This window comes from Thunnus albacares, chromosome 16, assembly GCF_914725855.1.
Source record: "Thunnus albacares chromosome 16, fThuAlb1.1, whole genome shotgun sequence".
Classification (NCBI taxonomy): Eukaryota; Metazoa; Chordata; class Actinopteri; order Scombriformes; family Scombridae; genus Thunnus; species Thunnus albacares.
Window position 1 is genome coordinate 19,777,001 of NC_058121.1, and position 70,310 is coordinate 19,847,310.

The 70,310-nt window shown below is 40.7% G+C and overlaps 4 protein-coding genes across 7 annotated transcripts in view; 2 read left to right on the forward strand and 2 right to left on the reverse strand.

The window, feature by feature from the left end:
- Positions 1–539: 539 nt before the first annotated feature.
- On the reverse strand, positions 540–13,689 carry clic5b (chloride intracellular channel 5b). Of its 2 annotated transcripts, none has more exons than XM_044329802.1 (6): positions 12,985–13,689; positions 5,066–5,175; positions 4,841–4,966; positions 4,086–4,192; positions 3,566–3,747; positions 540–2,208 (listed from the first exon to the last, which is right to left on the reverse strand). In XM_044329802.1, exons 1-6 carry the CDS (start codon positions 13,552–13,554, stop codon positions 2,044–2,046), a joined length of 1,260 nt encoding a protein of 419 aa, XP_044185737.1. In that variant the 5' UTR covers positions 13,555–13,689; the 3' UTR covers positions 540–2,043. The 2 variants fall into 2 exon arrangements, with proteins under 2 accessions (XP_044185737.1, XP_044185738.1); XM_044329803.1 differs by lacking the exon at positions 12,985–13,689 and adding an exon at positions 8,707–9,114.
- Positions 13,690–14,848: 1,159 nt separating this feature from the next.
- enpp5 (ectonucleotide pyrophosphatase/phosphodiesterase 5) lies at positions 14,849–22,671 on the reverse strand. The gene is made up of 4 exons (XM_044377298.1): positions 22,444–22,671; positions 19,810–20,707; positions 18,358–18,534; positions 14,849–16,869 (listed from the first exon to the last, which is right to left on the reverse strand). The coding sequence occupies exons 2-4, from the start codon at positions 20,681–20,683 to the stop codon at positions 16,466–16,468; spliced, it is 1,455 nt and encodes a 484-aa protein (XP_044233233.1). The 5' UTR covers positions 20,684–20,707; positions 22,444–22,671; the 3' UTR covers positions 14,849–16,465.
- A 5,134-nt stretch (positions 22,672–27,805) lies between these two features.
- hmgn3 (high mobility group nucleosomal binding domain 3) lies at positions 27,806–35,459 on the forward strand. Of its 3 annotated transcripts, XM_044329619.1 has the most exons (7): positions 27,815–27,998; positions 29,823–29,873; positions 30,197–30,226; positions 31,633–31,683; positions 32,323–32,421; positions 32,702–32,801; positions 34,560–35,459. In XM_044329619.1, exons 1-7 carry the CDS (start codon positions 27,984–27,986, stop codon positions 34,565–34,567), a joined length of 354 nt encoding a protein of 117 aa, XP_044185554.1. In that variant the 5' UTR covers positions 27,815–27,983; the 3' UTR covers positions 34,568–35,459. The 3 variants fall into 3 exon arrangements, with proteins under 3 accessions (XP_044185555.1, XP_044185554.1, XP_044185556.1); XM_044329620.1 differs by lacking the exon at positions 30,197–30,226 and having other exon boundaries at positions 27,806–27,998; XM_044329621.1 differs by lacking the exon at positions 32,702–32,801 and having other exon boundaries at positions 27,821–27,998.
- A 4,010-nt stretch (positions 35,460–39,469) lies between these two features.
- Positions 39,470–70,310, forward strand: part of LOC122999657 (pleckstrin homology domain interacting protein) — a 35,170-nt gene continuing 4,329 nt past the window's right edge. Inside the window, exons 1-40 of the mRNA XM_044376756.1 lie at positions 39,470–39,866; positions 39,981–40,039; positions 40,125–40,154; positions 40,306–40,365; positions 43,601–43,751; positions 43,959–44,057; positions 44,370–44,530; positions 47,744–47,965; positions 48,552–48,652; positions 49,198–49,268; positions 49,775–49,875; positions 50,360–50,400; positions 50,943–51,041; positions 52,128–52,284; positions 53,455–53,589; positions 55,440–55,568; positions 55,797–56,022; positions 56,796–56,942; positions 59,736–59,919; positions 60,045–60,147; positions 60,423–60,560; positions 60,972–61,069; positions 61,212–61,419; positions 61,563–61,673; positions 62,619–62,726; positions 63,797–63,921; positions 64,749–64,831; positions 64,980–65,091; positions 66,164–66,225; positions 66,326–66,481; positions 67,044–67,164; positions 67,255–67,380; positions 67,673–67,748; positions 67,925–67,984; positions 68,094–68,246; positions 68,757–68,909; positions 69,107–69,318; positions 69,421–69,662; positions 69,784–69,930; positions 70,054–70,310. The exon at positions 70,054–70,310 is cut by the window's right edge and continues 4,329 nt beyond it. Of these exons, the coding sequence (XP_044232691.1) occupies positions 39,827–39,866; positions 39,981–40,039; positions 40,125–40,154; positions 40,306–40,365; positions 43,601–43,751; positions 43,959–44,057; positions 44,370–44,530; positions 47,744–47,965; positions 48,552–48,652; positions 49,198–49,268; positions 49,775–49,875; positions 50,360–50,400; positions 50,943–51,041; positions 52,128–52,284; positions 53,455–53,589; positions 55,440–55,568; positions 55,797–56,022; positions 56,796–56,942; positions 59,736–59,919; positions 60,045–60,147; positions 60,423–60,560; positions 60,972–61,069; positions 61,212–61,419; positions 61,563–61,673; positions 62,619–62,726; positions 63,797–63,921; positions 64,749–64,831; positions 64,980–65,091; positions 66,164–66,225; positions 66,326–66,481; positions 67,044–67,164; positions 67,255–67,380; positions 67,673–67,748; positions 67,925–67,984; positions 68,094–68,246; positions 68,757–68,909; positions 69,107–69,318; positions 69,421–69,662; positions 69,784–69,930; positions 70,054–70,310 (5,064 nt within the window). The 5' untranslated portion in view covers positions 39,470–39,826. The remainder of the gene's footprint in view (positions 39,867–39,980; positions 40,040–40,124; positions 40,155–40,305; positions 40,366–43,600; positions 43,752–43,958; positions 44,058–44,369; positions 44,531–47,743; positions 47,966–48,551; positions 48,653–49,197; positions 49,269–49,774; positions 49,876–50,359; positions 50,401–50,942; positions 51,042–52,127; positions 52,285–53,454; positions 53,590–55,439; positions 55,569–55,796; positions 56,023–56,795; positions 56,943–59,735; positions 59,920–60,044; positions 60,148–60,422; positions 60,561–60,971; positions 61,070–61,211; positions 61,420–61,562; positions 61,674–62,618; positions 62,727–63,796; positions 63,922–64,748; positions 64,832–64,979; positions 65,092–66,163; positions 66,226–66,325; positions 66,482–67,043; positions 67,165–67,254; positions 67,381–67,672; positions 67,749–67,924; positions 67,985–68,093; positions 68,247–68,756; positions 68,910–69,106; positions 69,319–69,420; positions 69,663–69,783; positions 69,931–70,053) is intronic.

Consider the following 70,310-nt stretch of genomic DNA (forward strand, 5'->3'; position numbering starts at 1 on the left):
TTCCTTACTTCTGTGGAAACACTAGGCAGGCTCCATTTATTTTCTTTGACTGTTGTTTCTGGCAAGGCCGTGTCTCAGTAAACACCACTCGCCCACCATTGTAAATCCGACAGGCGCAGATCTTTCAAGTTAGACTCCTTTGAGGAAAAATGGAGACAGATCGGATGGCGGCGCTCGGGTTTTCCGTCTTAATGAGAGAGTGGAGAAGAGGGATGGCGTTTGATCCCTGGCATGGAAGCCTCTATTTAAGCCTGTCAACGGTCATCACTCTCTCTCTCTCTCTCTCTCTCTTTCTCTCTCTCTCCTTCTTTCTCTCTTCCTCAGTCTCTCTCGCTCACTGTTACGGATGGAGAAACAGACCTGCACCACTGGATTTGATCAACTCAGTCAGGCACACTTAACCCTTTTCAGGACCAGGATCCAGGCACCTTTGCTATCACTCAGACAAACCGTTCACCTCTCTCTTCATGACAACCTAGAGAGTATCAGTGTTGATTGATCACCTAGCTGGAAAAGAAAAGAAAAGGCAGAAGCAGATCTGTGAAAATATTATTTTATTTGTAGAGCTTCGCAATGAGCAAGCCTCTCAGTCATCATGCTCCAATTTCATATCATATGTTTGTCCAAACCACACAAGAGCCTTATGGTTCTTCAAGGAAGTCTCGCTATAGTTGCAGCCTGACATCAAGCCAAAGACGATAAGCCCCAAGACAAATTTCCATCCTCCTCTGCGTGGACAATGAAACTTTTGAACTTGAACTTTTAGGCTCTGGATGTTGATCGACTCCTCAGAGCGGAGGAAATGTCTCTTTGATGAAGGGCTGGAGGGCAGGGCTCCTGACCATTGCGGACCTGGCCTGGAAGACGCTTTTCATCGCAGCACTAATGGCTCTACCTAATCAGGCCTGATTGGGCTGCTAAATAAATACTCTCTCCATCCATAATATCATGTGTAACTTAAGACAAAATCAATACCTAGACTGAACACTAATAGCTCGAGGCAAAACAAATGTCTCAGCTCTGGCTGCAATACATTTTTCATAATGAGTCCATCAGTGACATTGGCATGGATTTTTTGATACTTCCAAATAAAGGCACATAGTTGAGGCAGCTGGTTTTCCATATCTTAAAAAGAAGCTCTATATCAGCAAGACATATCAACACAGAAAGAGATTCATGCATGCAAACAATTCAGAAGCAAGCTTCGTTTTGAGCCATGGATGCCCTTGTCAGATAATTTTTGTTCTTTCTGAACTAACATCATTGAGCATATCAAAGTATTTCTTAAATTCATCTTTAAGACTTACTCTCAAAATCAATCTTTCAGAAGCAGGAGTGATTTTTTTTTTTTAAAGAAATGTATAAGCTCAAGGAAACAAAACAACTACAGCAACACCAATTGAATAACAATCAAAATGAATCTGCAGATTGCAACAGTCATATTCAGCAAACAATTAGCATCAGTCATCAATCATAGATGAATCAAGGTGTCTCCCCGGGAGCCAGAGCTCAATAATAAACACTGGAGTCAGACTAGACTTCTGTGGGCTTAGGAATAAATAAAGTGAACGACCCTGACATCAGCAGCTAGTAAAATGTTTGGCCGCGCGGACCGGTGGAGTATGTATGAAAGGGAGCTTTGTGTTATGAGAAATAAATACAGACAGACACAATCATGTTTGAGTGAAAAGTGTTATGTCACAGCAGCAAAATTTGAATCGGGTTTGGAACTTGTGAATAAACTTAAATGTGCTTGATTTATCTTCCGCTCCACTTTTCTTTTGCCCATGTCTGTTTCTGTGATTGCAAAACCATATACACTATGTACTGAATCGCTGAAATCCATCACATCTGGAGTTGCAAAGCAACATGAGCCTTTAACACAGACATCTGCGCTGTTTACTGCGACAGAGAATAATCTCAGGTTCCTGAAAATGCCACCAATGAAGACTCAAGAGGACAGTCACATGCATGTTTGAAAGTGATGTTTTTTGTGTCATTTGTTGCCAGTTTATTTTGTTTGAGCTTGGGTCGGTAGACGAGTTACTTGGCCAGTCTCCTCGCCACATCTTTGTAGGCGGTCTCGATCTCAGAGTCAGCGGCGCAGGTGTTAGTGAACTCATCACGTGCGTAGGCGTTGTTCAGGTACCGCCACACCCCTGTCATGTCTGAGGGGATGTCGTAGTTACGGTACTTCTTAGCAACAACCTAGAAGAGAAGGAAAAGCTGTAAATTTAATGTGAATTAAAGACAAACTTAATTTATATCATCAGATATTTAAAATCCACCCCTGGGCGCTCTAATACAGTCAAACTATATCAATTCTAGGAGTTATTTTGTTACGAGGTGTTTCAATTTACATTCCCTAAACATGCCTCATCTACAACTTTTTCAGTTAATAAATTAAAGAAGGAATTTTTTTCATTTTTTTGAGCTGATGATGGCAATAGACAACAAGTTAAGGGATCACATGAGTTATTGGGGTTACATCATCTAGGAACCACGGATGTCTGTACTTAATTTTCTGTTAATCCATCAGCAGATGTTGAAACATTTCACCGGATGAGTGACTATGAGCCACTGGTGGCCCAAGAGGAAGAGTCAGAGGATTCCTCTGCTGGGAACCGTGAATATCTGTACCACATTTAACGGCAATCCATCCAATAGTTGTGAACACACTTCACAAAATAAAAGTAAACCTAATGGTGGCTTTAGAGGTAAAGACAGAGGATCACTAAAGACATTAGTATACATCCTCTGGGAATCATTTTTGTAAATTTCATGGTAATCAATCCAATAATTGTTGAGATATTTCAGTTTGGACCAAAGTGGACACAGACATCTCTAGAGCCACGCAGGTAGTGTGGTTAAAAATCGCATGTCTTTATGGTGTGTATAGGTTGCTCCTCTCCCTTTACACTGAGCCCTGCTTTTTGTGTGTTAAATCTTTAATTTAAGTCCAAAGTTTCAATGTTAATCTATTAATTTGTCAGTCATGTTGTACAAATAAGTGAATGCATTTGTGTTTCACAGTACTATATTTTGTTGAAGGGCTTCAGGCCTATTGTGATGTTTTTAAAAGGTGTTTTGTGATGTTTAATTAATCTGTTTAATCAGTGATAGTGATAACAGGTGTGCATCATTAGGTGCTCTAACACATGCTGTTAAATTTGATGCACTCATGGCTGTGAGTGTGTGACCGTAGCAAATTGTGATTATCAGCATTAACAGAGAAATCCTACATCAACGTTTGTTTGTTGTTCTGTATCAGTTTGCTTTGTATCAGTTTAGCTCACCCTGCTGTAACAAGCCTGTGGTAGGTTCCAGTTAGGTGAGGCTGAGAAGGCCAGTCACTTGCTGTGAGGCTGCAGGTTTTAGCTGTTAATTTTTCTTCAATTTTATTATTTATTTGTCATATTAGACCCAGGACTGCCATTTATGAGTGGATTTATAGCCTTAAACATGGGTCCATATCAATCCATGCACATCCAAGACAATATAAATCAAATAATCATCTCTTTCTCAGTGTTACCTGTTATTTTCTGCATGTACATTACTTCTTTACCTTGACTATGTGCAGTTTAGGCAGCAGGTTGCAATCTGCGAGAGTGAGCTCGTTCCCGTCCAGGAAGGTTCGGTTTGAGCCCTTCTCCTCCTCCATACTGTCTGCATCGATCTCATCAGGCAAGGGGCTGTTCAGGTAGTCATCCAGCTTCTTCAGGGCTCTGCTCAGACCTTTCTCTAGAGCTAAAGACACAATACATAAACACTCATAAGCATGGATGCAATATTGTCACAGGGTAAGTGACATAATTAAATCTATATATGATAAGTGCATGATTGTGGGCTCTCAAACTGTGGATACCTCAATGCAGAAAGAAAAGATTTGTGCTTGCTGGTACTTAATAATATCACTAGGTGGCAGCAAAGTAAATTCAGTGAGTCCAACCCTCAAATACTGGACTCTGCTACTACCTAGTGGAGGAATGTAAAAATGGCAGTCATGTATTTTTTTCCATCTTGTTCTACTGAGTGTGTGTCTGTGTGTGCCTGCGAGTGTAAATGGCACAAAATGAGCAGCCCACCAGCGTTGGCCTCTGGTTTGGTGTTCTTGATGTAGGCTGAGAACTTGGCGAAGATGTCATTTCCAGCTGTGTTCGACTCTCTCTGCTTGGCCGCCAGTTTGGGATACCTGAGCAGACGGGGGACAGAGTCAGGAGACGCAGTCAGAGAGGCAGACCAAACCATCTGGATAGTATTAACACCTGGGCTGGAGCTCAGCTCAGACTGAAAACATGTTACACACACTCACACCGAGTTGGCCGCCCACCCCGTAAGCTTTCTCACACTAAAGTCCATTTATAATGTAAAAAACTTTACAGGCAATAAAAGAAAGATTTAGTTAATCTGCCGTTTTTTTTCTCTGCAAGTGCTCACACACTGGCTCTAACTTTCTTTTGGAATGACAGTCACAAAAAAATATGTAACTGTTTTGCCTTTTCCAAAATTGGATGGATTCTTATTTGATATCCTTTAATTTAGTTTAGTCTTCAAGACTTAAATTACTTTGCACCCCCGTTGTGCAAAAAACACCTGAGACACACATAATGTTTACTCAGATTTATAACAGCCATAAACAACAAAGTTATATGCATCATATCCACTGACATCAGTCCTCTTCAAAAACAGCACATATTCATCTTTTATTGGCCTGAAATGTTTCCTGCCCTTTCAACAGTGCTGCTGAAACAAAATAAATCTAGCCAAGAGCAGCGTGTGTAGTCAGTGATATAATCTGATACTGTAAACTATGTGTTGTAAAAACGTCCTGTTGAATTACTTTGGAGGAGAGAGCGTTTCCTCAAGGAACTCCTCGATCTTGTTGATATCGGTCTTGACCTCTCCATTGAAGGTCAGGAAAGGAGGGTGTGTCCCCGGAGCCAGGTTGTGCAGATCCGCCGGCTTCCTGCAGAGGACGCATAAAGAGCAGTGTGTGTGATGACGAACCCGGCGAGTGCGTAAGTGTGTTTTTGTGTTGGGAGCTTACAACCCCGTATATCCTAACCTCTTGAGGTCGACGGTGGTGACATTGAACACCACTCCTTTGAGCCAGAGGATCATGAAGAGGCGCTGAGAGAAGGGACAGTTGCCGATGCTCTCTCCATCACTGCCTGCCTGCACACACACACACACACACACACACACACAAGATGACAGAAAACATGTCAGAACCAGCTATTGTCTGAAAAATGACCACAGAGTTGAATCTATACCTCACAGTCTCAACAGTCTTTAATGTAAGGCCACAGGACTGCAATACACTGTGTAGAGGATTCTGTTATTGTTCCATCTTGTGCTCCTTTTATTCAAAACACTCTTCATCCCTGTGGAGCAAATTGCTCAGAGTCTTCCTCTACAAAGTGGTCACAGGCTGAAAGCTGGAAAGGATTAAATGTCTTGCATCAGGTCACAGGTTCACATGGACGGACAGTCACCCTGCTCGCTACAACAACTTGCATTCATTTTCACAAGGACAGCTGTTGTGGGAAAATCAAATGTGACACTTTGGTCACAAGATTGCAACCCTGATACTAACAATCAAATACTATTTGGATTAGATTATCTCAAAGTTTTATTTGATTAGTAAGGTTCTTGAGAGAAGCATCATGGGTTGTATAAATTAAAACACAACGCAAACACACATAAATACGTCATCCTTAAACCTCCTTTGCAAACTGATGATAAGGACAGAGAAGCAAATCTACACTCTGGAGACCTGCCAGCACTCTAACCTGGCAGTAATATTCTACTTGGACCTAATAGTTTCCATGTAGATGTGGACTTGTAACCAAAGCAGCACATTGTTGTTGTGAAAGCATTTTACCAAACACCAAAAAGAAGAAAACAAACTTGTCTTTTGTCTGTTAGCTTTGCATTTATCCAAATGGTTTTGAGATAAATTCATCAATAACTCTAGAATATTTAATCCTACAGAAACACCACTTTTTTTTCCCAGACCACAACTGATAGAATCACTTCCTTTCCATCATATATTTGCAGTGAGATCGAGTGTCGGCATGTAGGGATACACAGCAGAGAACCGACAGTGACACCTGATCCGCTGGCCCAGCTGAATTATACATAGTGTGATTCCATCACCTGGTTCACTGACCACCGGGGCACAGAGTGCAGGGTCAGACCTGTAGGCCCGCTGTCACAGAGAGACCAACAACACACAGCAAAATAACTGCACTGACCACGAGGTCAGCAGGTTGAGCAGAGATTTAACGAGTGGAGTTAGTCTCCCTCATTTAATTATTTGAATTAGATTATCTAATGATTTTTTTTTGGGGGGGGGAGTCTCTAAAATAACGTTGTGTAACAAGAAACCACCAGATAAATTTCTGTGTGTGCATGTGTGTGTATATTACATATCAAGAAGACTTAACATAGTGAGCTAAAACATTATTATGCACAAAAGTACACAAATATTGAATAGACTCTGGGATAAGTTGATCAGAGTCCACAGTTTATTTTAAAAAAAACAAGTAATTCCATTTTTACTATGTAAAATATTACGATTTTTATAGTAAACATCTTGAGATGGATAATACTACAATGTTACAAAGATGCCAAATTTTTGTAAGCACACACAGCACATGCGCCCAGTTGTACACAGCTCCTAGCAAACACCAGAAAACACAGATGTCGGTCTAAAAGTAGCTGAGCCAACTGTATGCACGCCAGCCATTGATGCTCAGTTGCTGTCATGCTGCCCGAGTGCATGTGATGCTTCTGTCAGTGCATTGTTATGGCTAGCCTCAGCGGCACGGCGGTAACACAATACACAGCAGATAATAGCCAATCAACATCTAGAACACGGAGGACAAAAGCTGTCTCACACAACTGGGCCTGCAGGCACATGAGTGCTTAGAGCTGCTGAGCGATCTGATGATGAGAGGATCAGCTGGACGCAATGCAGCTTCATGCTTCATATGTGCGCCATTCATCTTACCAAGGCAGTTTATACAAAATGATTCCTCATGTTTTTATGTTCCTTGTGTACATAAATTTGTTTGCAATTCATTAATACTGCAATATTTGGCCATTAACTCGTTCAGCTCATCTGTACAAATGGACTTTGTTCCAATAAAAAGATCAGATAACAAGGCTCAGGGTAATAATTTGAGTAAATTATATGTTGCTGTTCCAATTGCAGTGTGCAGTTTTCTTATCTAAAGCATTTTATGAAAGCCATTTAAATGTTTTTATTTTATTAAATTGAACTTTACTGTGCAATTTGTCCAATAAGTACCATGTTCTCCAAATTCCTGAGCTTTATCACAGCATGCCACTACTGAAAATTAGTATTAGAATTTATAGACTTCTGATTTTAATCACATTACAAATGACTAACACAATGATGTTTTTCAGCTTCTTTGGTGAAAACTGTAGGGAAACTGATGGTTATGATGGTTAATCTCTTACGTATCTGTCTTAAGTTAGAAGGTTATTTACCAGAGTCATAATTGGGGCACTGACATATAGTGATATAGTCGGTGCTCATGCCGCTACATGCTTTTCTACAATATATATGTAGATCTTTTCTCTCCTTAAGTGCAAAAAAAACGAGCTAGTAGTCCACAGAATGCTTCAACCCAAAAATGATATCTTGAGCAGGTTGTACAAAAGTCTTCTGAATAACTTCTGTGTGGGGCTGAGTGTGTTAGAGGAGTTGCAGTCATGCAGGATGATTCTCTGTCCATCTAGGTCACATCTCAGATGGCAGGGAAAAAATAATATCAGGGTTGCAGCTACTATGGAAACCACTCTTTATATAAGGTTTGTGCATCAAAACTGGCTCCACACGTCACTTTAATAGAGCCAATGGTAAGTTTGATTGCATAAAAATAGCAACAGTTCAGAACTTCTGACAAAACATATGGTGTAGATTTTGTTTTGAGTTTGTATGGAGAGATCAAAATAGTATCTAGCACAGTTTTTTTTTCTGTTTAACGGAGGAACATTGTGAATGGTGACGCAAAATGTCGTCAGTGCCGGTGAACTTTCGGTTACCAAGCTGACTGGTTTCCTAGGAGGTGATTTGGCTGAAAGCAACCTTCACACCAGCTAATTGGGTCAGTGCATCCAGGCAGCACATCACAGAAGCTTCCACCTCACCTGCTTTAGGTACATTCATCTGCCTCTAACGTTTCTCTAGGGGGGGACTCTATAGACAGCAAAACAACATGGCTGTATCGACTAAAGGTGGCACTCACACTTGCAGAAAAAAAAATAATTCCAGGAATACTTGAATATGAAAAAACACAGTGGTTGATTTAATGGGATGCGAGTGAAGAAAATTTGCACTTTCTTTAATTTTCAAGAGAATTATCCCACCATGTACTGCGAAATCAAATCTAAAAACAGCATCTTAGCCAATTGCAATTGTGTATGAGATGAAGTAATGGTACCACAGCAGTGCCTGATGCAAGCTTCAGTGTCACTGTCATAACAATCCTGGGTCAACATAGAGCGCAGTGTACCAGTGCTGCTGTAACTCTACCTCTGCTATTGGGTTACATGGACTTTCCACAACACATAGCGGTACTGATGCTACACTGAAAATCCTGCTGTTATACTGCCTCTATCTTTCATCAAAACTGAACTTTAGAATATACTGGAATACTTCTGTCTCTGTCTTACCTTGACAAAAAGTTCGATATCAGGGTCTCTGTCTTGACCGTTAGTGGACATGACGCTTGGTTCTGGCTGTTAACTTTGTTTTTTTGTTTTTTTCTTTCTAAACTACAGTCCTTTTATTATCCTTAGAGGTCTACATCCTCTAGAAAAAGAGGAAAAAAGCTGAGATATCCCTCTGAGATTATCCAGTGATCCCTCACACCTAAAAAAAAAAAAAAGCTGCCTTGGTTCTGTTCCCCCTTCAGTTTCAAGTCCCCAATTCAAGATTTCCAACAACTTCTTGTTCCGTAAAGGCAGTTTTCTTCCTTGTTCATGTCCTGCAGGGAAGGCTGAGAGTCGGACCAGGTGGCAGGTACAGCCCCGTGCTCTGATTTAGACACAGATGGGGAGCACAGCAAGCTCTCACTGACACAAAGTGGAAAACAGGTGTCAGTCTATAGCAGGGGGTGGAGCCCCATCTCTCTCTCTTCCCACCACTGATACCCGCCACCCCCTCCTCCATCACCTCATCTTTTATTTGTCCCCTCTCTTCCAACTTTGATAACCTCATTTTGTTATTTTTCCTATCATTACATGCCCTTTCTTTGCTTTATTTTTCCAATGAGACATTTCCAAAAAACACATCATAAACTGTTATATCATCACTCTCAAGTAATCCCATTAAATTAAAAAAAAAAGTTACTTTCAGTCACTTTCTGTGGCAGTCTGTGTCAGTATTTGAGTGCCTGAGTGGCAGCATTCATATTTAATTCGTGTTCACACTTGCTTGACTCCGGCAGAATAAGGCAGGCTATATTGGATCACCAGTAGGAGAAGATTCCTCTGTGAATTATTAATTCTTGTCTTTGGGTTTTAATGCAGGAATTGAAAGGAAAGGGGCTAAATGGGGAGACAAAAATAAAAGCGGGTAGGTCCGTGAAAAACTCTCCATCAGCACACGTCGAAGAAATTGAGTGGCACTCACTAATCGCCTCACTAGGAAAGGCACAGAGATATACTGGGAGATGTACCCAAAAGAAATTACTCATCGGAGAATCTGCGAGCCAGATTAAAGCAGAGAGACAGACAGAGAGAGAGAGAGAGAGAGAGAGATGGGGCTGCTATGAGCTAATTTTTCAAAACTGTTTCTATTTATAGAGCAGCCCCCTCTCCTGGCAGTCATACCGACATACAGCACAAACCAATTACTGGGCCGCTGTGGAAGAAGGAGTTCTTCTTCAGTGCTCAGGATGAAAACTGTTGAGTTGTTTCTAAATGTGTTATTGTTGGTTTTGAGGGAGAGTCGAGTTGACTTTTATAGGCCTTTATCAAAGTTACAGTCTCAACAAGCTTCACAGCAAGCACACGATGAAAACAATACATGATAATGAGTTCTCTCCGTATTTCCTGCATCTTTTACCACTACAAACCTGAGAGGACACTGAATTTAGCTGATTGCCATGATCGTTAATGCGGTCGTTCTAAATTTGGGAAACATGCTTATTTGCTTTCTTGCCAAGAGTCAGAACGAGGAGATCGATACCAGTCTCACATCTGCCTGGTAAATGTAAGGCTACAACAAGTAGCCAGTTAGCTTAGCATAAAAACAAGAAACAGGGGGAGACATCTAGCCTAGGTTATATAACAGTGATATTGTGCTGGAAAAGAGTGACTAAGTTTATTTCCCAAAAGTTCAAACTATTCATTTGGGCATTTCGAAATCCTTGATGGTAATGAAAGGCTGAGGAGAAATGGCCTTGGTTTGTGTGTCCTCTTGAGACAAAAGGAGGCTCAAATCACTGACTTGGTGGGCTAATCATTCACCCAAAAATCAAAGAGTAACAGACATTTTGTATCTTCCCTGAGCCAAAGTGGAGAGAGGGAGCGTTTGAACTCTTTTTCTCCTCTTGCAACGACCCCAAAATCTTGCCAGTACAAGTATTGTCTTTTGTTCATTATCTTCTGTACTTTGATGTGATGCATAATATGAACATGATATTATGGCTGTCCAAATTTTAATAGTGAGTACTAGATTTTATAGCAAGTATTATCTAGCCATGTTGTCATATAAGATAGAAACATTAGGTGCAAATGCCTCTTTGAGATAGTAGGTGAAGCTTATTCTTTACTGGCCTCATGAGACTCCTCCTCTCCTCTCTGTGAAAGCAGGGGAGGAGTCTCGTAAGCTTTCAGCACAAACAGATGATCTCCTAACTCTCCTCCCTACTTTTATAGCACAGCACAGCTTGTTTTATGGGAATTGTTGATGATTTAACTATTGGGAAATCCGCCTGCGGATCGGATTCACTCGGATAGGAAGGCCAGATAGTGGATAGAGGGCGGGGTGGTATGTGGAGTAGGGGCCAGGGCCAAGTATGTTGTCAATTTCACGGTGAACTCTGGTCTGTGTTTATCATAACTGTTATATAACGAGATCTAGATAGTATATCTGCATGTGTCAAATGTGATCTTGTCCTTTTCGTACCGTAAATGTGTTAATGCGCTGGGGTTTCCGCTGAACTCCCAAATCACCAATGTTGTTTCTAATTATCGAGAAAATGTGTAAAGGTCAGTTGCAAGGACTATATATATATTCTAGACTAGAAGAATAAGGTTTTGTATGACTTGATAAAAGACATAACATTCTCATTTATTATTTCTACTTCCAATTTTTCCCTTGGTAAAAGTCGTTACAATGGGCATTTGATATGTTGTTCTTATAATAATGCAATATTCATGGAATGGAGCAAAATATTGTTGGGTTTGGCAAAGCTAGAGGCTAATGCTTTTTCTGGAATTTGCTCCACTCTTCACCACAACTGTTAGAAGGATTATTTTAAGAACTGGCCATCCGAGTCAGATTGTAGCAATTATTTTTGCTCATTTGCAGCACCACTGTTTTGATTGCATACATACATTTTTATCTGACAATGTCAAAAAAAAAAAAAGACATGACTGCTATAAGAGTTTGTACTAATATACTTCACCAGTGTTTCAAGGGCTTTGGTGAGTTCAGACAGAACTCCTTGAGTCCAGTCTACGGACTCTCAATCTCTGTTTCCCAATCAGCAAAGTGACCCCTGCGTGTACCGATAGTACACCTTACAGACTTCCTCTATCAGAAACGCAGCAAAACACACAGTTGAGATTTGCTCAAGCATGGAGTTCACCCCCGGTTTCTATGGCCCTACAGTAAACAAGTTAATTATTACATCAGACTGCCTTGAGATTAAAGTCACCGACAAAGGTCCTGATACACTGAGATCACAGTTTCTATGACATTTCTGCATCAAAAAATATTGCTGAACATATTCCTGGTAACTATTAGAAATATTGGTAGTGTATTAGTTCTTAACCACAGACTAAAACCACATGCACCACCATATGCTCTCGCTATATAATTACATTGCTATTTTTCAGTTAATAGAGTATTTACACCACTTAGCTGATATGTTTTCAATTTTTTTATGAACAATTTCTTTTAGGTTTTGATTTTCATATTCAAAAAGTGTTTTTCTTAAAAAAATGTGTACTAAATATGACCTACACGAGGAAAGTCCAATGTCTTGATTTTGTTGTTGTTGAACTGTGATTGTGAAATGCCATATTCCACTGCTTGAGATTATGTTATACAATTACTATCACATCTCGCTGTTATAATAATAAAAAAAACCCTTTTACATGTGACTTATGACTTAAGAAGCACCTATTATTGTGTAATAACCATATTTCCGGCTCAGGCATTTAACAAATGGCCAGGTCACCTACATCCACAAAAACAGATTAATGTTTCCAATTAACTATTGGATGGGGTTGAAGATAAATTGCAATATGTTATGTCATATATATTGTAGGTATTGCAATACTGCTGAACTATATTTAAAGAAAACATTTAAAGAAAGATATCCTTACATTTCAAGTAAAATGCACAGGAGGAAATATTATGAGCCTAATTGTTTTATTGTCATAATTGCCCCCAATAACCTGTAATATAGCTATCGTTGTCTGGCTGCAATCATAAATCATTTTTGCTCCATTCCAAAATAAATGTAGAATATGTTAACTTGTCTGAACTTTTTCAAGGGCTAAATTAACAGTAAAACACATGTTCACACCGTCCAGCTGGAATTAAAATGTTCACTGTTGTGTTTTATGTCCTAATCCTGAGTAACCAACGCAGAAGCACAGTGAAGGATACACACCATGGCTTCAAGGAGCCTTTTGGCAAATCTCATGCACAGTGCTTATTTCATCACTGATGGAAGTAAAAACCAACTTTATTGTTGCTCGACCTGCTCTTACCTTGACAAACAGAGAGATGTCAGGTAGGCTCGGATCTGCTGGCGCAGCGCTGCTCTCATCCAGGGTGACATTCTCCAGAGGTTTGAGGCTGTAGTCGACAGACTCCTCCGGGCTGGACTCAGTACTGTGGTGAGTGTACGCCATCATCATACCATCTTCTACGTTATCCTCCTCCAGGATCCTCGGCGGGTCGTCGCATGGGTCATGGGAGGACGCTGAGGAGGCAGAAGAGCGCCTGGATCCGGAGTGAACCTCGCCGTTCACCTCCTCCACCTTTATCTCCACTACAGGCTCTGGCTCCATCTTTAGTTCTTCGGCCTTCACCTCCTCTTTTTCCTCTGCCACTTTCTCTGGTTTACCCTCTTCGTCGTCGCTTGATGAAGAGGACGAGCTGCTGTGTTTATCCGCGTCTCTGGTGTCCATGTAGTCCGGAGAGCTGCGCTCTGCCTCCGCAGAGGTGTGAACCTGCACCAGCTGCTCTTTCGCCTCACCTGAGTTCTCTCGGTCGGGGCTTTCAGCTCCATCACGGCGCCCTTCATGCACAGCTCCTATGTCATACGTATTGTCCATGTTTGCTGGTGTTTTTTTGGCAGACCTGGGGTTTAACCTGGAGGAGTGTTGCAGAAATGGTGGCACACAGTCCGCCTGCCTCTGACTGACTGAGCAAATTCCAGCGATAACTCATAAAAGACCTTTGATCCTGCAAGTTAACAGGTGATTTATGCAGAGGCGGAGGCCTGTTCCTTCAATGACATTTAGGCAGTGAGGGGATTTCAGTTTAAGTGAGTGCACTAAGCAGATACACACTTAAATGTTTCATTTTTACTTTTTAAAAATGTGTCTATTCTTCTGTGTTATCAAAGCCTGTTCAGTCCCACACTGTAAAAGAAGAAAAGTGTTTTAAAAATCTACATTTCAAGGCAACAAACTTCAATAAAAGATGGGACAACTTATGTTTTGCCTTTGGGTTTTTCCAACTTTCACTTCTGTTAAATTATTCCATATTAACAGAAGCTTCTCAAGTCGTAATAAATCACCAGGACTCTTTCACTTTTCTGGAAAGTAAGAGTTTAGCTTGCCTTATTTACACAAATTTCACTTTAAATGGTAATTAATTTGTCAAAGTCCTAACAACTTCTAATCCTTATTTACACCAAATAATATAAGTTGCTGTTTTTACAAGGTACATGGATTTTTTCAGCCCTCAGAATTATATCTCTTGAACTGTTTCTGTTTCTTACGGGCATCAGTCTGAGGAAAATGAAGACATAAATGGTGTGGGCTAACAGAACATGTGTGAAAGCTAAATCATCATATACAAACAATTACACACAAAGAAAATCCAAAAACGCTTTCAGTTTCACATAAGTCCCTTTAATTTCTGAAGACTCTTTAAATGCATTTACATGGCAAAGATAGTTAATTTGTAAATGATATTAAATATCCATTTTTCAAATCCAAGGTAGTATTCAACTGATCTCATTCTTCTCTAACAACTTCTAATGAATTATGCAAATATATTGTGGATATATTTCATTTCTCTGTCAACAAGTCAGGGGAAATTATCAGACAACACTTTTCTTTCATAAAATAAGACAATTATCAGAAAATTAACAATTTCCATACAAATGCGTTCAATTTAAGAATTTAAATTTCGTAAAAAGTATATTATCACAGTGATGTCTGTCATTTTATGGGCACAAGTATTCGTTAATGCATCTAAAAGCATAAAGAGAAAATTGAACCAATTTCTTAAAATATGGTGTAAAACTATTAGAATAATTTACTGGCATAATAATTTACTGATTTGGATTCTACTTGTCTTCCTACGATTATGCTGATTAAAAAGCTTTTTGGCAAGAGGCACCTAACTCTTTTTTTTCATTATTTCAAACAGCAACTACGAACAAGAAGTGCAAATTATACATGACCTAAAAAGCATCCAACTACTGCCCCTTCGTTCTGTTTCATGTCTATCCTGTAGTGCAAATCAGGGGAACAGTTCTTGCAAGTCATGCCGAAATAGTCTTCTCAACCAAGCAACAACAAAACCCTTAAAATCCCTAAGACAAAATACTGACCAATAGCAATTGCACTTCACATTTCACCAACAAATGGACATGGTTATGACAGTCAACAAATAAAGAGGAGGGTGATACACAGTCTTCTATACAGAAATATACCCCCCCAACACAAACTCTACAAAAAACTAACACACAAACGATTGCACACCTTAGAGAGATGTTCTCCGTTAAGTTAAAAGGCTAATGGTAACTGACTGCTAAAAGAGCGAGGACATGACGTGATCGGCTCATGGGAATGACCTACACATATGAGCCTGGCACATTGAGTGAGTTTCACATCTTCAGTGGAACATCTGCTTCCAGGAAACATTCAAAAGTAACACTGTCTGAACCGAGCCATAATTCCTGACACTAGTTGAATTTTGAATACTTTAAAGATTAATCACAGTATTTGTATTTCCACTTTCGCTTTCTTTACCTTACAGACATACAAATCTGTTCTGCATAGATTTGAAAATGTCATACAAACCAAATTTACTTATGTCCATGCCTGTCCATTACTGTCACAGGTTAAGGTGTCAGTTTGCTTCAAACAAAGTGCTTTTCAGATTGTTTATATAGCAACTGAGACACACTTCCCTTCACACCTTACAGATGTCGGAAATGGGTGGACTATGTCTGACAATTCATGTAACTTTCCAAAACCAATAACCACATAATCACACCCACTTCACGCAACTGGCCGTCTGTGTGGAAGTGAGAGTAAACCTAGTTTGAACTTAGTTGAACCCTTAAGCCGTCCTTTTTTTTCCATTCCTTACATAATTTTTTACGTTTTCCTATGTACAAACAAGCACAACACTATGAATGCCATCAAAGAAAGATTGTCTGAAAGTGTGCGCTGTCATCCCCATTTCAACAATTATTGCCTCTCTATGACAGCAGGCTTTTTGAGTGTGGTGTGCTTTTGCCTTCAGATGTTCTTCGGACGACACGTTGTACAAGCTAGTTCGTTTTGAGCAGACTGACACCTTAATGCTATCCATGTCATGGTTTTGGCCAACAAAGGTTCAGACTTTCCAGAAACGCAGGTTAAAATTCCACTCTGCGCTTGGAATATTTACTCATTGAGTGACAATGAAAATGATGAGATGATATTAGGTAAAATTCACAATCAAAGCAAAGCCACTATAAAGCCCATGTAAAGGTTTATTATCTTGATTAAGCCTGCACCAGAAGCAAACCCCAGACATTTCCCTTACACTCAAGCAAGCACCTCTATACATGATTAGGAGGTTAGATTAGATTCCCTTGATCTCCAACTAATAAAAAGAGCAGCACAGTGGCATTTAGTGGTGTAAGGGAGGCCTATAGGGGATGCTTCTGGACAGAGTGGACTACTTTGGGGAGCAATACCTCCTCTTCTTTTATGTCTGCCATCCTTTCTGTTTCTTCAGCTACAGGTGCAAGTCCTCTTGCAGTAAGGGCTGTGACATCTCCCTGCTTCTGTGTCTTAGTGAGGGCAGCTGTTTGAGCGTCACTTGTCTGATGTAGACCACCAGAAAGCCCACCACCAACACCACACCAAGGAGAGAACCAACAACAGGGGCGTAGGAATGCCCGTTGACCCTGGGAGGGATGCTGGGTGCGGACGGAGTTGGCTCCACAGACAGGAGGTCCTGAACGTTTAAGAGGGAGCCGTTGTTTGGTAGAGGGTGGATGGACAGGATGTGGCACATTAGAGGGTAAAGGTCAACAGAGCGCATGGAGGTCTTGACGTAATTCTGGCGAAAGGCTGGCCCACGCGCCACAAACACAGGCTGCATGCTACGTAAGGTGTTGTCATAGCCGTGGTTTCCCACTGGAGAGAGAAGACAAGAAATGTAGTTGCATAAGGAGGTGCAATACTGATATTAATTATTTTTGCATTGTAGCTCCAGTTTCCACATGGCATCATTCATAGGCAGTGCTTTTTATTAGCGATTTATGTGATAGGATAAAGCTGATCTATCTGATGATTTACTACCATCGCTGCCTCCCCCAGCTGACTGGTTACTGCTAAATCAATCACAGCAATGCACAAACAAAACTTTAAGCACAAAGACATCCTCACCTTTGTTCAAAGCTTAGACTGGCTCGTTGATGCTCTGTAAATGTGTAAGTGCCATCGTGTTTCTGAGTAAGTGACGTTACTGATGTTTGTCCACCATTCTATTACATATCTCAGACAAAGATATGCTGACGTTTAATTCATTGTATGACTCAAGCCCAAAAAAGACTGGATCCTACATTTCCCATAATGCAAAAAAGCACCTTTTTTGTTTGTAAATGCCCACATCTTTCAAAATGCAGACAGGATCTACACTAGAACCACTGATATCCCAGTACTCGCCCTGTAATGCACTGAGCAGCAGAGGGTGCCATTGCTTGACTAATAAAGTCAAAGTTACAAATATCAAGACAGTATCATCCAGACCTACTGCTCTATTGTAAGTCCACAGCTAAAGGAACAACCTTTGACAGAGTCAGAAGGTTTTCCTTCCAGCCGCAGACTTCACCGGGTCATTTTACTGATCAACAAGCTTTCAACCAGAGAGGAAGAATTAAGCAGAAAAATTAGCTGGTGTAGTCTGTGGATCCAGTGAAAAGCCCTCTGCCCTTTGTAGTACATACTTTGAGATCATTAATCTGAAGAGGAACTGTTGGAAAAAAATACCTGCTTGAAAACCGGATTGAGAAAAATAAATGCTCTTGGAAGCGGTGCAAAAATGACCTCCAAACCCACACAAAAAACAAATCTGCCTTTCATTGTTAAAGGGGACCCATTATGCTCATTTACAGCTCTATATTTTTTATTGTTGGATTCCACTTGAGCAGCTTTGCATGATTCACAGATCAAAAAACTCCTTATTTATCTTATGGCCCTTTATACAGCCCCTCAGTTCATCCTCTGTCTCTTAACAGGCAGTCTTAGCTCCTGTCTCTTTAAGGCCCAACTCATGATGAGCCCACTCTGTTCTGATTGGTCAGCTTTCTGCTCACAGGGATTACTTCTACATACGTTTACCTCATTATTTGACATGTTGGTCAATTTTAGCATTGACATACGACATTGTAACATTACATATATGACCGAACATAAAGAAAAGCATAATAGGTCCCCTTTAATCACAGCTGGTGTAACATGAGCTTATTTTGGTTTGAAGACTGAGAAGAATCTCCTGTGAAGCTATTAATAGAGCCAACTGAAGCTGCTGTTTAAAACAACTGAAAAAAACCTGTTTCATATGTGCAGCCACAAACTTCAATATATTGTCTCAACACAGCTTTATGAGGTGTGAAAACATACTCATGAAGGGTGCGGTCCTGTTCTGCACGATGGTCCAGCCTTCCTTGGCTTCTATGAGGATGGGCATGATCCTGGCGTTGTGTTGATAATGGAAGTGCTCGGGAATGTCTTCCTTCTTGTACACCACCATGTATGGGTTTGCATCAGCCAGCTTACTGTACACCTCTTCAAGCTTCCCTGCAAGGCAGATGATATATTTTAGGATAAGTAGCAAAAAAGCAAGAAAGTCAACATTTGAGACATTCTGTTTGTATGTATACATATGTACAACTAAGACTACTGAAAATTTGAATTTGATTCTTGATTTAAACACCACATTCACTAAAATGTACCTTCATTACATTATTAGAAAATGGTCAAATGTAACTAAATTTAATCAAATTTCCTCATAAATTACATCAAAAACATTAGAGAAATTGTTCAACCTTTTGAGGAATACATTTATATTCACTTTCTTGCAAAAGTCAGCATTTTAGCTAGGAAGTCACTGCACCCAGCCAAGAGGTACCTCCCCATTAGGGATGTCAGTTTTATTTAATTTTGTGTTCAATAGACCAACACCCATTAACTGGCAACTAACCAGAGCAGTTGGTGGTCAGAGCTAGCTTGTTTGCCCTGGCTAGCTTGACTTTTAGCTCATCCTTCTCCTCAAATTGTTTTTCACAGTAGCTCTTGATGACATAACGTACTCGGGCACAAGGTACCGAACTGGCTATTTCAATCTCTCGCCTTATACCACACTGATTGGCAGCATATCAGTCTCAATCATTCGACACACCAACTGGATGTTGGCCTCAGACTGGCGAACATCACACTTTCTACGCTCGGCTAGGAGCGATGTGATCTTTGACTGCGACTGCGACTGCGAGCCATCCTCGGACATGGCAGCTGGGTGCTTGATCTTAATGTGGTACAGTATAGTGGTGGTACTAATAAACAATTTACATTTGACTTCATTGCCTTTCTGTAGGAAATGGTCCCATACCGAGCTTCATTTTTTAAACTCAGACAGCTAGCTAGCAGCAAAGCCGTTAGCGGAGTGTGAATGCAAATTAACCTACAGACCGACATGTGTAACCAGTTGAAAATATTCTCTGTGGTTAACCGAATAACAGTTAACCATTGACATCCCTACTCCCCATAAAATTGTTTTTATATAGGTTTTTGTAAGAATTAAACAAATGAGATATAACAGGTTAATTAGTGAGCTTTAGAGGTGCTGGTAGGCAGATTTTATGACCTTTGGACAGAGCCAGGCTAGCTGATTCCCTTTGCCTCCAGTCTTTGTGCTAAGCTAACCTAACCACAGGCTCGCTATAGCTTTATATTTACCATGGAGACATTAAAGTGGTATCAATCTCCTCATCTAGCTCTCAGCAAGAAAGCAAATGATATTTCCCAAAATGTCAAACTATTCCTGCTGTTGAATGTGACAGATGTTAAAAGTGATACCTTTTTTGGGCAATATTCCCACCACCGGACTCTTATCCACCCAGGTGTACAGGTCTCTGCTCACATATTCATCCAGTTCTATGATCTTATCACTGAAAAGCTGCGTCATCCCATGGTCACTGGTCACTATGAGGTTCACTTTCTCATACAGCCCGGCCTTCTTTAGCTCATTCCTGAGGAAGCCTAGCTTCTCATCAATCCCAGCGATGATTTCATCCATGAGGGAACTCTGAGGTCCCAGGATGTGCCCACTCTCATCTGGCTCCTCCCAGTACAGAACTCCAAAATCCACGGCCTTCTCTTTGGGTGCAGAGAACCACTCAATAATCCATTCTACCCGGGTTTCAAAGGGGACTGAGGCGTTGTATGGGAGGTACTGAGTGGGGAATGTGCCATGGATCTTCACATCAGACCCCGGCCACATCGCCGCCCCGCTCCGCCCTCCAGATTTCTGGATGGTCACCCAGAGAGGCACTGCTGCCTCCCACCACCGGGAATCATAAATACTGTCCGTCTCCATGGAGAAGGACCGGTTCAAAATGGGGTCAAACATCTCATTGGCCACAATGCCATGCGTCTCAGCATACAGCCCCGTCACCAAGCTGTAGTGGTTGGGGAAGGTTTTCGTAATGTAAGCACTCTGCACCTGCTCCACCGTCACCCCTTCTACCGTGAGGTTGTGGAAGTTTGGTGTTGGGACCCGGTCAACATAATCCCAGCGGAAGCCATCAAAGGAGATGAGCAGCAGCTTGGGTCGGTCCTTCACACTTTGGGTGGTTTGCTGGTTCAAGTGATGAAGGGAGACCAGAGGCAGCAGCAGGACCCACAGGCAGACCAGAGCACTGCAGCCTCCTCGCAGCAAGCAGCCAAGCATAGTGATGGTGTGTGATGACTCAACCTAAAATCAAACACAACAACTTCTTAGGAAGAACTATGTGAGTTTGAGTAAGCAATGAACCCGACTTATCTGGAAACATATGTTCAAAAATATGTGTACACCCTTGCCAACATCCTTTTGTGAATTTTGATTCTAGGGCTATTTTGAGGGCAGCTGGGAGGGTTACGCCTCCTGGTTCCAGTTAAGAGGAATCATGTTGCTACAGCATGCAATGTTATTTTACAAAATAGTGTGCCTCCAACTAGTGCTGCAAGTAACGATTCTTATGATTATTGTTTAATCTGCTGATAATTTTCTTAATAAATTGATCGATTTATAAAAAATAGCCATTTTTCATTTCTCAATTATAGTCCAAGGTGACATCTTCAAGTGTCTTTCTTTATCCAATCAATGGTCCAGAACCCATAGATATCAACAATCATGTATGACAAAGAAAAGCATCAAATTCTCATAATATGAGAAACTGGAATCAGAGAATAGTTGTTGATTAATTTTCTAATTGATTAATTGACTGTTAATCAAGCTCTAACTCCAACTTTGTGGTGACAGTTTGGGGAAGACGGTTCTGTTACAACATGTCAATGTCCAGTGCACAAAGCCAGTGTCATAAAGAAATGTTTTTCTGAGTCCAGTGTGGAAGAATATGACTGATCCCATCACACACCGTTATGATGAACTGGAACGCTGACTGCAAGCCAGGCCTTAATACCCAGCATCTGTAAACAACTTCGTCTCCACATAAATGCCATAGTTTGGAAATGAGATGTTCATCAATTACAAATGGCTGTAATTGTTCAGGGGTCAACCTACTTTATTAAGGTGTCCACATACTTTACTCCACACAGTGCGCTTCCTTGTCAACAAGCCGTGCAAGACACAGAAAGCCTGGCAATATTGATTATATTAAACACATTAAACAGTTAATCAACAACTATTTTGATAATCAATTACTCATTTAAGTCATCTCAAGCTAAAATTCTACACATTTGCTGCTTTTTTCTATTTTACATCATTATAAACTGAATTTGTTTGGGCTTTGAACTGTTGATTGAACAAAACAAGCAATTTAAATATGTCATCTTGGGTTCTGGGAACTTGTAATTGACCTTTTCAGTATTTTCTCACTTTGTATGTGTGAAATTATTAATATATTAGTTATAATAAGAATCCATCGGTTAATGAATAATGAAAACAATCAGTTGCAAAGTTATAATATAAATGAAATACATCAGTAATGGACTCAATTTGGACTCTATCATGTTCGCAAATAACCAAGGCAATATCTAGTCTTGCCATAGAATATTATTGTTATTTTGTTATCCACCTATAACATGGAGTTAGAGAGGAGCTTCTCTAAACAAAGCACTTTGGCAGAGAAACGTATTTGCTCTGGAGACATTACAGGTCAGGAGACAAGTGATGTCATTGGAAATGTGTCAGACTGTGGATATAACGACTGAAATGCATTTACACGAGCGACTTACGTGCAAATGACTTCATGACAGCCTTCTTAATAACAGTCAGACACATTAAAGATGACACAGGATCCGTATTTGAGCCCGGTGCTGCAATGCTAACAGCTAAAACACGCAGCTCTGTCCGCAACAATAAGACAGCCACACATTAGCTGCAAGTCCATCTCACATGAGTGCATTGACTGAGGCGAATTCAGAACAGAGATGAGCTTTGATGCGCAATTTCAACAAGCAAAGATATTGTGCTGTCAACAAGCTTACCTTGTTATCTGATCCCGCACTGGGCTCGCCTTGCGCTGCACACCAAAGATAAACAGCCGGACTCGTTTGTGCCCGGAGGAAGTCCCGCCTATTAACCTGCTGTATTCTCACCCTTCTGTGTGTTTATTTGCATGCGTTAACGCAAACCAGATCATATGAAGACAACAGGATGTCCAGCGTTTGCTGCAAGCGCATGCTTCGGCTTCACGGACAACCGCATCCCCCCCAAATTCACTGCGATCCACAAGCGCACAGGTCTCTATGACGTAATGTGGGATGAAGGGGGGGTGGAAGGGGGTCCGGGATTATAAATAGACATCCTGGTGTCAATCAGGTGGGAATCGTTTCACTCTAAGATTTTTAAAAATGACTCAACATTATTTTTTTCTAAATGAAATTTGTCTATGTGGAGGACAGTTACATTAACAAATATATAGATTGCATATTAATAATGCTCTATTCTTAAATTGTGAACTTGCTGCTTTAATTCCGTCAGCAATTATATCTTTATAATAATGCTGAAACAGTGCAATGCTTTAGCCAGCCTGCAAATACAGCCTATGACAAACATTGTCCACAAGGTGTCAGTCAAGTCCCGTCTCAGAGTCTGGCTGCACCTTGTGTCATAAAGAAAGATGGCATCTCAATAATGTGGCTGCATGGTGAGAGTGGGACTATTTCTAACCTACTGACAAGCTTTTCCATCTCTGCAGAGAGAAATGTCCCTTTACTAATGCTCACTGCTCAGTGCATTATTTAAATTCTCTTCTATCTACAGTTTATTAGCTTTATGTCATTGCTGTCAAAGCCAAATATGATTTTCATCAATGATTATGATTGAAATATACAGAAACAACTGATAAAAACATGGGCCTCAGGGTGAGATTGTTCTCTTTTTGTTTTGCTGATTTCAAGGCCAAGAATAAAGTTAGAAACTCAATTTTGATAAAAGTCCATGAAGTGCTCAGAAAAACTAGGAAAACTGTACATCCATAATTCCATGACTACTGGGTAGCTTTATCAGCTGATGAAGATGTTGTGATATGACTGAAAGCTCCACACGCAGCCAATAAATTCACCTTGAGATGAGATTGTTTGTTCCCAAGGTCAAAAATGAACAAGAATGAAGAATGAAGAGGTTAAAGTGTCAAATAGACTTTTATTTACAAAGTGGCTTTTATGTGCTGCATAGTCACACCAGTGTATGTTTATTTATACACACAGACCATTGACTGTATATGAATATTATCTTTATATAGAGTCAATTGCATAGATACAGACAAGTGTCAAAGAAAAAAAATGAAAAACTACATACAGGGTTTTAGGGCTCACTGAATAGTTTGAACAGGAAATCTATACAGTTGATGCTACATGTTAGTAGCGCTCTAAACCACCATTATTAAAACACCAACAGTGGGAATATCTTTTGTAAGACTGATGTTCATCCCTGCAGTGGTTCCAGAGACAAGAATCTATGCAGAGAAGCACTGAAGCTGTTCTAGAGGCTCATGTCGGCCCAAAACCTTACCAACAATTTATGTTCGTTTATCCTTCAATTCGTCACCCATGCACAGTAAACACAAACAGAAGACTCAAATCTCATTCAGTATACACATACATACATGATTAAATATACAGATCTTGAGTTAGATGTGTAATTGTTTTAATTTAAGCCCGTTTAGTGAATAAATAAACAGTAAAAGCTTCTTACTACATTTCGTAAGGAGCCCAATGCGCATACCAAGCAGATCTGATAACCCAGAGCAAGGCCATTAAGAGACTTCAACACAATGTTAAACAATCTTTAAATCTATTCTAAACCTTTCATGCAGCCTCGGGAGACATTCGAAGACTGGAGGATTGGGATCATGTTCTCTAGTCGAGTTATAACGCTGGCGTGGGAAATTCTGAATTCATTTTCAGTGACTTAACACTTTCAGATGGCCAAACAAAAGCACATTGCAGTAGTTTAATTGACAGGTAGTGAAGGAGTAAGGGTTAAGTTGGAATCAAACTTCATCCCAGGACTTGCTGCCAAATGCACTTAAGGCCCCAGAGCAAAGTATCAGGCTCATTATTTCACTGTGAGAAATCTCAGTTCATTAAAATGACAAAAAAATCAGGTTCAACAACTCTTCTCCCAGGCAGTTATTTTATGTCTTGTCTATTCCTCCAAAGGTTTTCTTGTAGTAGGGTAATCAGTCATGTGACTTCTCACTTTTATGTCACACGTCATAATACATGTTTAAATCGTACACATAATGCAAAACGTTGCATCATTCCAACCTTCTTTTGAGTATATTTACAGTATATTCAGTTTCATATATAAGTAATTATATATACATGTAACATATAAGTAATTCAGCGGCTGATGTTTTGAAAAATGTGGAAATTAATTCATCTCATCCACCAGGGAACAACACATTTATAGGTTGTTATATGGTGACCTAACAGAAAATTGGCTGAGTTGTACTTTTTTTTTTATCATCGTGAGTGCACTTTATTGACTCAAAAGCACCCTATCTGTCAAAATAAACAGCAAATCTACAAAAATAGGGTGAAACATGGAAAAATAAAAATGATAATATATTACAAAAAGAGAGCATCCAAATGAAAAACAACTAAAACACTGATATAATAAGTGACAAAAAGGTACAAACAGAAAACTGTTAATCCGTTATTGGTCGTATTAGTGTCACAGAACTGTTCTCAATTTGGATACAAAGTTGTTGTTTTTTTAAATATTTCTTTTCAGTGTGGATTCTTTTTATTTTATGTGTTCATGGATGTATTATACATGTTCCTCATTGTTGTGTTTTCCCTTCCATTTAGCTGACAGTGTGAATCTATGTGGGAACAGTGGAGCAGCCATTACGCTACCTGCTACTGTGTGTTCTGGGGTCGACTTCTACAACAGTTTGTGTGTATTCACGTCCATGTAGACATGAAGAGGTTTTGTTTGTTTGTGCAGGAAAGCTCTGTCTATTGTGAGATTTGTAGCTCTCTCTCCCTTTCTCTACCTATTATGATGTTACACAAGAATGTCGAGGTATTGCCTTTGTCGATTTCTTTGTAAAAAAAAAAATGGTGTCATGGGTTTGAATGCTGATAATGGTGTGATATTTGCTTTGATGTATGCACTTAAACATGGTAGAATACAGTGAAGGCCAGAAGAGGTTCTAGATGTTCATTGTTGCAAACATAGGTAGGATTTCCATACTCATGGATGCACTGAACATTAATACAAGTTGATAAAATAATAACGTTCTTCTGGTTATAAACAAGGTTTGAACATCTGTTTCAAAAAACATTCAAATAAAACACTTTAAAATGTTTAAATAAAAATGCTATTGTGGCTTCCAGAAGTTTTCTGAATTATTAAAAATGTAAACAACAGACAAATTAGGGTTTTAACACAAACTAGTGCATGAAAAGAGGCAGCCGTCTTTAACGTGTATATTCCACCAACACAGTATTGTGAAGAACAAGCTAAAACAACCATACGACCTCCATAAAAGTCATCCATCTTGATTTAAACTTGCAAATGAGATTCTGAAAACACATTGTAATCTTGACACTTTATCCCCTCTTGTGTAAGTGTCTGTTTAACTGACAGAGACTTTGTGACTCGTGAATTTAGTTGCATGGCACTGTTGAAGCAATAATTGCTATGTACAAACAGACTGTGCACACTTTGTAAAGGGTAGGGTTAGGGTCATGGTTAGGGTTATGGTTAGGGCAAAATAAAAAAAAACAAAAAACAGGCACCTGTGCCGTACACAGGGTTGGGATTAATTTTACAAAAGGGTCACAACAGAGTTACTGTTGCACTGAGAGGGTCACTTTGGGCTAAACAGAGAGACATTTTTGGGACTGTAGAGTCAATCTGAGGTGATGTTAGGCCTTATTAGGGTTGTCAGCTGAGCTTTCATCTTGGTAAAAGTAGTTGATTTACAGTATTTGCTAGGGATGCACAGATCTGATGTGCTGGATCAGTGTCTGTGCCAGTACTGACTTTATGAGGTGGATCGCAAGTATCGGCCATGAAGTGTCCAATCCACATTAAATACAGTTTCTTAGTCACTATCATCATTCAATTCAATTCAGTTCAAGTCAATACTTTATTGCCATTTCAACAAGTTGATTGGAATTTGGAGCAGAGCGGCTCAAAATACAATACAGTCCATGCATATCATTTCTTTCATACCCAATAATGATAAAAAAAAGTACACAAGTAAGCTGTAAAAGGTAAAAAAGAAACAACAGTAAAATATTCCCACTCCCCGTCCTGACCTCAGTCATTACATGCCACCCTAATCACAGACATAGATTAAAAAGGACAGTGTTTCCGCTATCAGTTACATTCATTCAGTCGCGTCAGTTTTTAGTGCCACAGCAATGCCTGACCTCATGTTACCTTAGTTGGAAAAATATTCCAGTTATGCATTTAGCTACACACTTTAAACGTGAGAAAAAAAGGAGAACACTTGTATCGGATCTGTACTTGGCATTGACAGATACCCTGAGTTCAGGTGTCTGAATTGGTATCTGGAGAGAAAAGGTCAGATTAGTTCATCACTAGAGAAGTATTTGTACATGAGAGTTCACTTTTAAAGAAATATAAGAATTTATCTTAAATGATTATTATGCAAAAGACAATATAGCTACCAGAAAAAGACATTACACATATTAACACATTATGTCCTATACCTGGTCAAAGAACTTTGGCTCCTTTATGGTGTTATTAGAGTTAATATGTACATTTTATTCTGACTTCTCTGGGTATTCCAAGTCCTGGTAGAAAGACACAGAAAGAAGCACTGCAGCAGATTAAACGGGGTACAATGTAGTTTTCAGTACACCTGTTTGATATTCTGATATTTTACACACTGATAAAATTTTATATAGATTTATAGGGGCCTTATTCATTGCATTGTTTTATTCTCTGAACTCTCATGTTCCCAAAGGAGTGCTGTGACAGGCTATTTGATGTGCAAGAATGTGGTATATGATTTCTCTAGTTTTTTCAGCATGGGAAAACCCTACAAGACACAATGCCCGCCAGCTTTTCTGGAGCTCGTCTATTGTGCCATAGTGCCCGTTTTTCTGGTCCTTTGTGTTTTATTTACAACAATCTCTCTCACATCCTACATTACCCAGATCCACCGAGAGCTGGCCCCGCTTTCATTGGCCTGTCTCCACTTTCCCTTTCAGCCATCGCAGTCCAGGGGGATCTGCGCACAAAGAGCGCGTAGCCAATCACAGGTGAGCTCTGATGAATCTCAGCCAATGCCCGTGACCCTCTTATTTACATAGAGACGGGATCAGCCAATCGGGAGTCAGCACAGGAGAGGATTTTGACCCCTCTACCCAATGGCAGCGTGAGGTATAGAGTTTTGGGGAGTGCATATAATCAACATATTATCGAAGGTGCTTAGATATCGATCCTGTATTTCGAGGTAGTTCAAAATCTCCTCTCTTGGACCTGCGGGTTTGGCCATAATTTTCCTGTGCTTGGTGGGGAATAACACACGCGTAAAATGCCGAAGAGAAAGGTGAGTGTCGTTCCTGCCATCCAGTTCACTTCACTGTAGTTTTCTGCTCTTGCATTTGAGGAAAATAGCGGTGCGCGATTATGTGGCGACGTCGAGGCAGGTGAGGTGATGCCAAAGTTTGAGGAAGCGTCTTCTCGCCCGCAACCTTTCAGGTGTATTTAACATGTCTTTGCTTGAACAGGAGATATTCCCTCAGTAGTATTTAATGTTTTTACACTGTAATTCTGCCTGTGTTCATCTCAATGGCCGTTCTTGTGGTCGTTTTATTTGCCACTTCCCTGTCCACGGTGCGCACTGGTGAATGTCAGAGGGACCCGCCGGATGGATGGATGCGTAAATCCCGTAGGAGACGTGCGTGATGATAATTCTTCTAGGCGCGTTTCACGCATATATGAGACTTATCTATTCTGGATAATGTTTAATCTAACAGCGAAAAAAAAGAAGAAAAAAAAAACATTGACCAGCTGTCTCATTTTGAGTCTCTAGCGGTGATGAATGTGGGCGCCAAGCCGATTGAACAAACCCATATCCAGGAGAGAAAGGAATAAAGAAAGAGAGGATCAGAGACAATTGCTGCTGTGTTAAAAAGAGACCGTGACACCACCTAAACAGCATTGCACGACGAGCTCTAGTGCATTGTATCAGTGCATACATGGAACCTGGCTTTTCTACCACCTAAAAACTGCCATTGTCTGCGCAGATTCGCCTTTGAGGACAGAGAATGGGGGGCCTCTAGGGGCGGAGGTCGCCCACATGCAAATGATGCGATTGCCAACCTGCAGGCTAAACCAACACCGAACTCTCCCGTGCACTGTCCTTACCCACCTGCAGCCTAAATAAAAAAATATAATAATGAATAATGTCTGATTATCTAAATGAAGGCTGGCAGCTCTCCCGGCGTCTTGTTATTAGGCAGGAACCGCGTCTTGCGTAAATGAGTCCATGTTTATATTCCAATTATTCTTTGGGGAGCTCAGTTCTTGGCATGTAAGCAAGATGCCTTCATTAACATGGAACCAGGGAGCTCTCAGCATCGTCAACATCCGTGGACGCAGATCATATGATATTGCAACTGGCACATGGGCAGCAACAAATCATTTCTGAGGAGTTAGATTATGATCATGATTAGATTATGAGAAATCTAAGTTAGGACCAATTGATTATTTCTTTAATTTTACACAAAATAAAATAAAAATCAATCATAAAAATACATCATTTATTTTGAGTGATGAAATTGAAGACATTTGAAATTCTAATAAATCTTTGTAATGTGCATAAATGAATGAAAAAAAACATCCTAATAGGCTAGTAAATCAGTAAATCAAGTATAGGAAAGTATATGAAAGGGCTTGTTATGTTTGTATGACGTTATCCCATGTACAGGACTTTTAAATTCTGTTTTGAGTGTTACACATTTATTACGTTACTATATTTGTGAATGAGATTTCTGTTCAAGACATATATCTGAAAAAAAAGAGCCTCCGACACTTCAGTTTCTAATCTTTACACCTTTTTCCAAAGCTAAACACTTGGTGTTTTGCATTATTGGTCTTAATAATTCATCCTGCATCCTGCATTTTATCTCACAGAAAAGATACAGAACAGTGTAAACCCTGGTGAACCAAATTTCATTTCTTATTGATTGAAGAAATATATGAAAACAACAAGAAATCTACATTTTTAATCACAAAATCCTTCACTGTAGAGGGGTCATATGCTGTGTGTGTGTGTGAGTGTGGATGGATGGGAGGCTGACTTGTGGATGTGCACCTGCACACTCGCTCTGTTAACAGTCTCTCTTTTCCTCTGTTGCATCCTCTATAGTCTCCAGAGGGTCCAGAGGGCAAGGAGGCCCCCAAAGTCACAAAACAAGAGGTAAATGTTGCTAGTGTGTTTGTGTGCTGTGCGTGGGCGTGCAGGCGTATGTTTGGATGCTGTGTTTTTTTCTACTAAAAGTGTGTGTTAATGTGTGTGTGTGTGTGTGTGTGTGTGTGAGTAAGTGAGAGTAGACTCAAGACAGGTTAATGATTAGGACACTTGTAGCAGTCACCAAGCAGATCAGCTCAAGATCAGCCCGCAAAGGTACAACTGATATCTGTCTCTCTCTCTGTCACTGTCTCTCTCTCTCCCTCTCTCTCTCTCTCTCTCTCTCTCTCTCTATCTCTCTCTCTCTTGTTGATCATCTCTTGCTCCGGTAGCCCACCAGAAGGTCAGAGAGATTGTCAGCGGTAAGTTTCCGTTCTCCCCGTCCCTGTCTTCACCTCTGTCACTGTCCTCTCCTTCCTCTCCCTGCCTTCCTTCGTCCCGCCTCAACCACCTAAAAGGCTCAGTCAGTCTTGTGGGCATAATAAGTGTCATATTACCAAGGCTCAGAGTAAAGTCCTCACCCAGTTTATGGATTTGATCAAGGCAATCAGTATTTACAAATTCCATAAACGTGCTCTCTGAGGATTGTGTCTGGCTTGGTATGCATGTCTTTTCTCTGTTGTCTTTGTCCATTCTCAGTCTGGTCTGTTGCAACACCTTGTTGATGTGTAGGGCTGCATGATATTGTATCTTATGTTAAAATATTGTTATATTGGTAACAATGAAGTAGTTTTTTTTAGTAGTAATGGTAAAAGTGACCAAAAATCATGCAAAATGTCCGATTTGCATCCAAACTTATAGTAACTAGAAAACATATCAGTATGATTACATTTTTAATCTATGATCATGCAGCTTTACCATGCAGGCCATGCGTTTCTATCTGTGTTGTACTTTGCATGTTGAACCCATCTGCATTGAGTCTTTGCACATTTGCATGTGTACTTTAAGCTTTTAACGCAACACTTTTCAGGAAATCACTACGTAAACATGCTATCAGTGAATCTTTGCATGTTCCCTCATGTGATATTTCCCTGTGGAACTCATTTAAAGTGACTTTTAATCAACTAGCACTGATATCCTGTTGACACAATTTGTGCTGCATGACAAAAATAAAAATAAAGGTACTTTCTTTATTGTTTTCCAAATTCTGAAAACGGACATATAATTGTAAATGCTCACCACCCCCGGTCAGAGGATAATTTACTCAGTGTCTTTCATTTATCGTATCATGTGCAGAGTGGCAGTGATTTCTAAAGAAAAACAAGAGATATTCTGAGAAAAAAATCACATGATTTAATTTTGTCACAGCTTAGTTAGCTCGTGGCTTCAGGGTAACATGGTCCACACTCTGCAGCCTAGAAAAACTGCAGTAAACTTGCTCATACTGAGTGGCCAGAATTTAATCTCCAATCTGATACAGCCGTTGTACAGTGGTCTGAGGTCAGTTCACATTAAATAGAGATAGATATTTAAAACTGTATTGATTGAGGATATTGTCAGATCCCACTGCTTTGGCAAATCAGTAGGAATACTTGAGTAGTATTAAAAATGTATTCCAGCACAGTCTCAAGTGTTTTCTGCAGTGCTAATTTTCTAAGCAGTTGCTCTTGTGGCTAAAAACATCAGTGCTGTAAAGGCTCTGTGAACTGTAAGTGTACAAAGGAGAGATTTCTTTAGGGGGGGGGGGACTGAAGATGAACTAATATTGCTCCAAAAACTGTGGACTGTGAGCTCGGTCAGTCCTAACTGGCTTCTGTCTAATCTGCAGAAGCCTGCCCCTCCCAAGCCTGAGGTCAAGCCCAAGAAAGCCGTCGTCAAGGTAAAGAACACACACACAAAGAAAAATCCTGCAATCATTTTTTTATATCCCTATAAATTTGCAACAGTCTGAGGCACGCCGTTGCCCCTTACTACTACTTTATGTGCACAATCAAGGCCGCTGGATGTGAAAAACACTCACATGCCAACATACTTAAAAGCTTCACCTGCAGGGTTGATTATTTTCCTTCCAAAAATGTAGGAATTTATTGGTATTTATTTTTAACATCAAAGTTCTGGTAAAAAAAAAAGATAATAATATTATTTGAAGCACAAACATTCTTTAGTTTCACTATTAACTGATGATATGATAAACGTTCTCTTTCTTCTCTGTTGTGGGAGACATATTCAGAGCTGTGCTCTCCACCAGAGGATCTTATTACTGTAGGCTGTGTAAACATTGTCATCTTGCAGGCAGGAAACAGAAGAATATCAACTTTTTTTAACACTAAAGATTGTTAATATCTGGGTTGCAATCAGTTTCACCGGGTACCCCACTTTATCTGGGTATTTCAAAAACAATGATTGTTACACAGATGAAAGATAATTTTCGAGGGCATTCAGAGAACATTTTCCACATGTGATGATACCATCATTTCGTTTTTTAATACAGTTGTATGTTCTTATTTCTTCAACGCAGAAGGTGGCCGATGATAAGGGGGCAAAGCCAAAGAAAGGAGGTCCTAAGGGCAAGAGGGACGACGGCCCCGCCCAGAACGGAGACACCAAGACCAATGAGGTATGAGGAGGGAAAACTGGGGAAAAATCACATCCTTGAAAGTACATTCAGTCGGACACAGACAAGAAAATAACAATCTTTATTCCATTATTGTGTCAATGTGTGTATAAATATACACATACATACACATGAAACTCACCTATATTCCTCTATAAACCACTGCATAACCACATCTGTTTCCTACCACTAACACACACCTCTTTCCACTCACACATTTGCATGCCACACACACACACACACACACACACACACACACACACACACACACACACACACACAGATCTACGTGTCTCGTCCGTCTGTCAGTGTGTCTTCCATCAGAAGCACGGCTCCCTCCTTGATGTCAGTGAGAGGGCAGTGTGAGACAGTCAGAGTTAAGGGTATGGCCGAGCGTTTCTAATCCGTCTTTGGTGTGTGTGTGTGTGTGTGTGTGTGTGAGCACTAACACATTACTTCACAGCAATTGTACAGTAATTGAGCAAACATTTACCCAGTGTGCTTTGCAGTGCTGTGTATATTAGAGTATTTGAGAGAGAAAGTGAGAATGAAAGAGACCGCAGCGAGAGAGAGAGAGAGAGAGAGAGAGAGTGAAGAAGTGAGGATGTGTGGCATTTTTCTCACTGTGTGCAGTGAAGTGGGCCAAGGACAACTTTTTGCACAGGAAGCAGGAAGGTTCAGTGCTGCTCACAGAGCTGTGATGTGAGAGGTGATTGGCTCACTGTGTTTGTAGACAGCTGGCTCCACCAGTAGACAGACAGAGGAAATAGACAAGAGATGCTTAGTGAGATCACACCAGCCGGATTTGATTCCCCTGTTGAGCTAATGTTGATTGATGGAGACACTAGAACAGCAGGAGTCATGGGTTTAAGTTAGCGCTTTTTTTAATAGCAGTTTGTTAAAAGAGCTTGGATTTGGAGGTACAAACATCAGCATTTAGAATAGCAGAATGTAAGAAAGCACACTTCTGTGCTGATAAAGTGTGTATTTATCAAGTAAGCCAATTTTGTAACAAACAAGATTTTCAAATCATGATCACAGTGCTCAGCTGGCAGCTTGAAGCCGGGCCAGTCGGAGAACTATGGTGAGTGGTCGCATTTCAATTCCCAAAGCTTGTAAACACCTGCTTCACCCAGGCTTTTTAGATCTCAAATTAAAGGATCATTTCACTAAATCACAACAACATATTTTCTTACTTAACTGTAGTGGTATTTAGCCATGCAGATAGTTTCATTTTGAGAAGTTTTGTTTATACTCATCAAAAATGACTCAGGTTCATTGTGAACTTTCATTTTTGGAACTACTAAGAAGTAGTCCCAGAGAAAACTGAGATGTCTTTCTTTCTATGAAGCTAGAGCCAGGAGACGGTTAGCTTAGCATATAGACTGGAAGTAGCTGGAAACAGCTAGCAGGTGTTGGTAGATGGACTTAATTAACTTTGGGGCAGAGCCAGGCTAGTTGTTTGCCCGTTTCCAGTATTTATGCTAAGCTAAGCTAACCATACTTAGCATACAAACAAAAGAGTGGTATCTTCTCATCTACCTCTCAGAGAGTAAGTGAGTAAATGTATTTCCCAAAATGTCAATCTATTACTTTAAGTATGATTCAGAAGTTATATTGACCTTTTTCTTTCCTCAAGTGTATTTAAAGAAGAGTTCAGGTTAAAACGTTTATGTTTACAGAAGAGTTGCTGTGTGCTGTGTGTGTGTGCTTTTTTCAAGTAGTAGATTTATTTAGTTGTCTGGATTACTTTGCTTAGGAAAACCCAAAACCCCTTTAAATCTGGAACATATAGGCAGATGCAGAGTTATCTAGATAACTCAGCATACATCCTCCTTGGAACAGACGCATCGCTCGTAAACCACAGACAGTCAGGTAAGTGGCACATTCATCCAGTTCATCCAGAGCTCATGTTTCAGCAAAGGAGAACACCTTTCATCTTTCAGCTGCTTAAAGGCTGATTTGGTCACATGCAGAATGAGTTTGGACTTAAACCCAAAGTGAATTCCTGCTGAGCCGTGGCAGATCAAAACAAGCATAGAGAGAAAGTTGTGTGATGGCTTATTTGGACTCCATCTGTAGTGAGAATGGTGGTAACGCATCCATCTGTGTGTAACTCTCTCCCCTCATCTCCCCTCCAGGTAACTGAAGCAGCAGAGGAGGCGACTGAGGAGAAGGCGTAAAAGACACGGGCGACTTGTCCCCCTCTGACTACATGGCAGCAAAGCATCTTTTTTTACTGACGATTTTTGTACCATGCTGAATTTTTTTTAGACTTGTGATAGTAGAGATGGACAACCAGCAGCCCCATCCCATAATGTTCACACACTACCTACAAAATGTTTTTGCTTGATTCCCCTTCCTCCTCCATTGTGTATTGCTAGGGACTGAAGTGGTATGTTTTTATTAGACAGCTGCAAATGTTCTTCATCCTGCCTGAAGGGGGCCGTAAATATGACTGTTATGATCTCTAAAAACCAGCTCTGCCTATATTTGTAGTTATACTTTTCTACAAAAGATGATCATTACTATTGGCTCTCTGATAATAATGAGGAGATGCTTCAGTTTCCCCTGCCCCTCCACACCTCCCACCCCCCCCCCCCCCCCCCCCCCCCCGATGGTAAAGGTGAAGATTTGTAGATGCGTGTCAGCAGTTTGAGTGCAGAGCTAGAAGAAACCAGGCTAAAAGCGGGTTCATAGTCACCATGGAGAACATCTGCAGCTTTTTAAAAATGTTTGTCTCTAGAATCACGACCACTGTGTTTCCCATAGCTCCTTTTGTATGTGTGTGCTGGAGTGAATGTGTTGATGGGTCTCTGTGTTTGACTTTGTTAACTTTGCCCCCCTGCCCCCAACCCCCCACCCCACTCCCTCCCTTTCTTTTTCCCCCCCCAAAACGCCTTGTCCTGCAGCAGAGTGACATAGCAATAATGAGTGGTGCTTCTGTTCTAGACGGCTCTATTGGCTTTGGACCCTCTGGGCTTCTCTGAATTTCATCCTGTTGGAAGAATATTTTGAAATAAAAGAAAAAGTTGATGTCATGTGGGAGTTGTGTTTCTGTCGGTCTACTTACTTTTTGGTGAATAAAGCTACTGTGTGTGCAGAATTAACTTTTCCATGATACTTTTTAGAACAAAAATCATTTCAAGGGAATTTGCGTGTATATTTTCCTCGTTAGCGAGACAACAAGTCCACAGTTGTTAGTACACCTACACCTGCTTTTTTTACTGTAGTTGGGAAAACTCAGGTAAATCCAGTAAAGCTATTTGCACCTGTGTGAGTTTAATGTGTCCACTAGCTGTATTCGAGAGCTCCTTTTCAATGTATTCATGTTTAGAGTTATTTTTTTACACCAACACAAAGCAAGCACTGTGTGTCTGTGTATATCTTTGTGTGTGTGCGAGGTCGCCAGGGGCACGTGGCTGTGTTAAATACAACTGCTGTGTCAGGAAGTGAAAGGTCAGCATTTGCCAGAGTGGTGGGACCGATGAGACCATACGGTCTCTTCATTGCGGGACAAGCCGTCACTCACACTTTTGGACCAATGACCGGTTCCCTTTTTTTAACATGTGGAGGTGTGGAGTGATGATGTCTGGATTACCACAAATACTGAAGAGGCCATTTAAAATGTATTATCAGGAGCTGCTTTTGATATGATGTAACAGCAGTGGGAGTGAGGAGCTCTACATTGCATCAGTCCTGATTCCACAAATACTTTAGACAAGTTATTTTTTCAAAAATGGAAAATCCACCATTCAGATGATGTGACCTTTTAACCCCACACTCCAAATAGCTGAATCTAGGAAAAAAGCTGCACGGGTACGATATCGATGATTAAAATCAATCAGCAACAAACAATTCTGTAGCTATAAGAAGATGATAAAAAAGTTTACAGCACAAAAAAACTCTTGAAAAAGCTACAAGGGCAGTATAATCAGGGTTGATACGAGCTATAACCTGACAGTGAAGCAGGAGCATAAAGACTTATACCTTTCTGAATCCTTAACACGGAGGAAATAACAGTTTCATCTAACCAGATCTCCAAACCTTTCAGCAATTCTCACAGTATATGTACAGTATAACAAGTTTGGTGAGGTGTGGATTTATTTGGTCAAGGATAATTAAACATGTCAAACTATTATGAGGTGCAACTGTAATTAAGGTAATCTTTATGACTCATAAATTCAGGCGGGTGGTTATATACCAATGGACTATGTGTTAGTTCAGACAAGCTCAAAGCAGGTCAGTGGTCTTGTGTCTGGTCACTTATAATCAATAAATGACTGTTCATGTTTTAGGAAGAGAGAATGTGTACCTGAGGACATGTCTCCTCATTATTCATGACCTTTGACACCTCTGTGGACCCATGTTTGGCTGAATGATACAGAGTGAGGCTGCCTCCTTGTGGCCACGTCAGCCAGCACAATTACAGTTACACTTGAGGGGTCAGGATGAAAGGTAAAATGAGAGCGACTGACTTGGCCTGAAAATTCAAACTTCACCTCAGTCCAAGATTCAATGTTTTTTTGTTGTTGTTGTTTTTTTCCAAGCCCTTATTGTATGACAGGTTACAGGATGGTTTAGCAGTGGTGACACAGACTGTCCCTCAAGCAGTCAACACATCAGAGGTGGCACTAATGTCTAAAGAGTTATATACAGGAGTCAAACTTTCACTAAATTTGAGAGCATGCACAAACACTAGTCATCAATCAAATATTTAAATGTCAGGATTTTATTACAATTCCAAAATGAAAGTGCTAATCAATCAGCTGTACTTGTGATTACACCCGTATCCAAATCTAAGGGGGTAAGTGACAAATTCATATCTGACATGACACGAGCACATTAGGCACAGCTAACCGAAGTGTCAGACTCCATCAGTGGAGGGTCAGAATGCAAAAAGTGTAGAAAGTGTATTTCCACCTATCTGCCAGAACACTTTTGACGTGACATCCCAGTCTATCCGGTATAGTATCTGTATTATTTTTGATTGGCACTGCCGAAATTAAACTAGAAGTGCAAAGCAAATAACATTATAAATAAAATGAACTGAAAATACAATTACATACTGTGCTGGAAAGGATTTGAGGAAAATATGGGGACTCCAAACTCGCCTTTGCAAAACCAACACCACTTCAGACATGATAACATGGAGGTGTATATATATTAATTTACTTATTCTCACCTCATTGTATTTTACGAATAAAGTGAGAGAAATGACTTAATTTCAATGAGCGGCACAGTCCGTTTGTGAGAGTCGGTGTCTCAGGTGTGCCTGTATTTTAGAAGAAAAATATGCAATATTAAACCCATCTAATATTCTTCCTTTTCATCTAAACAAATACATCTTACATAAATTATAAAGGGTGACAATTAGTCAGTCATTTGTTTAAGAGGTTGTTTTTTTCCCCCTTTTATATCTAACATCTCCGGACCCACAAACGGGTCTGTTATAGGTATCTCTAACCCAGACTCTAACCCTAACCCTGGGGATTTAGGTGATGATATCTATCCCCCGCACTCACCGCAAAAAGTGACCACACATTTGTAGTCTTAGCTCCAACTCTGTGGAATCATCTTCCACAATCTATTGAATTTGCTGAATCTTTGGACTGTTTTAAATGGCGCCTAAAAACCCACTTATATCGGTAAGCCTTTATATAGATCTCCCTTCCTGTTCTCATGTCGTTTCATTTCAGTTTGGTCTGTTTCTCTCTGTGCCGTGTTATATTTTACACTTTACATTACACTATTTTGTTAATCTATTTGTTTTTATTTTGCATGTGTTTGTCAAGCGCTTTGTAACTGCATGTTTTAAAAAGTACTACATAAATAAAGCTTTACCTACATGCTCAATATAATGAAAGGAGTGGTGTGTATACCAAAATGCATGGTTTTTAATGAATATACTATAAATCTGAATTATATGCAACCATAAAGTACAAAGGATATTTCTTTTTTAGGTACATCATCTATGCACAGTAGTTTACACTGAAGTGAAACTAAAAATGGGGGAAAAAATGAAGATACACCTGGTTAGTGGTGTTAAAAATACACTCTTGGATCCTCTTAGGTGTAAAAATCTCACACTGAGTTTTAGGGTTTAGGGTTTCCTGGGTTGCGTGAGCAAAACACGTTGTTAGCCTCACTTAGGAGGTAAATTGTTGTGCAGTTTAAAGCAATCTGAAACTAATTCCATCAGAATGTAAAGGGACATCTGCTAATTTTAATAATTTGCAGATTACTCATATTTTCATTGACGTCAACTTCAAATAGGAGGTAGGCTATAGTAGAGTTCAAAGGGTCAATAAGGGACTAGGGGTTTGTTTTTTTGTTGGCCACCAGCTGTAAAATTTGTCATAGAAATAATATATGGTTTATTGTAAAAAAAAACAAAAAACAAAAAAAAGAACACCTTGATGTTCTTCCTTTTTTATTCACAGCTTTTTAATGAACCATAGAGGAAATGTGTGCTGTCATGTATTTCCTTGATAACTATCTTGATCTTGCATAAATGTCTCATTGCCATTAAAGTCCAGTAACTCACGAGGTTTCATTCATTAAGCTGCATTCCCCTTCTTCTACAACCCTTCCCCCATTTTACTGCCTGGCAGTATTTGGAAGAGAAATGGACGACTTCCCCACCAAACGGCTCCCAGAGAGAGTGGGTGTGTTAGCTAGACATCTTGTTACACAATAACGACAGAGTACTAACAACCGAGGCCAACGACAAAACACGGAGTTAGCACAGCGAGTTGTATTATTTCATGTAACCTAGCTGTAACGGTTAGATCGGCTGTAAATCCCTCTCAAACACGGGAGCCATATTCTACATCCGCATCTAAAAAAAATACAGGAAAATATGACAGAATTTAAATGGGATCAATCCGCAAGAAAATTAAGAATATCTAAAGACGAGCCTGTAATTATTTAAGCGTGATAAATGCGATCTAGCTACGAAGTAACAATCATTCTGCAGCAATGTGTCCTCTTCTTTAGCAGGCTGCCATTTCTACCTCCCTTCTACGGTGGCGTGCGTGAAACACACAACACGTATTCTTCCGCAGAGGGCTTGCGCTTTTTTCCGTTGAGGGGGAGGGGGATTTCACAAAACACCCCTCTACAAGCGACCGAGCGCCGCTAAAATTCACCCGGAAGGGTAGCCGACCTTAGGATAGCTTGGCGGTTTGTTCTTCGCGGGAGGAAGGACGTTTTTTGCGGGGCAAACAGCTCAGTGCGCACTAGTTGTCGCTGCGCGGAGGAGCACTAGACGCAGCCGGGACTTTTTTCTTGTGAGCGAAGCTGAATGGAGGCAGCCTCTTCCTGGTGGATAAACAGTGACAGCTACAGGGCAGCCACCTAGACCCACCACACAGGCTCTGGCGCTGCCCTGGCAAACAACACCAAAATGGCTTCAGACAGTACACACATCGCGCAGTTGACTTCTGGTGAGTAAAGGAGATCGGCAAAATATGTCATGGTTGTTGTAATATCCCCCCAATTTCCTCGGTGCCCTCTTCTAACGCAGCTCCCGTCCTCTTCTCCCCCTCCAACCATACCAGAACTGTACTTCCTAATAGCCCGATTTCTAGAAGCTGGACCGTGTCAAAAAGCAGCCGAGGTTGGTGTTTTTGCATTTTAGGAGAATTTATAATATGTCCGAAATTGTCATGGGGTGTAATTTTGTATTTTTATGCTATTTTCAGACCCTGATAAGGGAGGTGGAGGAGAAGGAGGTAAGCAGTCAGCAGTACGAGAGAGATGCTTCTCTCTGCACTGTACTTTGTGGTGTTGCTTTTACTCTGATTTATTCGTTTTTGTTTTAAAACACCACTCGATACATTTATGAACTGGATGATCACACTCGACACTATTTTTCCATCTCAGCTGCTACCCAGAAGGCTGGACTGGACAGGGCAGGAACACCCCGGGACGTACGACAATTTGGTAAGGGAGCTCTATAAGTGAGGAAAAAGTTTTTAGAGAGCAAAATAAAAATTGAATTTCCCGCAATTTTTAAATCAGGTGGTGAAGAAAAAAACTGTAAAGGACTTTGCAGGGCGAGCTGGGTGCAGATAGGGGCCGTTTTGGGGACACCATGGGGTCGGGTCCCAGTCTCCTGTGCACCGTGGTGTGCGAGTTTGGTGCCATGCATGGCCAAAAGGTCCTAATAGTTGTTGGAAAAATGTGTGTGAAATGTTGATACGTCATGAGTGTTGTGGTGTAGGAGCGCCAGGATCCGGAGGAGGGACTCCCTGCGCCACAAGCCCGAGAGAGATGGAGGCGCTCTTGTCCTGCAAAGAACCATAATTTGTGTGCATGTTTGAAAACACGCAGGGGGGCAAGAGTTGGGAAAACAGGACTTCTTTTTTTTTGGAGGAGATTATAAACAGTATATTCAGTAAAGCTGGAGTTACAGCTCCCATTTGAAGAGGGGGAAGCTGCTGCCTTGGTGCTGTGGAGTCATTTTTTTGGAGAGCAGTTTTTTTTTTTTTGTGGAGGATTGTGGTGCAGCAGCTCGGATGGAAGAGAAGAGGGTGATGACTTTATGTGAAGATGCGAGGTAACGTTGAGCTGATATCTTATAATCGCTCTATTAATTGACGTGCTAATTGTCATGTAAACAAACAGGACTCGCCTGAAAGCGCCGTTTACGCATGGGGGCGTGGAGAGAATTAATCATGGCTTATAAATTTTATTTCTTTAGCAGCTTGCTGAAAGTGTACAACCCGAATCTTTTGCTGTTGTTTAAGTTTATATTAGCGATTATTACAAATATAACGACCCACGGCCTGTTTAATCTACCCGAGGACCTACATTTTTGTGGATTTCTCCTGTCTCGTGCGTACAGGCAGGCAGTTGAACATCCAACACCAGATCGCATGAAGTGTAGATCCAAGAGAAGGGGGAGTGTAAATGTATACGGTTTAAGAAATTATTGACAGTGTCTTTCTGCCTGCCTGCCTGTGTGTGTGTGTGTGTGTGTGTGTGTGTGTGTTTTTTTTCTCCCTTCCTGCTTGGCTCACTCTGGCTCTCCGTTCCTCCTCCTCCTCCCATCCCCAGTCGTTCAGCCTGCCTCCTGTCTATTGTGCATAATTTCCTCTATTAAAAAAAAATACTGCGGAGGGTTTGTTTTTTTTTACTTTAATTATTAGACCAAATGGAAACATGGTGTTTTAAGGCATGAGGAGCCGGATCACTGTTGGATTTGTTTTGTCCGAGGTTGTGAACGGTCTGGGTTTGTAGATGAGGGGGTTGGGCAGTTAGGAGGAATCAACGCTGACTTCTTATGATATTGTAATAATTAGCACGATTAATTGTGGCTAATTAATTAAGGCGGTTTAATTAGATATAGGATTACTTCCTGTTTGCGTTTAAAATTGATCAGGAGCACAAAACACTTAAACATGGGCCTCTTTTTGAATGAAAATAGAAACATACTGTCATTATAACCATATTTACACACTTTCATTTTTAATTTTGAACATTAATGATGAGAAAATGTCAACTTGGCATATTATACAAATTAATAGAATCCTATGTCGTGTAACATAACATTTTAACTGTAATATATATTTATTGATTTATTTTGAACCTTTCATTGACATGTAAGGTGATAACTGTGCAGAAGGTTACTTGCAGTCATGTGTGTAAGACCATGTGCTCTCTGGTGCTGCTGTTGTGAGCGTGGGGGGAGTGTTATCCTCTACCGTTCAGATGCAAGTAAAATGGAGCAAATTGTTATTACATATCAATTCATTTGTGTGTGTGTGTGTGTGTGTGTGTGTGTGTGTGTGTGTGTTATTCGTAGCTCTGCGTGTACCTGAGAGGGGTTCGGGCACTGATATGTGCTTAGAAACACTGATCACGTCTCTGAACCAGCAACGATGTTGAAAGCAATTAAGGGGTCATTAATTGTGTGTGTGTGTGTGTGTGTGTGTGTGTGTGTGTGTGTGTGTGTTTCACAGAGACAGAGAATAAGTGTTAGTGTCAGTGTTGCTCACATAAAGGAATGGAGATAATGTGTGTGTTTGTGTGTGTTTGCGCGTGTGTGTGAGTGGAATAATTTCAAGCTTATTTGACCCCGTTCAGATATTTAAATCAGATGTGTCTGTAACAAAGCTGATTACTGCATGTCTGATTTAAATTAATACATTTAAAATGATCCCGCAATCCTGAAATAAACACCACAGTGTTGCATGCTGCATATTCATCTGTCATCCTGTAGAGTATTGTTAGTATTTCAGTCATTCACGTGTTTCTTCAGAAGTAGGCCATGTAGCAGTGTCCCCATGTGTCAGTGGACTGAGGGGACACGCTGTGTTTATAACAGTGTGGGTTTCAGTGTGTCTCACCATTTGTGTTGCATGCCACGCCCCCCCCCCAACCCCCTTCACGGCTGGTGTACTATGCTGCTGTAAACAGTATCCACATGCATCTTAAAGACAAAAGAGATCAAATTTTGGTGTTCATTTTGTTGCAGATGTTATATTTGACCTTTTTTTTTTAAATGTTGTGATATATAATAATAAATCATTTTGTCAGACGGCTCATTATGTACAGTATTTAAAATGGTTAATTTGGCCTTTTTAGAGCGATAAAAAGTAGGCCAACGTTTTATTTATTTTTTCATTGTTAACCCAGTTTGTTTAGTTTTTTATTTCAAATCTTTTAAACCTACAGAGAGTAGTCATTGATACATTTCTATTTATTCACCATTCCTTTTTGAAATTCTTCAGCACTCAGCAAACTAACAGGCATTTGGGATGGTGGTCTTGTTTTTTTTTGCTTCTACAAAATCTGCTGAAAATACTTTTTTGTGTGCATAAGAGTTTGAAAAAAGATGTTTTTGTCTACAGGCTGCAGTTGCTTGTAAATTCTTAATCATTCCTTTTTTTAAAAAAAAAAATTTGCCAGCCATTGTTTTATTTTTAATTGAGCAGGACCTACTGAAAATGTTTTTTTTTGTTAATCTCCCAAAGTGTCTAAAAGATCTTAAGATTTTCAGTTTTGGTGTAATCAGATTAACGTGGTAACACATGAATCATTTGGCAACAAAATGAGTAGAGCAAGTTTCTTTTAGTTTCTTTTTTTTGTCCCAACCTTCACCTCACTTGACTGGCGTTTTTGTGTTTATTTACCAGCCTGAATAGAAACTAAGTGTGAATGTCTTTGTATTCAGGTGAAGCTCTACCGACACATCAGTCCAGACCACCTGCTGCAGGTCTGCTCCAGAGTTTGTCCGCTGCTGGAGAGGGAGGTCCCTGCCAGTGTGCCTGGACTCACCAGCCTGCTGGGGGCCGGCAGGCAGAATCTCCTCCGTACCGGCAAGAGTGAGTGGCTACACGTGTGCACATGAGCTTCTTTAATGTACACACACACACACACACACCCTCAGGCACAGTCTATTGTACCTCTCTGCTTGTTTGTGACCTCATGTTGTACTTACGTGAGAAGAGGTGTGCACGCATACAGAACGAGCCATAATAGAGTCTGTATATAATGTGTGTATCCGCTCTTTTGTGTTACTCTTTCTCCAGGTTGCAAGCATGTTGTGTGGAAGGGCTCGGCGCTGGCTGCGCTTCACTGTGGACGACCACCGGAGCCACCAATCATCTATGGGAGCCCACCTAATATCGGTAAAGAAAAAGTTAAATTTTACAAAAGAAAAACAAACATTCAGTCATTTTTACTCCTTGTTTGTGCCTTGATGAGTCAGTTCTTACATACTACACCGTATGTTTGCCAAGGTCTTCACTGCCAGCAGCATTTGACAGCAGTGTTATTATTGATTTGCCTCAGAATCACACAGTAGATGAAAACAGTTGTGGGCTATTTTCTTTTCTTTGCAATGTTTTATTAAATCGGTGAGATTTCATTGATCAGCTCCTCTCTCTCTCCGATATCATGATGATGCCCTCACCCGGTGTATAACCTCTCTCACCATCCAGTGGAGACGAGCTACGGCCGTCGACTGAACGGCTCCTACCGTCTCAGGCAGCTGGTGCCCACGGCCGTGTACCAGCACATGAAGATGCACAAGAGGATCTTGGGACACCTGTCGTCCGTGTACTGCGTCACATTCGACAGGACGGGCCGACGCATCTTTACCGTAAGGCCATGAACTCTCTGCGCGCATGTGTGTGGCATATGTGTGTGTGGTTTCGTGGCGTGAGCTCAGCTCGTGTCACGCAGTCTGTGTGTGTGTGTGTGACATAATTGGAGCAGAGCTGGGATGCATCTGTGTGTGTGTGTGTTCTGCTATTTAAGGAGCCTGCTGAAAGTGATTTCAGTGACATTTGTTGCGCTGTGTTGTTTGTTTAGAGTCACCCCCTTGTACGCTTTGTATGTTTGATGCTTACAAGCTGTCTTTTGCTTACCAAGATGACCAAGCATCTGTATTCACTGTTGTAACAGCTCTGTTAAGAGGTAATTACTGTTTACCTTACCGTGAGGGGATTCCTTTACTGAATGACTCACAGTCCAATTCACCCTTCACGGGAGAAAATTCACACAACTTCAGGAGAATACTTTTGCTTTAAAAGAAATGAAACAAGGAATTTCCGGGGTCAAAGAGGAAGTTGACCTTTGCCCTCTGGATGCCCCTTGTGTGTGTGTATATATATATATATATATATGTGCTTTGTTAACTTCCTTTTCCTTATGGTTGTTTTAGAGAGTTAAATATTGAATGAACAATTGAGATAGTGTTGATTTAATGTTGCTGCCCTTCTGTTTGGATCCTTGAGTCAAACATTGCCTGCTGCTATACACCATTTTCAGCTTTCACTTCTTAAATCTCTAAAAATGGCTGTCTGCTGAGAGGGAGGGGGGGCGGAGGGGGGGGGGGGCTAGATTGACTCTCTCGGTCTCTCTTTTCTTGTTATCTCTCTTTCCACCGTTCTTACCCTCCCTGCTCTCTCTCTCTCTCTCCTTCTTTTTCTCCCCCCCCCCCCGTCCCTCATCTTGTGCTGCCCCTCCTTTGTTCCTTTCTCTATCTCTCTCTCTCAACCCCCCCACCACACCACACCCCCCCCCCCTTGCTATTTCTCATCATAACTGGAGAAAATGTTTCCTCTGAGGCGCTGGCTAAGTGCCAGAATTAAAATTCATTCTTGGTCTCGCTCCCTTTCTCCTTCTCCCTTTTTCTCTATGTTCGTTTCTCTCTCTCTCTCCCTCTCTCTCTCTCTCTCTCTCTCTCCGTCTCCTTTCATCACAAGATCATTTTTATTTATATATTTTTTTTATTTTTGGATCACTTCATGCACAAGTCTTGTTATTGAGGCTTTGCTGCAGTGGCAGGCAGATCAATTGATTACTGATTTTTTTTATTTTTATTGCGATGAAGCCGGTACGCTGTGATCGTTTATGATCAATGAGCCAAGTGCACGTAGGTTTGGTGAAACAATTGATTGCTGAACAGCCATATTGATTTGTGTAATATAGCTTTAGAAATAGTTGGGGGGGCTCATTATCACAGCCGCTGAAAAGGACAGATTAGATTGATCAGATTGGATTGTTTGCGTCTGTAACTGTGGATAATAATACTTCTCATTTGTAGCAAAAGTTTGTGTCGAGTAGCTTTTCCAAAAACCCTGAACCTTTATTTCTAGCCCAGCTCTCCTTCGGACATATTCGTTTTTTTCTTCGTCCATCTTGTCACAGCTATAATTTGTCCTTGGGCTTTTTTCTAAATCACTTAAGGAACGCTCGCTGTTTTGATCAGTCCACACAGAATAACAGCTACAGTCAGACTCTGTTCTATCTGGTGATGGAGAGACTGATTATGATTTTTCAAAGGAGGTGGGATCGGTGTTTTCATCTCACATTTCCTCTAAAAATCTATGCTGATGCTGATAGCGTGGCCTGTCTTATAAAATGTTTGGCAGATATAAACGCCTGGATGTCTTAGCATGATCTACAACTAACTAAAACGGTACATTCTGCAGTCTCTCCTTTATTCCCAGCTTGTAAAAAAAAATACCCAAACCAAAGTTATTTTTGGAACAAACATTAAATCACATCACGCTGCGTTTTTTTGCATCTCGACACTGGTAACCTGTTGGTTTTAAAAAATGATTCTGAGATCTTAATCAAGGCACAGATGGGTCTGGCAACATGTTGAATCACAAACCCTTTAACCCCTCATGAGCTGGATTACAGCCAGAAATTCTCAGCTGGGTCCCCGGAGGCTTTTCTGATGTCTTGATTGAAGGTCTTGATCATGCATTTTAAATCCAGAGACTAAAGACTGTGTAGTGAACTGCTTTGAGAGAGAACATCTCATAGGTTTGACTTCGTATTTTATCAGTTTTTAAGCGTACATGACCGTTTTCGTCGCGTTGCTTTTGTTTTCCTTGCTTTGCTCACATCGTTTTTTCCCTTAATTTAATACCTGCTACTAAGAAAGCTTCTCCTGCCAACAGTTTCTGTGAGAATAAGACATCTCAGTGAGGTCTTACCGAAGCCTCAGCCAATACACTTTGAGATTACTTCTTCTTCAGTGCGGTTCTACTTAATTTCAGCTGGAGCAAAGAGGACTCACAGAGCAGGCCGGTCTTATCTCTCTCACTGTAGTGTGAAAAATCTCGTGTCATCTCAGACCTGAAGTGTTTGGGTTAGCGCGTTACCCAGTGGGTTTGTTTGTATGGCTTTGTGCTTAAATGCCACGCTGAAAGACACTAATTTTACTTAGTTGCATACTTTAACCCCATCATTGTGAATAACCAAATGGAGGTAATAGTTTCAGGAAGCATTTACATAATTGCAGGAACCTGATCTTCTGAATACCTAACATATCGCAGCCTACAGGATACACAAACACTACAAAAGAAAAGAAAATTGAAGGACTTTTTCAAAGCTTATTGTTCTGACCTAAACCTGACAGTTAGATTAACATATACTGTTGTAAGATTAGATAAGAGGTCATTTGGTTTGCTCACTCTTATTTGGTCCTTAATCTGACTGAGATAATCTGGAGTTGTTTATAAAAGTTGCAGTACAGCACTTGTGCAGATGACGATGGAGTGCTCGGAAATATCCGTTGTCACTTTTTCTCACACTGCAGATTAATCACCTCTATTTTTGCATCTTAAGAGCTTCATTCCCTTTTCTGTTTGCGTTCCAAGTTTGCCAATCTGCTGACAGTCTTAGGCTGCAGCGTGCCCAGATATATTTTTTAAAGTCTTTTTGAAGTCGACATATTTAATTTGTCTTACTAGAAGTGTGCCTTTGAAGCAGACACGCCACTTCTCAAACTATCTAAAATACTCGTCTTCACTCATGTCTGATAGCCATATTGACTGCGTTTTCTCGCTTTTCCCAGGGCTCGGATGACTGCCTCGTGAAGATCTGGGGAACAGATGACGGGCGTCTGCTGGCGACGCTGCGCGGCCACGCTGCTGAGATCTCCGACATGGCCGTCAGCTACGAGAACACAATGATCGCTGCCGGTTCCTGTGACAAGACCATCAGAGTGTGGTGCTTGCAGACGTGCGCCCCTTTGGCCGTCCTGGAGGGACACGCAGCTTCCATCACCTCACTACAGGTTTGTTGATGTACCTGTCTGTAATAGTACATAAAAACTTAATTCTATATGTTTAATAGAGTTAGAGTATGACAGTGGGAGGTTGCATAGTTCAAGCAGCTCTTATAGAGTAAAGTCAACACATAATATTCCACATTTAATCAAAAATAAAAAGCATAATCTGTTCTAGAAGTCTGTTCTTTAGAGGATAAGAGAGTCACTAAAAGAACATTTAAACCATGAGACACTGACACTGCACTGCAATCCACTGTAGGTTTTACTTGTTAAGTAGAGTAGAGTAGAGGTCACGGAGAAACCTCCAAATATGGATGACTGGCTGATGTCCAGTATCTAATAAAATGTCAGTATTGGCTTCCTCTGCAGGCTTGATTTTACAATCAGAAGTGTGCATAATGGACTTGATGTCTCAAGCAGCAAGATTTGTTCTTAAACTTTGAATTATGTGATTGTTTACTGGTGTATCTATGTATTTTTAAGTTTTTATCCTGATCTCTTATCTTTCCCTGGATGCTATTTATTTGGGTTAATTGTCATTTGTGACCGTTCATTATACTCAGCTGTAACCTCTAATCGGTTGTATTTGCAGTTTTCTCCTCTTTGTTGCGGCTCCAAGCGCTACCTGTCCTCCACCGGAGCTGACGGCACCATCTGTTTCTGGCAGTGGGACGCACGCACGCTCAAGTTTGGGTGAGAGACATAGTACATTAAAGTCTCAGCCGCACAAGTGCCATTCACACCTTCCTGCATTAACATATTTGTCAAGCATTTGGCTAAAATGTCATTGTCATATTTGTGTTTGTTACATGGTGGAAATTAGAGTTTACTGTTTTTTTTTATTGTGCTGTGTGTTCTGTTGACAATGCAGATATACAGTTTTACCACATGCAGATCATTCTTCAGTACTGTATTGATCTAAACTAAGCATGGAAATAGGATGTTGCAACGTTCACAGTTTGCTTCACAGCTACTATCAGTTTCAACTTCCTGTTTGAGGTGGATATCCAATCCACTCTTCTTTAGTGCTTAATAGACTGAATTTCACACTGTTTTATATATACTGAATGTTCAAAAATAGATACTTGCAAGTAATACATTGTGTAAAGGAAGCAGGATTCAGCTGTAAAACCTGCTCTATTAAAAAACGTACAAACCAATATATTCAGGCAGGAACGGTGGATCAGTGTGTTTCATGTTAAACATTTATCTCTGTTCGTGTGTGTGTGTGTGTCCAGTCAGAGGCCCAGTAAATTCACAGAGCGCTCCAGACCTGGCGTCCAGATGATCTGCTCCTCCTTCAGTGCAGGTGAACACAGCTCGCTTTGATTTTCATGCATGCTTTGAGACCATCGGAGGGGAAATGGCAACAGAACTGGAAAAAAAAAGTGCACAATTAGCACAGATTAACTGAAGAGCTAGAGCAGCGGACAGACACTCAAGTGAGCCTGCTGCTCGTCAGTAAATGTGGAATAAGCGTACTTCACAGTCGTTCAAAGTGTATTTCTGTTTTGAGGTGCTATTGACCTCGAACTTTTGATTAATTACTTTAAAGTTAGCAAAGTTTGCCTGTACAAATACAGGACAAATTTGCAGTTTGATCCTTGAAGTTTATATTAACTGTTATATTATTTATGATACATTTGAAACACTAGTGGAATATATGAATTTTGGATACTACTTTACCTGAGGCAGGAAATAGATACAATACATTTTTAAAAGAATTGCCTATGTTCACTAACTGACCGAACGCTGTCCTAATTCTGTATGTGTATGTGTGTGTGTGTGTGTGTGTGTGTTTCCTGTTGTGTCCAGGTGGTATGTTCCTGGCAACAGGAAGCACAGATCACATCATCAGGGTGTACTACTTTGGTTCAGGCCAACCAGAGAAGATCTCCGAACTTGAGTCACATACAGTGAGTCAACATGGAGCCTTTTTACACACCGTTTAACAGTAATTGTATATCAATATATGTTTAAAATTGTACCATTGTACTTTTCCATAGATGTTTATAAAAACTACATGTTGTATCTACAGCAATCAACAGGTTATTCTTATGGGTCATTCACTAGCTAATCCCAGACCTTTTAATCATATCTCGTGGTCTTCCTCAGCAGATTGAGTTTGTTCAGTTGTCATGGAGAGAGTCGTCATTATTCTCCATGACAACTGAGCAAACTGCATCCGCTGAGAAAGACTGTAAAGGCAGTTGAAATCTCTGGAGATCGCTAGAAGTATTGACTTTGAGTAGTATTGATTTTTTCTCTCTTTTTTTTTGTCAAAAATGTGAGTTATTGATAAAACAAAATATAATTGTCATGATTTGTGAGACTGGCAGAGGAAATGCTTGTTACTCATTGGGTTGTGTTGACTTTTAAAACTGCATTTTTCTCACCCAGGACAAAGTTGACAGCATCCAATTTTCACATTGCAGTGACAGGTACGCTTGCATCCTTTGTCTGTGTGTGTGTGTGTGTGTGTGTGTGTGTGTGTGTGTGTGTGTGTGTGTGAGCTACATAGTTGCTGTGGTTTATTTTTGTGTGTGCAATGCTGTTTGTTTTTATGGAACCTCTGGGTGTTGTAATGTGACTTGATGGTGTCAGCAGAAACACCACCTTTACTTATTATCTGTTCTCTCGTACACACATACACACCCAGGCATACACTTGCACATATCACGCACTCGTTGAGTGTTAAATTGTGTGTGCCTGTGTGGAGTTTGCAGAAAAACAAGCTCAGCTGTAATTCGCCAGGGTTACTGTAATCTCAAGAGAAGGTAGACTGTCTATGCAAGAAGGGAGGGAGGGGTGGAGGAGGTGGAGATGGGGGGGGGGGGGGGGGGGGGGGCTACATAGCACTTAGCGTTGATATGTGTAGATGAAGGGAACTGTTGTACTGCAGAAAGCTGAAATAGAACCGACTGTTATATTTACAGTTTAGCAGCTGAATGAATCTGTGTTCACAAATCTGTGTGTTTTGTAGGTTTGTGAGCGGCAGCAGGGATGGTACAGCACGAATTTGGCAGCTGCAGCCTCAGGGCTGGAGGAGCATTCTGCTGGACATGCAGACCAAATTACCCGGGTATGTGTGTGTGTTGGGCGGTCAAAGTCTTTTTCACCAGCTATGTCTGTGCTTAGAGCTCAGAGCTGTGGGTTGAGGTCATCCTGCGGGTTATAGTCAATCTACATAGAGAAAAAAAAATCAATATCGTATAGAAAAGTCATTGACCTTTAAGCGTTTGTCTTGCAATTATTTCCATCTGCATTTACTTATCCAGAGAATGGTTAGTTATCTTATAATGTGCAGCACATAAATAATTAAATTAAAGAAAAAAACAACACTTTCACACCTGTGGCATAAAGTGCGACACAGTGATTGATTATCCGACTGCTCCCAGACACATTATAGATTTTCTGCAGGCGTCACAGACAGCGAATGAATGGAGATGACACTGACAGACCAGTTAAGTCTTTATTGTCTGAATGAACACAACAAACATGAGACAGCTATGAGAATAACTACAGATTGTAAGATATCTATACAGAACTGCAATTGTGTTTGTGATAAAAACGATCATTTTGAGATAATAAAATGAGCATTAAACAAAAAACACCAAACGCTCTAACTTAGTTAAATAGAAATCTCCCACTTTGCATGACTGTGCAAAGATTCACTTTGAAAGAAAAACAGAGCACTGTTCCTGTACCGGTTCCAGACAGTCTGCAATAGCACAAAAAGTCTAAGTCAGGAAATCGTACAAGGAAGTGTTGAAATGCTTTTGATGTGCTGATTTTCACATTTTACATGTGTATACAGTAACAGCTGTTGTTGTGAGTCATTATCTTAAACTGTAGAGACAGAGAGAAGGTCTAGCTGTCAAATCGGCCTGGCTGCCCATTAGTGGTGTTAAAAAGGACTGAGGATAATTGATAAATATTCAATAACAGCAAAGGACAGGTGATTAGTCGTTCACCCTTTCGATCAATAGTTTAGAAAGAGGATGCATTCTATTTTTAATGGCGTTTTACAATATGTCTTTTATTTAATTTCTGCATATAAACCAACTCGATCGATTTAAATGTGACATCAGTGTATCCACATGCGATTGGCGTTCATGGGTCGAGCTTGTAAGCAACGTGAATCACGGCGTGTCCGCTGTCCCTCCAGGAAGTACAACCCTCCGCCGCTGGAAGACAAGGTGACCAAGCTGAAGGTTACCATGGTAGCGTGGGATCGTCACGACAGCACGGTGATCACGGCAGCCAACAATCTGACGCTGAAGGTGTGGAACTCCACCACGGGAAACCTTGTCCATGTCCTGATGGTATGTAGTGATTAAACACAGCACACACACACCAGTACACACTCACACACACACGTAAACGGACTCTTAACATTCTAAATGCCAGCGTGCATTACACGTAAACAACATATTAAGGGTCTAACTTGCGTTGCGTCCAAAATTGCATACAATGCACTACATACTCATTATGTGTACTATCATTCAACATACTTTTGTGTGAATGAACAGTAGTACGCATCTTTTAGTTGTAATTATCACGTCACTTCCTGAGAGCCTCCTTGCTGGCTGAAGATGCGTAACCATGGTAACCCATGCCAACCATTAAGTCTGAACTAATTTAAAAAATATATTACAGCTAGCAAAGGGAAACTTTACTTAAATTGAAGGGTTATTGACGTTACGCCAGAGCCGCCCCGGTCGCTTGTCCGCCAGTGGCTGTTATGTTGTTGTCATCGTCATCACTACTGCTTTGCATTGTGGGATATTTATGCCGGCGCAGCGTGCAGTGCTAATATTTCCCTGGAAATAGTATGCACTTCATGTACTATTGATTTACATACACATACTGTTTTAGCGGACTAAATGGCATGTTAGTACAGAGTTTTGGATGCAGGGTTGTACTTCTATTCTCTTGTTATCCATGTGTAAGCTGCTAAAATGACACACTTAGAATATTATCTGTCTCCCACAATGGCAAACCAGCTTGACGGTTTGTCACAGCCTTTTGCAAATATTCATGTTTTGCATGTTTTAGTCTTTTTTTTTTTCTTTCTTTTACCTTACCTGTTACCTTATTGTCACATGGTAATGTAGTTGCTGGCAGGGACTGTTGAAAATTCTCCTGAGTGCTGCATTCAGTGACACATCAACATGGGACGTTTGGTATTTCCCTAGAAAGCATCGCATACGAACCCAAAAGAAAAAAACAGAAACTGTATTTTGTTTCTTGCATTAAACGGTTGCTTTTTGATAGCTTACTCTCTAACTAATCTTGCTTCAAGCACACTTAAACACACTCACAGGGAGGGAGGGTACTATATGTGACACAAAACATGCCTAATTTGTTAACGGGCTAAAACATGCAAAAATACAGGTATAATCTAATAAGACACAAACGCTGTTAAATTTTAATCTGTCTTTATTTATATCTTCGAGTGTCTTAATTTAGACTTTCACGTTGTTTAATGACAGGGTCACGAGGATGAGGTGTTCGTCCTGGAGCCGCACCCCTTCGATCCGAGGATCCTTTTCTCAGCGGGGCATGATGGGAATTGTATTGTGTGGGATTTGGCCAGAGGAGTCAAGATCCGCTCCTATTTCAACATGGTGAGACTCTTGACTACGCTTTCTATCTCTCTCACTCACTGTCTAGCAGCCACACGTGTCCACGTCCGCACTCTAGCTGACGGTGTCCAGATCCTGATATTTTTCCCCTCACATGTCACGCAGATGTAATGTTTTCTCACGCAGTGAATCAGCAAAAAGGTACGCTGATTAGGATGTTATTTCCTTACAATCTGCGTCTTCCCCCACCACACATTCTTTCCCTCTCTTTTCCAAGTGTCACTCTTTCTTTCACTTTCTTTTCCTCTCACCCACTCTCGTTTGTCAGCTCTCCCTTTCTAACGTTTCTAACCTCGATTGTGACGTTTTCTCTTTCACTTAATACACTTAGCGTAGTCATGGGTACATGAGCCTAGGATAGAGTGAAATCATGACACCATACTCATGTGCATATGCTGCCGTACATATTCATCTAGCATGTTAATCATTGTAGCCACTGTTGTATTTCCTGATCTTGTCTCTATGGTAACCAGGAACAGCATTAATCACGGCTCCAGAACAAGTGAGTCACTCTGTGCTGGTCGGCCAGTACTTGTGTTGATCACAGTTAGTGAATGGTGTTGATTAATACAGAAAAGAGTGTGACGAGATCCATTTCTGAAGAAAAATCTAAGTGTTAAAACAACAAGTTGTGGTTTTTTACGGGGGTTTTTCTTGGAGTCTTGTCGTCACCTCCCAGAAGTCACTGTGCCCAGCCAAGAAATAGTCCGGCTTGTAACCCCCTCAAGTTGTAATTTTTTACACTGTGGGTTTTTGTACAGATTAAACAAAAGTGATATAACATGCTCACTAATTAACACATTATATCACTTTTGTTTAATCTGTTCAAAAAAAAAAAAAAAGGAGTGTAAAAAGAGCCAGGCTAAATGTTTCCCCCTGTTTCCAGTCTTTATGCTAAGCTAAGCAAACTGTCTCCTGACTTTAGGCTTATACTTAACAGACAGATATGAGAGTGGTATCAATCCTCTCATTCTCTCATTTTTAATGGAGCAAAGCCTGTAAGTTCAGGCTGTTTATTAACTTGAGTCGCACTGCTACTCACATGTAACATATTGGACTCACAGCATCATGTATCCAACACACCTTTTACAATAAGGCTGTCAGTTTAAATAAACATAATCTGCATATTTGTGCTTCATCATTGCTGGTGCTACTGTTGCCCTTCTTCCAACTATTTGAATTTGTTAGCTAGCGAGCATGTGCCTGTCCCACATATACCAAAGTAGCAGATGATTTAAAGTGAGCTTCAGGTTCGTCTGTGTGAGTTCAGTGCAGATGCTCAGTCTCTTCACAGAATAAGGGACAAAGTGGAACAAATTCTAAAGAAATGTTTTCATATTATGATTGAAAAGGGATTATTGTGAGAGTGTTGAAATTTCCACAGAACCAACAAAAGATAACAGCTGGCTGATGGTCAAAACAGCTGTGGTCTTGCTTCTTTGATTTTCTGTTGATCAAGTTTCAGTTTCAGCAGGTGGCGTTCTCTAACGTCGGATAGAGTTGGATTTCAACAAAATCAGAATTGCTGGAAATAATAATGCTGTAAAAATGCTAAAAAAAAATACAACACACATGGATGTTTATAAACCCTCTGTTTGTTGAATCATAATTGTGTTATATTGATTTCTTTTTAAAGAAAATCTTAGATAGAGATTTATTCTTAAAAGTATTCCAGCAACTAATGGAAAAGTGCTTTTGATCTTGTGACTGAGCCGTACCACCACTGTCTGGAATTCCCCTTGCTAATGTAATACTACGATTTACAGTGTACACCTATTTCCCCTCCCACTCTCTCTCTCTCTCTCTCTCTCTATCTCTCTTTCTGTTGACAGATTGAGGGACAAGGGCACGGAGCGTTGTTCGACTGCAAATGCAGTCCAGATGGGCAGCATTTTGCAGCAACGGACTCCCATGGACACCTGCTCATCTTCGGCTTTGGCTCCAGCAGCAAGTATGACAAGGTAAAACAGCCACAAACAGGTTCATCTTGAATATTTGTACCTGGAATTCCCCCAACAACACGTAATTGAATGTTATCAGTAATAACAAATGCCCCTGTCGTGCCATTTCCTCAGATCAAAGGTTTAAACATCATCAATGAATCATTAAATTCTCATTAAAAACATATTGAAGTATTATCTTTAATATGTACTTATAATATACCTTATTACTTTCCACCTCTGCTTCAGATAGCGGACCAGATGTTCTTCCATACTGACTACCGGCCACTGATCCGGGATGCCAACAACTATGTTCTGGATGAGCAAACTCAGCAGGCGCCACACCTAATGCCCCCTCCCTTCTTGGTGGACGTAGATGGGAACCCCCACCCTCCAAGATACCAACGGCTGGTGCCTGGCAGGGAGGGCTGCAGGGATGAACAGCTGATCCCACAGATGGGGGTCACTTCTTCAGGTACAGACACTGAAAGCAGACCCTGAGTTGTAGTTAAAACTTCGGGGTGCTTGTACACTTCAGAGTAGATCTCTGCCTGGGGGTGACACTGTCGTCTTCTCTCTAATCATAGCCCGTCTGTCAAGCCGATCAAAGACACTTCTGTCTAGCTGATCATATTGCTCTCATCGCCTGTTACTTGACAAGAATGTTATCTGTCCTCAGATGTGCTTAATGAGAGGCTTTTACTGAAACTACAGTAGCATCAGCAATTAAAACCAGAATTAATAAGGCAGTTAAAAAATCCTTGCAGTGATTTAAACAGAAACATCAGTAGTTAATGAAATACATTAGTAGTGCACAGCGGAGATAGGTAAGGTAGACAAGAGGATAAAGAGGAATCACTGAAGTGACAATTGGATACTATGAAGTCTCAGAGGTTTTTGCCTCACGGTGTATAGAACAGCGTTAACCTTACCTCACCTTGTTGTCGGCTTTTAAAAAGCATTCTGGGTATTGAGGTGACTGTGCAGGATTTTGGGAAAAATCCTTCGTATTTTGTTCCTCTTTGAAGTTGGCAGTAGAGCACTGTGATGTGCAGAGTGTAGGAATTTTTAGCTTGGCTCTGCTAAATAGAAATAAATGCAATAAAGACGTGTGTACCTGCAGTTTTCTGTGTGAAGATTGTGGAAGTGTTCTTTAGGACTGTAATACAGGTTGTTTGTTACAGTTGCTCATTGTTTCTCTTTCACTTTTTATGTCACTCACTCTTGCTCCGTTCCTGTCTGTTTCAGGCCTGAACCAAGTGGTCAGTGAGCAGGCGGTGGATGGTCCTAGTCCTCTGGATACCATGATCCAGAGACTGCAGCAGGAACAGGACCAAAGACTAGGCACTAATGATTCCCCTACTTCTGCTGCTGTTAACACCAGAGCCAACAGAGGTAGGACCAAATGATGACAGTGATGTCATACTATTGTTGTGTGGGCAGCTTTTATGTGGTATGCATTCTGGTTCACATGCTATGCAAATTAGTTGCAGTGTTTGTTTTCACCTTATTTGGGGCATTCCCGATGTCAATTCAATGTCTTAAAGTCTGTGTACAGCAATAATAAATATGTGTTCTGAGTTCGTCACACCACAGAAAAATGTGGAATTAGAATGATTGAAAAAATTGCCAAATATATAAAATTAGGTTTCAAAATCATTGAAAAACAAGCAGCATTCACTGCTCTGAAACGCTGGGGGCGAGTCTGCTGAAGGAGCTGAAAGCACGGGTCGACTCAACAGCCTCTAAGTTAACAATGCTCATACCAATTTCCTGTATAAAAATACACAATTTAAAATAGGCCGTGTTTGTAGGTGTAAGGCAAGCAACTTGGATGATATTTTAAAAAATAAAGTAACTTTAGGAGCTGCTGTTTTAATTCAGCACATATTTTGTAGGTAAATGTGGACTTGTGTCAGTAAAAATGTAACTTAAATGACTAGTGAACAAGTGATCCATCACCAATCATTATGTTAAATTGTAGTTTTTTTCACTGGAGTTTGATGCACTTAACATTACTCACTTCTCTACTGATAAGTCCTCAGTGGCTTCATCGTGGCCGTCACCAAAATCCTCTCCGCCGTGCTTTTTTGGTGAAGTGCTGCCCAGTAAGTGCTCTCCCTCTGGTCGGGGACCTCACAGTCACACAGCCGGTGTTAAAGCCAAAAGCTTGTAAAACTACCCGGTGTAAAAATAGTAACTATGAGTAAGTGCGCTCTAGTGTTTATATAGTTTGGGGGGTTGAGGGGGTCATGTTAATAATAATAATAATCACCCCTCTACGTCATAGAGCCGCCATTTCAGTCCCGCCCAAAAAAATCTGAACACAGAAATGGTGAAAAACAGTTTTAACGCTGTAACTCCACAGTTCAGCATGTTTAATGTGTTTAAAAAGAAATTTTCCTTCACAGGGACTTAAATCGAGTTAAAAATATTATTCCTAACTTTTAAACTATATTTGAAGCAGGTTTAAACAGAAACTGAGATACCACTTTAGTCCAGATATGAAAAGTACACCACACAATACATAATACTTATAGAGCTACTATATTGTGGAACTAAGAAAAAGATAATAATAACATGCATGGTTTATATGAAATACTGTATATAAATACATCATTCCCAATAATATAGAAGAAGCATTTTCAGCATTTACACAGTAAACCTGAAGGATTCATAATAAAGGGCCGTCCACACCAAAAACTATAAATATAACACCAACAATAACAATGTGAGCATCCACACTTATGAATGATAACGTTCTGTAAACAGTGGCGTCAAGCACACGCTGGCGCTCCAGCTGTGTCGGCAGTTTAGGAAAATGGATGTTAATGACTTGTTACTGCTGTATGTCGCACAGAGAAAGAAAAAAATAAGATCAGAAGGGGTTCACAGGCTGATTCAATGTGTCGCTCAGAAGTATTTTCGGGACACCAGTTGCTGTGATGTTCCAGTATTTACAGACCGAACCGCACCGACCGAGGGTAGCAGATGCTGAAGTGTGATGTGCAAATGTGCACAAACGTTGCGCCGTGGCAGGGACACACAGTATGAGCACAGATCTGAAGTCATTGTTATTCTTTTATATTATAATGGAGAAGAAAGTTCCAGCATCATTGTGTAATAAAGAGAGACAAACATTTCTAAAGAAGTCACCCCTGGGTGTCATTCTGCTCCAATTTACAGCGTGTTAGTCTGTGGTGAGAAGGTTAGTCATGAAAGATGACAAATGCAGGTTTCGGTGTTTTACTGGAAATTTCAGGCTAGATGGAGATTTTGTCGTGCCGTCTGGTTTAGGGGATGGATTTTGATTGGCTGTCAGTGTTTCTATTGTTCATCAAATCACCCTGAAAGTGATCCCCAACGATATCGTTCACAGCTGTCGTTGTCGTTATAGTTATGGTTTGGACTCTGCCATCCACTTGAGTCAGAATGATTTTTAAAACTATGTATTTACAGTTATCGTTATAGTTATGGTTGTTGGTGTAGACGGCCCTTAACATTTATCCATTAGCTAATGAGAACACAGATCAAAATCATCCATGTGTCCTTGGCTTTAGTGCTCCTTACATACACATTAGCATACACTATGATAGTTAATTGCATGCAGCTGGCTTTATTTAAAAGAAAGAAACTGCAACCAGACATGCAATAAAAACAATCAGTCTTTTTATTGCTATTTTGATTATCAATTAATCAGTTAAGCCATTTTTTCTGACATTTGCTGCTTCCAGCATCTCATGTGAGGATTTGCTGCTTTTCTTTCTCTTATGTGATAGTAAACTGAATATATTCGGGTTTTTGGACTGGACTGAAACAAAGCAAGCACTTTGGGCTTTAGGAAATTGTACAAAACTGTATCAACAATCAATTGATTAATCAAGAAAATAATCTGCAATTTATCACTAATGACAATAATTGTCAGTTGCAGCCTTCTTCCCATTTATTTTAAAGCTACAAATTCTCATTTCATCAATTTTGAGATAGTTTAATCACTCAATTTCGCTTATAAAGTACTGACATGCTACTAAATGATGGACTACAAATGCAAGAGCCTGGTGTCAGCCGTCTCATCTTCATCTATTATGTTAATCAATGGAACAATATCCCAAAAAAACAGGTAAGGCCGTCGACAAAGTAACTCAGGCCGAGCTCTAACTTCTCTCTCTTTGACGTCTCCTCCCTCAGGATCGGTGGGTTCGCCAACGGAGGTGCACTCCCCGCCCAACGTGGGTCTCCGCCGCAGCGGGCAGATCGAAGGTGTTCGACAGATGCACAGCAACGCCCCGCGCAGCCAGATGGCCACAGAGGGAGACCTGGTGGCCTGGAGCCGCAGGGTACTGGTCCCCGAGCTGGAGGACGCCTCTGTCAGGTAAAACAAACACACACACACGAAACAGATTTAATTGAGGCGGAACCTGTTTTGGCAGTAACAGTATAAATGCATGTCATGACTTTGCGTGTGTGTGTGTGTGTGTGTGTGTGTTTATTGTGTAGGAGACAGGTGAACTGGCGTGAGGCTAAAGGGGAAGAGGAGATCAATATTTACCAGTCAGAAAGGAGGAGACGCACCATCCATTCTCTCCCCAAGGAGAGCAGGGTAAGTCAGTTAGTACACTCACTCACTCACTCAAACATTGTTTTACAACATCTTTAAAGTATATGATCATGTTTTTCCTTTAAACTTTTTTTATTCAGGAGTTAATGTCTCCAGGACGTGGCACTTCAGCTTATTTTTAATCAAGATTTTTTTCCTCATTTGCATATTCTGACCTCGTGTCCCTAATTATTTTCCCGCTATCAGTTCTTAAATCACTGGAGTTTAGATCGCTTCTGTCCTTCACATTCACCACACTCCTCTCTCTGTTGTCGCAGGTTCATCCGACATCAGAGTGTGCTACTGATGAGGGGAGGAGGAGCCAGGGTAACCACGGTTATCACACTCGAGCTGCCATGGAGGAGACGAGCCGCCAGAGCGCCGAGGCTGCGGACGACGACGACAGCACCTCTGAGGTAGATGAAGTACTGTCGCTGCCTGGTTTTGAATTTAGCTTTTTGGTCACCCTTTAAGAAGTTCACAGACTGCTGGCACTATGAACATGATCTTTTTTTTCATCATTTTCAAAAAGAGTAACTTCAAAGCAGACAATCAGTCCAACAGTGTAATAAATACTTAAAAATGTCCACTTTCATAACAAGGGTCTAATCCTAATTTAGGTGGACCAACCCCAAAGAGGGTCGAGCATTGAAGGGTTAAAGGGGGTGTAGCTCTTCCGGTCACCACGTCATCTCTTGCTTATGTCCATAGCAGATTATGTCTAGTGACTACAATGAACACACTCCTTCCTTTTCATTGATTCTTTTGTGTTTTTGTGAATCTTTGTGTCGATCAGAGTGCTCACATAAAAGACCATGTGTTTTCAGGGAGAGGTGGAGGTACGGCAAATAAACGGACACTCAGAGGAGGAGGAGAAGGAGGATGAGGAGAAAGAGCCCTGGCCGGATGACCACAGTAGCTCAAGGTGGGCTACATACAGTATCTCGTGCTGATTTATCACATCAACTATTATCTACAGATACACAAACATATTGTATGAAAATCAAAACACAAACAAAGTCAGATGCATCTGTACATTTTATCTTTTCTCTGCGATGCGTCTGCAGCGACTACTCCAGCGATTACTCAGACTGGACAGCGGACGCGGGGATCAACCTTGAACCGCCCAAGAAGAGCGTTAAAGTGAAAAAGAAAAGCAGCGGCTCAGAGGAGGACGGAGAGAAGAAGAGGGATCCGAAGAAAGAAAGAAAGAAAGACAAAGCAGACAAAGATGGCGCATTACCAAAGAAGAAGAAGCCAAAGGAGAAGAGGAAGGTTTGTTATTAGTAATGTAATGTTGTGATTCAAACTATATATATAAGATTTTAAGATTTAGAGAGAAAAACAGTTACATATGCAAAAATTTAAACCCCTGGAAGCGATGTGAGTGAGTATTGATTCTGTTGTGTGTCATTCAGAGGACAGAGTTTCAGGAGGAAGGGTTAACTCTGGAGGAGTGGCTTCCCTCTGCCTGGATTACAGACACGGTTCCCCGGAGATGTCCTTATATACCCCAGATGGGAGACGAGGTACACACCCCCTTGTTCCTGTTACAGCGTTTTCATCACATGTGCACCACATGTCTGCTTACACCAAAACACAGGCTCAATGTTTTACGTAGCAACACGACCAAATGTGTAAAAAGCCACGTTAGCAGCCACAAAGCTGTAATGCTCATTAAACATCAGGAAATTAGTTGAAAGAAAAATTGAGTTGTGGATCCTTATCACTAGTGGAGTAAAATATTTACATTTTGGCCTGAGGGTGATGCTAGTGTATGGTGTTACCTAAATGAAAAGTTTTTTGGCCACTCTGGGACAAGCTGTGAGCACAACATGGACATATGATTACCTTAAAAGTTGGAGATCATGTTAACAAACAATTGCCTTTATACATCCAACAGATATATTAGCAATTATTTAGAGTTGTGCTTCATGTGCTTAATGTTGCACTATGTTAACAAGCTAGCTGCTAACATTGTCCATTTTTGCAAAACAATGAGCTGAAAAAGTCTATAAAGCTCTGTAGAGCTGAGGGAACTGCGGAGTCACATGATCCATTGTTAATATACAAATATTGATTATAGTTTTAACTGTACTTTGTCAGCCTTTTTTTTTTAGCCTAATAACTAAGCTGTGAGCTGTATGCTAGTATTAGCATGCTAATGTGTCAACATCATAGCATATTTCATTATCACTTCAGCTGCCGACTTGAATTCCAAAGAGGGGAAGAGCTCATATTATGTCTGTACCTAATTTCAATATATTTCATTCAGACAAACTGACCACATTGTTGTCTGTAGCTGCTAGTGTGGCTACAAATATCCTTTCAGTATGTAGCAACATGTTTCAGATTTCTAAATAGAGTTAAATGCCCCAGAGTCAGGAAATGTACTGACAATATATACATGACACAGTTTGAGTTGCTTTATTCTGACTTCATATTTGAAATGATGGATGTGTGTGTTTGTGCAGCTGTACTACTTCAGACAGGGCCACGAAGCCTATGTGGAGATGGCCAAACAAAAAAAGATTTACAGCATCAATCCCAAGAAGCAGCCCTGGCACAAGATGGAGCTACGGGTAAGGAACACTTTGACAAAGATGGATTTAAGACTCTGAAGAGAGACATTGCTCTTTAGATCCCATGTATCTAGAGATTTATACAATCTCTTTATTTTACCTTACCACTGAAGATAAACCCCTTATAGAAACAGTATAGCCATGTAACAAAAAATCAATACGACATTTAAGAATATTAAAGTAAAAATCTGTTCTAAAATTAAGACTACCCAGGAAATCTCTCTGTAAAAACAACATCTTTGATGCATTAAACATCATATGCCAGATCCTGTTTTGAGATCAAGAGACATTTTGGGGATGTAATATTCTCAGTGATATTTCTCTTTTAAGGATGTTGAGTTTCAAAGGAAAAGCTAAACAAACAAAAAACCCACAATCTCCCCAGTAATACAAGGAAATACCCCATGAATTGCTGCAACTGCCACCTACAATGATGTAATCATTCACTGTTGTTTCATTGTTATCAACAACTCAACACACACACACACACACACACACACACACATAGGCACACAGTCATGTACACCTGTTAGTGGCATTTCTTCTTCATCAGAGACACTTGTCTGGTTTCACTTTCATGTGGACTTTAATCCCTTTCCTGTACTAAAAATGTCCCTCTACTGAAAGAAAAATGTCTATATGAAACCGTCTAAAAAAAGCACCATCAGACACTTGAACACTTAAAAGTAACAGCGTATAGGATTGCATTTTTCTTCTCCATGCGTGGAGGCTGAAATAGCAATTTCTGTGAAGACTGTGAGCCATAATGCATTGCAGCAACAGTGTGCACCTTTGTGAATGTATTGCCTATAGCGTGTGAAATGTAGCGTATATCTTCTTTTTGTAATTTGAACAACCAATCATGGCAACACTAAAGCATTATTGTCTCCCAATCTCATTTTTTTTCTCTAGTGTCATTGCTAACACTCCCTGCACCTACATATACACTGACACACTGAAAAGAAAACGTATCAATAGAAAGTTAAAAGTAGTGCATTGAACTATGTTTAACTTAAGGAAATTAGTTGTGCTGATTTGCTTTGTTTGTTTTTTTTATTTGTGTTGTTCAGGAGCAGGAGTTGATGAAGATAGTTGGCATTAAGTACGAGGTGGGTTTGCCCACACTGTGCTGTCTGAAGCTTTCTTTCCTCGACCCGGACACCGGCAAACTGACCGGAGGATCCTTCTCTATGAAGTAAGATACTCAAAAGAGCTTCAGAGGGTCTGCGGCTTTTAAATAAACCTGACATAGCCAGCGCTGCAAATGAGCAAATGATCTATAAATATTGAATATCAACTTATCATCTGTGAGAGTAAATGTTGACATATCTTGACTCTCTCTCTCTCTTTTCATCATTTTCTCTGTTTTCAAAATGTAAAATACCAATGAACAGTTGCCTAATGCTGTTATAAAATGTCAGCGTTACAACATGGGGGGTTTATTTTACCGAACAGTTCGTTAAAGTGCAATCAACAAAATAAGAATGCTGAAAAATCTCATATAAAGTCGTACAAAATGTTACATTTTCTTGTGTAATTGAAATGTAAAAGGCACAAATTACCGGATACATATTTGAGGACCGAGCATTTACCGCATATTTATTATGAAATCAGATTTTTTTCAACCTGCTTTTTCTAATGTGTCTGGTACCCTTGCTTTTGTTACATGGTAGATTTCCTACATTAAATTTTCCATTAAAACAATATAGAGTTTTCCAGTGCCAATACTGTGTGAAACTGTTTTCCTAAACTGTTCCCCTAATCTAATTTCAAATATAACAAGTCTTTTCTAAATTAATTCCTATCTCGACTCAAGACAAGACTCCTAAACCATTAATCCCAGTAATCTTGACTGACATTATAAAGTAAAACTGTTACCGCTATCTGCTACCACCAGTACGTGCCTATTGTCTTACATATCTGTTGTACACAGTTAAAGTCATGATGATACTTTTTTTTTTTTTGTCATGTTTGCGTCTGCAGTCTTAGGCTTCATTTGTACATTTTTCGGTCACGTTGCAGATACCACGACATGCCTGATGTAATCGACTTCCTGGTGTTGCGGCAGCAGTTTGACAACGCCAGAAAGAGGCAGTGGAGTATAGGTCAGCCGGTTTTGTCTTGTCATGTGTGATAATCGTATGAAATATATGTCGGATGCGCTCACTATTTCAGGTGCACTCGATTTATAAAGTCAGCTGATCTTTGCTCTGTTTTGTGAAGACCTAAATAGCGTGTGTGATCTCTGTACAGGGGACAGGTTTCGGTCAGTGATTGACGATGCCTGGTGGTTCGGGACCATCGAGAGCCAGGAACCCTACCAGTCCCAGTATCAAGACAGCCTGTTTCAGTGCTACAATGTCTGGTAAGATCTCTGTTTGGATTTATTCTGTTTGCAGTAAGGTTGCACAGATAGTCATATATTTAATCAATACAATCTCATTTCCATGATGATGCATTTGCATTAACAAGTAGATCCGAGTGTTTTTTCTCATTTTTACACATTTTTTCTCCAAGTTGCATCATCAAATGTTTCCAGCATTAACCCACATGACAGACCGCACAGGCAGAGGGGGACAGAAATGAAAAGAGGAATAACAAAATACAAAACCGAATTGAGTCAGAATCAAGGACACCTCGATGATGATGATGATGATGATGATGATGAGAAAGGGGACTGAAGTTCTAGGAAAATCCTTGTTTGTATCACAAAAAGGGTCAGGTCGTCTGTTTTTAGATTCAAAATGGTCACCTCTTTACTGAGAAAATCCTGATTCATGTTTTATCCACTGTTGTGCTGCACTCATTTCCAGTACAGGGCGAACTAAAAAAAAAATGCAACTCATGAAGCCATATTAATCAGACAAATTTCACCCAGGATTTAAGACACTGATTAATCTAAAGGACTGAAGTTGGCTACAGCAGAAGTGTGAAAAGTTTGACTCAGTTTCCATTTAGTCAAGTGGAGAGAGCACAGTTAGTCACTTGGTACAAAAGTGAATCCCGGGATTGAACGAGTGTGAGATAATGACTTTCCACACAACACAAGCAGGATAGAGAAATAATAGACGGAATAGCTGTATGTGATTGTGCCGTTGACACCTGCTCTCATAACCCTAACACCAAGTCTTCAGTCATTCAAGAAACCTGATAAAAGCTCCGTGGATGACGGACTGGATTTTGCCAACTAAAAGCCCCCTTTGTTGTCAGCGACACTCCAATTTGAAGCATTAATAATCATATTGTCTGTTTGAGTTGTTTTCTCTTCTCCGTACTGAGTGCTTCACGGTGACACACTATTTGAAAAATCCTTGTTGGAGGAGAAGAACATCACTGCTTGCAAAATAGTATTAAAAAAACAAACAGACTAGAAGCAGGCTTGTAAACTAGATGCGATAATGCTGATGACTCACATCACGACAATGTCCCCCATCTAGCTGGGATAATGGAGACACAGAGAAGATGAGTCCTTGGGATATGGAGCCCATCCCTGATGATGGTGAGTGCCTGTAATACACCCACAATACAAACAAATTTATTTTCTTTACAAATTCATAATTTCAAAAAATTTAAAACTGTAAAACTCTTTCTCTGTGTAGCCACGTTCCCTGACGAGTTGGGCACGAGCGTACCGCTGGTAGAAGAAGAACAGAAGGAGCTTCTGTACGTCCCTCTGGATGGAGAATGGGGCTGCCGCACACGCGTAGAGGAGTGCGAACGCATCATCAAAGCCATCGACCAGCTCTGCACACTTGGTATGATGTCATCACGCCCCTTAGAAAATAACAGTCCACTTCTGTCATGTGAGCCAGGATGATGTGAAGTTAAGGCGTGAGGGCACATTTCTTATAAAGCAACACGAGTCACCACTCTGAGCTCATCAGCACGAGGCCAGTAGGGTTCTCGGATCATGTGTTAAAAGGAATACTTGGTGCCAGATATTGAGGTGCTTGCTTGAATTCCCATTAAGTGATGTAATGTCATATTAAGCACAGACCATGTACTGTATTACTGCAAAAGAGAAAGCTGATCTGAGAGCTCCCTCTAGTGACAGTTTGGAGACTTAACCACACATGAGCGCTTCATGCTGCAGTTGGCTCACATGACAAGGTTTTAGCTTAATTCTTTTAGGTTTCTTTTTAACATCTAAATATAGTATAGTATCAGGATCAGCCAGAAAGTCTTAAAGGTAAAGGCATGAAGATGTGAGACATGCACTGTCATTGTAATATTTGACATACTCATGTCCTTGTGTTTGGAAAGAGACAAAGATGTTCAGCTCTGTTAAATATCCTCTCTCAAACATGTCATCCTCAGATGTGGCAGCACCATTTGCCTTTCCAGTGGACCTACAAGCTTACCCCACGTACTGCACAGTAGTGGCCTACATCACTGACCTCAGCACTATACGCCAAAGGCTGGTGAACCACTTCTACAGGTACCGAAACATCTGTTTAGGATTTTAACATGTGTATGTGTCAAAGAGAGAGAATTCACACACTCATACGTGTTGGTATTTCCCTTTCAGACGACTATCCTCTCTGATGTGGGAGGTTCGTTACATTGAACACAACGCCCAAACATTCAATGAGCCGGGATCGTTCATCGTCACTACAGCCAAGTTTGTCTCTGACCTCATGCTGCAATTCATTAAGTGAGTATGTCCTATGTGTGGTATCATTAAGTCAGAATCTTAAATGTTTTTTGAGGAAAATTAACTCAGCATCTGTAGCTTATATATTTTATTATTATTATAACAATAATCAGTTATCTAGCACTGTAACATGCTTAAAATTCAACTGAAAATGGCCAAAGTCAGACAAGTATTGAGCTTTTTGGGTACATGCACATATCTTAAGAATGAAGATAGTTTTCATTTTAAACATTTGCCTGAGTTAGATCACAGAGTAATTTCTGCTCTCTTCTCTTCTTTTTTTGTTCCTCAGGGACCAAAGTCTGACAGACCTCATGCCGCTCTATAAAACTATGAAGAAGGCGACTTTCTCTGACTCTGAAGATGAGGTGTGTTTGCATGTATACATGTGTACACAGCGATTAGTCTTGTCTGTCCAAACAAAACAGTAATTGCTGATATTAATTAAAGGGTTTCTCGCCAAACCAAAATATCGTTTATGTAAGATGAATATGATAGAACACAATAGGTTTTAACTGTATTTTTTCCCTCATTTCCTCTGTAGGATGATGAAGAGGACGACGAAGATACTAATACACCTGGAACATCCACACGAAATCACAAGGTCACACATCGAGTTATCACCACATAGACAGAATGTATGCTAGACTGCATCTAAAGAAGAAGAATAGTCTGTTTTGTATCAGCTTATTGTCTTGTCATGTTATGTTCAGGCTTGTCGACCAATGCAGCGACAACGGCGAACCCGACCTCCTTCATACGACCCTCAGGCATGGAGGGGACGTTGCAAGGAGCTGCTGGACCTCATCTTTCAGTGTGAAGACTCCGAGCCCTTCAGAGAACCTGTGGACCTACAAGAGTACCCGGTACCTATCTGTGCTTTCTATGTTCAGAATTGCTCCCAAATACATTCGGCCTCCTTAGAAACAAACTGAATTATTCTGGTTAAGCTCATCGTGAGTTTTCCATTAGGGCCGTACGGGTTTGTATTTCCAGTTACCTTTTTTGGTCCTTGCTACGCAGTCAGCCTGGGATGTTTGAATTGTAAAAGGGGGGAAAGTGTGAAGGGAAAGTACCCTGAGACTTCTGCGGTTTCAGTGAGCAAGACTTTTCTTGTTTACACATAGAGGGGGATTTTTTTTTTTTTTTCAAGAAAATTCCAGTAAGAGATTTCAGCCTGTGTGAAGGATATGGTACCACAGAATCATTTGCCAGCTCAGAATCAAACTGCTTTTTTTTATGAATTTCTGAAAACTGTGATGTGTAATTTTGTCACTTCTTTACCCTCCCTTTTTTCGTCTTCCTCCCCTCTTATGCTGCTCTTACCTTTTGAAAGCTGTAATTGAAATATCTTAACTTAACTCCGCTTCTCTCAGGACTATCTGCAAATAGTTGAATCACCGATGGACTTTGGCACTGTTCTCAACACGTTGACAGAAGGAAAGTACCAGTCTCCCATTGAGCTCTGCAAAGATGTCCGGCTCATTTTCAGCAATTCCAAAGCTTATACGCCCAGTAAAAAGTCTCGGGTGAGTGAGACACACATGCACACACACACACACACACACACACACACACACACACGGTCTGGTTAATAGGTCTCATATTGCTCACTTATTTTCATGCCTTAATGAGCGCATGAAATAAAATTCTTACATTACAACACTTATCCCTTTTACTCATAGTGTGTCTGTGATTACGATTACATACTGTACTGTGTTTCCAGATCTACAGTATGAGTCTGAGGCTCTCTGCACTGTTCGAGGAGCATGTCAGCTCCATCCTGGCTGACTACAAGGCCATCCACGGCCTGACAGATAAACTGACCAGACAGGGCACAGACAGACAGACAAGACACACTACGGACAGACAGACACGGCACGCCATGAAGAGAAGGAGGAGGAGGAGTGAATCTCCTGCAAGCAGCACTGCATCCAGGTAGAATGAATGTTTAATATTTAAACTAATTCCTGTATTTACAGATTTAAAGATATTGATTGATTTCTTTGAACCGCTCTTTCTTCCCTTTCCTGTATTTAGCCCAGAGAGGAAGAGACGTGTGTCGTCCAGGGTTACCGGCAAAAGGGAGCCATCACCAGCTCCTTCGCGACCCTCCTCCCTGAGACATAACGTCCCCCTGAAACAGCCCCCTCAGCTGGTTAACGGGAAGACCGACACCCCGGCTGCAGGGCGTACACGCAGTGCCGCACGCCACTCTACACACTCTCCACCCTCCTCATCCTCTTCACACTATCCTACAAGCAACACACCGAACACGGCAGGTGAGATCATTGATACATGCAAATTCACACTAAGAGTAATTATAAAACAATGTTTATTACCAAGAATTCATCTGATAACATTATTTACTTCCTTTATTTATTCCTTTTTGCTCATCGTCAGAGTCTACTCGCTCGCTGCGGGCTCATAACTCCGTGTCGGCTTCAACGCCGCCAGCTGCTGAAAAGGTGACGCCCTCTCCAGCTGTGGAAAGTAGCAGTGGAGGAAGCACCCGACGGAAACTCAGGACGCCTGTACGACACACGCCGGGTAAGAGATGATGTCACAAAGAAGTGACTGTAATGTGAAATTTATGTTTAAAGTCAAAAAGTTTACTGTCACTTGGCTGTTATTGACATATTTCCTTTCTTTTGTCCTGTAAACCCCCCTCAGGCTCTCCTGCCAGCCCTTCATCTCAGAGCACAGTTCACCTGAACGGCCACAGTAGTCATGTGACCCTCGGCGTTGGGAGAAGGGGGCGGAAATCCAGAATGGACCCACCGGTGAGTCCTCCAGAAGACACAACTCCGGCGAGCCCTTCCAGACCCCGAGGTCGCCCACCCGGCAAGAAGAGAGGCAGGAAGAGCAAGCAGGAGCTGGAGGAGAGGAGAAGAAGCGGCAACCACAGGAGCTCCACCCCTGACGACGAA

Coding starts and splice junctions, on each gene's coding strand:
- hmgn3 (XM_044329619.1), top strand. Junction 29,874..30,196: donor CCAAAGTCACAAAACAAGAG/GTAAATGTTGCT, acceptor TTGCTCCGGTAG/CCCACCAGAAGGTCAGAGAG. Junction 31,684..32,322: donor CCAAGAAAGCCGTCGTCAAG/GTAAAGAACACA, acceptor TCTTCAACGCAG/AAGGTGGCCGATGATAAGGG.
- enpp5 (XM_044377298.1), bottom strand. CDS start 20,683: ATGCTTGGCTGCTTGCTGCGAGGAGGCTGCAGTGCTCTGGTCTGCCTG. Junction 18,535..19,809: donor GGGAATATTGCCCAAAAAAG/GTATCACTTTTA, acceptor TCTGCCTTGCAG/GGAAGCTTGAAGAGGTGTAC. Junction 16,870..18,357: donor CAGGACCGCACCCTTCATGA/GTATGTTTTCAC, acceptor TTCTCTCTCCAG/TGGGAAACCACGGCTATGAC.
- clic5b (XM_044329802.1), bottom strand. CDS start 13,554: ATGGACAATACGTATGACATAGGAGCTGTGCATGAAGGGCGCCGTGAT. Junction 5,176..12,984: donor ACATCTCTCTGTTTGTCAAG/GTAAGAGCAGGT, acceptor GTGTGTGTGCAG/GCAGGCAGTGATGGAGAGAG. Junction 4,193..4,840: donor GAAACGCTCTCTCCTCCAAA/GTAATTCAACAG, acceptor CCGTCTGCTCAG/GTATCCCAAACTGGCGGCCA.